The sequence below is a fragment of the Eucalyptus grandis genome, chromosome 4 (assembly GCF_016545825.1).
Source record: "Eucalyptus grandis isolate ANBG69807.140 chromosome 4, ASM1654582v1, whole genome shotgun sequence".
NCBI classification, from domain to species: Eukaryota; Viridiplantae; Streptophyta; class Magnoliopsida; order Myrtales; family Myrtaceae; genus Eucalyptus; species Eucalyptus grandis.
This window is the reverse complement of record NC_052615.1, coordinates 17,254,399-17,326,487: the sequence shown is the minus strand read 5'-3', so window position 1 is coordinate 17,326,487 and position 72,089 is coordinate 17,254,399. Positions and strand designations below refer to the sequence as shown.

Sequence of the window (72,089 nt, the reverse complement as noted above, 5' to 3'; positions counted from 1 at the left end):
TGGCGGTGGCTCGGGGCGGTTGAAGGTGGCCGCGGCAAGAAAGAGAATAAAAAAAAAAGAAAAAGAAAATTAGCTTATTTCTAAAAATTGTCCTCGGGAACAAGAATCAACTTTTTTTTTCTCGTTTCTCGCTCCAAATCTATTCCCGTGCTAACTTTCTATTCCTGGAAATAGAAAAACAATTTGGCGTTTAGGTTTCTGTTCTTTTTTTGTTCTGGGGAACAAAAGAACAGAAATTCTAAGGAACATAAATGTTGTCATGCGGTGCCTAAATGAACACAAACACCTGTTCCCAAGAGTGTTACCAGATGCAGCCAAAGTGTCCGGAGAAGGGCGCTTTAATGAAAGCCAAAGTAAAAAATTTAAAACTCTTTGCTTTTTAAAAGTCCCATTGTACAAAAAAGAAAAAAAGAAAAAAAAAAAGTCCCATTGTACGATTTCCGTGGTGGCCAAGAGAAAAATGTATGGTCGCACCAGTGCAGTCTCCAAGGAGAGGCGACAACCCATCAAAATGTTTGAATAATTGATTTATGCTCTATTTGTTTTAATTTATTTCGTAAAAAATAAATGAATATTTTTTTAATAAAAAATTATAATTAGTTAATGAAATATATTTTTATTATCAATAATAATTTATATCAAAATATTTTCTTGGACAATTAAAACATTTTTCATTTAGGGTATTTATGATTATATATACAAGCTCATTTTTTGAAAAATAATTTTCAAATCTTTTATTTTCCACTAATGTAATTTTTTTCTTAGAAAGGTAACTAATTTTACTTGACAAAAATCAATCTAATAACAAAAGATTGAGGAAATTGGACAATCTTCACAATAATGATTTTGTTGATGATGAGGATGAGCGACCGATGAGAAACTAATGCTAATATCGTATTACATTAGATAATTTGAATCGCAAAAACAGGACAAAAAAATACATCCTAATGAACCGTAGTCATTTCGTTTTTTGTTCTTTGTCCATGCATGCACAAATTTTTGTAGTTAAATCTAGCATGAGAATATTAGGACCTTCATATGGATAAGTCGAGTCGGGTTAAAAATAATCCGACCTAAATTGATCCGTTTATTTGTCATTCACCCATATTTTGCAATTTACGTTGAGCTGCCCTTAAGCCTATGTTTGGAAGACTTTGGAACAGGTGGGGGAGAAAATTAGAATTAGAATAGAAAGAAAGGCGGTGTGGAAATGGGCGGATGATAATTACACCTTTTTTCCAACCTATGAAGCGTTCCCACACAACTCCATCATTGAAGGGTAAAAAATGTCTTGGTCAATGTTTTTTCCTTTCAATTATTTTTTTAATCTTTTCAAACAACTCAATTATCAATTCTTTACCTTTTGTCCACCCTCAATTGATATTCTATCTATATATAGATACTTTCAAACCATTTCAAGAAAATTCATCTCCACACATTCTTTCTTGATTTCATGTTTTTTCACGAAGAGTTTCTGCACCCCTCCATTATTTGAGGTTTCGTTTTCATTAGTTTCTGTATTATTTTTAATATTTTAAAATCAAAATTTAGAATTTTCTCTTATGGAAAGGTATTCTAATTTTTTTAAAAATGCTTTGCATATAGCCTGGTGGCCACCCCTATTGCTGATGCCAGAATTGAACACCACCCTACCACCACCATCAACTCCTTGCCACCATCCGCTGCCACGATCTTTGCTGCCACTAGACTCAGTCGTCACCGCCACTAGAGCCTATACTCGGCCACCATAAATACTACTAATTACCACGCCCCAATTCAAATCACCTCCATTAAGAAGCAAGAAGCACAATCTTGAGCTAAAACAAAAAGGAGGCTCTTGATGCAAACAATGAAGAGGGAATGGCCATGCCTCAAAACACAAGTTCTAGCCGAGGACTCCAGACCCAAGACCCACTGTTTCAGTTTCTAAAGGTTTAAGTTCTCTAGGGTCGACGTAGATGGCTGGTAGATCAGCGGTGAGCCGTTCAACCCGGGATCCATTCATAGTTCTGTAGAAGCGTGGAGCATTCCGAGGTTTTTTTGGCAAAACTGTACTTAAAAGTTCCTACCTTTGAAGTCTAAGTTTACACAGCGGTGTGACTTTGGTACAACAGAATTTTGTCCACTGGCGCATCGGGTTCCCACTTTTGTCCCCTCCGCAGCACCAAATCCCTCCACGAAATTATCTCTGAATCGTCCAACTTGCGATAGAAGTCTCTTCTCCACGTCATAAATCCATCACTTCACTACTCCATAGCACGATATCATCACTTCACATCTTCTATTTCTCCGACCAAACTCATCCAAAGCTAGAAGGAAATTCTGAGAGGCTGCAAATAATGGGCGACGACCAGGCTCCTGTCCGCAGTGAACCTGAACCCAAACCCCCGTTGGTTGCCCGTAGGCCTCCACTCGCGGCCTCCTACAATGACCGGATGCGCCCCCTGCTCAATGTAATCGAGAGGTTGCGAAACCTCATGGTCATGGGGGAGGGCGTCCATCTCCCCACCATTGTCGTCGTTGGTGACCAGTCCTCTGGCAAGTCGAGCGTCCTCGAGTCCCTCGCCGGCGTCAACCTGCCACGGGGGCAGGGCATTTGTACGCGTGTCCCTCTCATCATGCAACTCCAAGAAAACCCTCAAGCTGATCGCCCCCAGCTCTACCTCGAGTTCAATGGCAAAGTTGTCCCCACCGACGAGGACAACATCGCCAAGGCCATTAATGATGCCACTGACGAGATCGCGGGTCATGGGAAGGGTGTCTCGAAGACGCCGCTGACTCTGGTCATCGAGAAACCCGGCATCCCAGACTTGACCATGATCGACTTGCCTGGAATGACGAGAGTCCCCGTTCACGGCCAGCCTGAGAACATCTACGAGCAGATCTCAGAGATGATCATGGAGTACATAAGGCCTGAGGAGAGCCTCATCCTCAATGTCTTGTCCGCGACCGTTGACTTCTCCACTTGCGAGTCCATAAGGATGTCGCAAGTAAGTATACTGAGACACGCTTTGCTCCCATACCAATTGAATACTCGAATAATTTATTTCACTCAAGGAAATGAGTCTATACGATTATTCGTTTTTGTGTTGCAGATGGTGGACAAGACAGGCAGGAGGACTCTGGCGGTCGTCACAAAGGCTGATAAAGCTCCGGAGGGCTTGCTGGAGAAGGTGACGGCGGATGATGTCAATATAGGGCTTGGATATGTGTGTGTGAGAAACAGGATTGGTGCCGAGACCTACGAAGAAGCAAGGCTGGAAGAGGCGAAGCTGTTCGACACGCACCCTCTGTTGTGCAAGATCGAAAAGTCCATCGTCGGTGTGCCTGTCTTGGCACAAAAGCTGACGCAGATTCAAGCCACCATGATGGCCAAGTATCTGCCCGAGATCGTCACGAAGATCAATGACAAGCTGGACACGAACATCGCCGAGCTTGAGAGGATGCCCAAAAATCTGTCCTCGATTGAGGATGCCATGATGGCCTTCATGGAGATCATGGGGTCGGCGAAGGAGTCGCTGAGGAAATTCTTGCTGAGAGGCGAAATAGACGAGTTCCTGGACGAGAAGGACATGCCCTGCACTGCCAGGCTGGCGGAGATGCTGAACCAATACTACGACGAGCTCCGAAACTGGACCGAGAACAACCTGACGACTAACTTCTTATTGGAGGAAATGGAGGTCTTGGAAAAGGCCAAAGGGATTGGCCTCCCGGATGTCCTCCCTCAAACCGCCTTTGTCACCCTTTTGCAGCGGAAGGTGAAGGAGATATCGAGCAAGCTGCCGAGTCTTGTGGTTCGTGTTTGGGACTGCATTGAGGGAGTTGTGATTCAGGCGTTGATGCAACACTCGGAGAATTATCCGCAGCTGCAGTCGTCGACGAGAAGAACGGCGTCCAGTCTAATCAAGAAGATGAAGGGGAAGACGATGAATAGGATGATGAAGATTATAGAAATGGAGAAGCTCACTGACTACACTTGCAACCCTGAGTACCTGTTGGAGCGGAACAAGTTGATGAACCACCAGGACTATTTCTTTAACTACTATAGAAGCTATAGCAGCGTTCAACTCGAGGGGCTTGGGGCTGTCGACACGACCCATCTCCGGAATCACGACCAGCAGCTGATTCGGCTGGCGTTCCATCTGAAGATGAGGATGACCCCATACTGGAAGATTGTGATGAGGAGGTTTGTCGACATGGTGGCACTGCATCTGCGGTTCAGCGTGCAGAACCTGGTGAACAAGGAGATGGAGAAGGAGATTAGGCACGAGCTGAGCGGGCCTGGCATCATCAAGAAGATGATGGAGGAAAAGCCGGAGATGGTGGAGAAGCGCAAGAAGCTGAACAAAAACGTCAAGCTGTTGAGGGAGTCTGCGGAGGTGGTGGCCCAGTTCATGAACCGGATCGCTACCGATGGCGATTACGATCGCTAATTAGCATCGTTGCTCTGTTTTTCTTTCTTTCTTTTTGGCTTGCGAGGGATTATTTGAGGAAAAGATATCTATCGGCTTGTTCTTGTTAGGTTAGGTGGTTCTGTGTGGGATTCTACTGAAGTCTTCAATTAGCTTCCTATGAATAGTTCTTGATGATGTACTAGTTCAGATGGCCATGTTTGTTGATCTAGTAGTCAGCTTTAGAATGTTGGTTTTACTGGTGGTTTGTCTTTCTGCAAATGGGTTTCGATGGGCCATGATCAATCAGAAATAAATCTGAGTTTTAGGGGCAACGTCAAAATTGGCTTTGGAAATCCTAGCGGCCGTATGGTTAAGTTCATATATAAACAGTTCTTATATGTTTTTGAAAGCAAAAGTAAACAGTTATTCAAGTTAAAACAGTATTATGATGGTTACGAATAGAATCGATTACCTCAAAAGGAACAAAAGCCAATATAATCTACTATCTTGAAAGCATAATTTTTTTTACTTTTTAAATTGGAAAAGCGATTCTGTCTCTATATTAATTATGGTGACCAAATATATAATTTTAGATTAACCGTAGGCAAATTTTGACACCACCTTTCTAGATAAGTATATGCATTTTTGTTCTTCTTCATTTGTATTAATCGAGATTCCTTAAAACCATCTTCAAAATCAATTAGAAGAATAAGTTATCTTGAAATTCCTTTTATTTATAATTTAAAGCTCATCTTGTAAGTGATAAGTGCATTACCATTACCAAAGGATACACATTCATCCAGGTTGTAATATGTGTAAGGCTAAAATTCATAACAATTGTAGCACTTCATATGATTTTCCCCTTTTCATAATGTCATAAATATGTACATGATGAATAATGTATTATATATTCCTCACAGCTTTTCTTAACATGTAAGTATCGATATTGAAATGTGTTTTGTTTGTTTATTTTGATCAGTTGATCTTAACATCTAGTTTATGAGAGAAAATTATCATGGAATGATAAAATAAAGTAAAGTATAATTAGTAGTTAGGCATGATAAATATTAGCATAATGAAAATTATGTTAAATAAACATTAATTGTAAAGCGTAACCGAATATTGCTTTTAATTAAGAAACATTTAAATAAACTAAAGCAAGTTAAATGATTGTATTGTTTATAAATGAAAACAAAAATAAACATATCCAGACATCACCTTAATGAATTTTCAATTTGTACATTAATTTTGTGTGTGTGTGTGTCAAATCAGTCATTGTCCTATTTGATTAGAAACAATTTGATACAATCAACCACCGGCCGCGGTGGCTTCGCTGGATAAGGCCCTACTGATTCTCAGCCCAGAGGTGAAGGGTTCAAAACCTAAGGGATGCGCTAGGTGTGTTAAGCGCTAGGTGTGTTAAGTGTAACTCAGGGGTGGTGGGTCCTCCTGTTTAAGTGTCGCCCGGGGGTTTACGGCGCGGCTGTCGGCTGCAAGCCGGTTCCTCTAGCACAAAAAAAAAAAAAAAAAACTGTCGACTGCAAGCCGGTTCCTCCAACACAAAAAAAAAAAAAAAAAAACAATTTGATCCAATCAATGCACAGTTTAATAACATGCCATTGATTTGGGTAGTTGATTTTTTTTTTTTTGATTGGTTCTACTTTATTCCTACTTTAAGTCTCATTCTTAGATTTTTGCCCTACCTCTTTGTAGGGCATGGGAGTTGAAACGCACTCCTGAAACTAAATCGTCTTCATCCCAATATTCTGAGAATGTGGGGATTTGAACCATCACCTCTTCTTTCCATGTTGAAAGGGTGGCCACTGTGGCAAACCCTAGTGATTGAGTAGTCAGATTAAGAATGGGGATAGTGTCGCCACCCTACTAGCATCGTGAGAGCGATTGGCCCTCGTCGTGAGCGAGAGCATACGAGAGCTTGTTTTCCCTCATTTAGATTTGGATGACGGCAAGAGTATTGACCCTCATGAGAGCCGATTGACCCTTGTTGGCGCGATGGCACCAGTAAGGCACGAGGGCTCTTGCTCACTATGAGGGCTGTGGCTCCAACGTGGCCACCAGTGAGGCGTAAGAGAACTACCACTTGAGACCTTGACAAGGATTGTTGGCCCTCGCTGCGCAAGTGGTGTGGCGGCCATTTCTTTCTTCTCTCGTCACATACTTCCATTTATGCCAATAATGTTATAGAATGATCATTAGTGCCGTAAGTTATCATTGACTAAAAAAGTTGTGTCAAAAGCAAAATATTGGAGAGAAAAGATAAAAAAAAGAAAAAATTATGAGGACTGCTGTTTGCTGTATTTTAAAGAACAAGGGCATTTTGGAACAGGCTGGTGCTTGTTCTATCTTGGGTTGGATAGTAATTCATTGATCAGTGAGAAATATAGATTTCACCCACATTTATTCAAAGTATGAATCTGTCCCGAATAAAAACATTGAAATAGATGTGGCAAATATGATACTTGACAGGCCTTACATTTGTCGATCCTTAAAACTTGCCAAAATAAAAGACAAACAAATGGCTAGGCTAAAGACGCATTTACTCATTCAATATTCACAAATTTGACAAAATCTTCAATTTACTCTAAAAAGATGGTCTAAGAAAATTAAAGGAAGGCCAAATTGTCCCAAGCAAAAAAGATTTAGCAAACAAAAAATATTGCAAGTGGTACCACTCATGGAGCCATAACATAGTAATGTGTTGTTTTTAAGAAAATAATTCAAGAGGCAATTTGATAAGGAAAAAACAAATTTCTCGATGATAAAGGGGCGTACGCAACCCTTAATTATCTAAGGTAAAAGAATGAAAGGATTTTCTTTCTTGGGCCCAAGCTTGCCCACATAGGCCCAATATGTAGCCTTTCCATTCGTTGCCCAATTACTGAATGAAATTGACAGGTCGTTCAGCTAAGATTTTCTCTTAAAACTTTCGGGCCACATTTTATGTATCCAATTGTAAAATATATATTTGTTGGATATTTTCTACACTAAATGGATAAAAACTGCCCGACCGTGTGCACATAAATAACTTGGGGTGGGGAGAATGTCTCGGATGTATTGCCAAGTCATCAATCCAATGAGACAAGGACCATTGGATTGATGGGTTGGACTCAAACTCCACGATTGGATCGTGAGATGTTGATTGATATCCACCAAGATGTATCTCCTCCATCAGATTGGTTGATCAATGACTAAATCTCTCTATCATTAGATTGTAAGGTGGGAGTGAATCTCTACTGGTAGATTAGTAAGTGAGATTAGCATGTAGATAGATCTCCACCATGAGATGAGATGTGAGATTTGTAATTAGAGGGACTTTTGTATAAATAGAGGAGTCCTCTCCTCATTTGCATCATCCAACTTTTAAGTAATAGAATACATTCTCTTCTAGAGTATTTCTCTCTAAAAAATGGAACTTTATAGTCAAGATTTTGACTCTCCTCGTTAGTAAACTAATTAGTAAACTAATACAAAGAAGTTCATTATTAATCACATATCATAGAAAAATTCTCTACATGACGGAACTTTATAGGCAAGATTTTGACTCTCCCAATTAGTAAACTAATTAGTACTCTTATTCAAAGAAGTTCATAATTAATCCCATATCATAGAAAAATTCCTTGAGGAAATTGATGCTCAAGAACTGAACAATGAAGCTTATTTTTGTCTTCAATAATGAATTTTGTCCTCCATGACTTCCCCTTCGACTATAATAAATGATGGGTTATTGATTTTTCCTTCAGCATCTTTCAGTTAACACTCTATTTTTTAGTTTGTGCTTTGCCTCATCAATCATTTCTTGCCTAACACTCTCTATCTTTCTGTCTATACTTGCTGTAAACTGCTTTATCAACCTCCTCTCTTAGCCTTAATTTCTCCACTTCCAACTTTTTAACTTCATCTTCAGTTAGCCTGATTTCCTCCTCATCCAACCCCTTTACTTCGGTCCAGCAAAGTTATTTTGAGAGGCTCAAATAATAAGCTTTTCATAGGTGCAAAAATCATGTCAATTAAATATTGCGTGAAAAATTAATGCACGATCAAAATTTGGATTTATTTATTTAGTAAGGTTTGATGCTTAATTTTAACTACAAATATTATCCACATGGTTTCTAGTGAGTCGGGGAGTTTCTAAGGGTTTTTCTTGTCCTTCTTTGTTTTCAAATAAAATAGTTGAAGTGAAGAGTGATGAGGAAAAACAATGCCGTATAGTTGATTCTATTGAAAGCAGAATTGGTTGTGTACAAAATGAGCATATTGAATTGCAAAATAAGGCCAATGAAATGTTGAGCATGCATGGCACTCATCTAGGATTGAATGGTTATAGCTTGGTCCGCTCTATTAATATGCATCAATAGGCTAACAATCAGCAGTCCCTGCCCAGTTCCTTATTGCAACTAAGTATCTGGGACTTACAACACAACTGCATCTAAATATGAGAACAAAGCCCCAGCTAGAGATGAAATCAAACTATTGAAGAAGAAAGCGATAATCTTGCGGCACTAGCTGAGATAGAGGGCAGTTTATAGAGATTTTACTGTTTTTCCTTAGTGCAATTAAGTATCCATCAGTAGCCTTGTTCGTTGCTGCTGCTTATCTACATCGCAGTACGATAAAGCTTGTTTTTTCCTTACAACTACATGTGTTTGAACACATAATATGTGGAAGCCCGCTTCCTTTACTATCCTCAATATGTGATAGAGTGCGATGTAGATGTGGGGTGGCAAAAAGATTTGAAGGTGTTTTCAAAGTTTTATGCTATGGATTTGGATGCACAACTAACAAGGATATAGTTTCAATTATTACTCTCCTTGATCAATTCGTCTGATGTTTAATTGCAACTATATATGCAACCTCTCCAAAAAAAAAGAAAAATCTACACCCTTTTTTGATGGATGTTGTATGAACCACTGACGAGATTCCATTATGTTTGTCCGTAGCAAGTAAAAATTTCGCACTTCAAGATAGAAAACATTGCCATTGTGGCCAACGTTTTAGTTAGAAAGTTGAGTTGCTGTGAAGATTGAGACATTAAGCAGCACTAGTCAATGGTCTTTTTGGCTCATAGGGACTTCATGGTTGGAATGATATTGCATGTTCTAGCAAATATGCAGTTTTTAGTCTTTTATCAAATCTACTTAACACGTTATTCATTCCGTTGGCCTCCGTTAGTGTATCTATCTATCTGTGCATGTTTTCCAATTCTTTAACAATAACAGTTCTCGATCCACCTCTTTAGATTTTTTTTTCTTCATATTTAGCTTCAATTTTCTGTCATGATTTCTCAGATATTGTAGCCTCCTCCGTTAGCTTCAAATCCTCCTCTGTCAACCTTTTTCCTTCATATACAGTTTTCTTCAACAATTTCTTAACTTTGTCAATCTTCTCTCTTATCTTGAAATTCTCCTCTTCCAAACTTTTTGACCTTTTTTCAGTCTGTTTTATGAGATTTTGTTCTATCCTAAGCAAAGGCAACGTTGAAATCGGGAGACGGAAACTGGAGTAGGCAACATTTAAGAGTTAGGACATGAGAGTGGAAACAAATGATTGAAAAACAAGGCAAAGAATGAAAGTGCGAGATGTCGCATCCGACAATATTGAGCTTATCTAGCAAAATCAAATCAAGCCCAAACCCGGCCCAAGTTCACCAGCGAAATGTGTAAAACAATTGTTATTGTACCGAAAGCAAGCATGACATCATCCAACTTGTGTTTTTACATAAGCTTTGCAATTGAAAAACGTTACACACTGAGGAGATTGTCTCAGGCTTAGGTGGTCGAGACACCAAGATCCGGCTGTTGCTAATTCCTCATGATAGGTTCTTGAGCCAAGTCTTTACACCAGCATTCTTTTTCTATAGACTTATAGATAATTTCATAAAATTATATTAATCATTAGATTTCCTAAAATTTCTCGAAATCCTAAGTCTTCAATCAACTCGGGTGACTAAAACTAATATGTGGTGACGATATTGTTTTCAATATATATATATATATTGTTGGTAAAACTTCAAAATTATATCTTTTTAACTAAAAGATCAAGAAAATTTGTGCTATATTTGTCAAGATTGTCGATGTTGCAAGAGTGCACTTTTAAGGTGTCATTTTTAAATTGTTGCAGATTCTTGACCTTCTATCGAAAAGAGCAATTAAGTCTTAAAGTTCAAGTATGCCATCAATCTAGTGTTTCCTTAGTTGTGCTGCCTTGGTGATTTCTTTCAAGTAAACCTTACTCGCTCCCACTCGGTGGATTTGCTACTTCAAGACAAACAATATTAGCAAGCTGTCTGAAAGTTTAATGAGAAGGTTGAGTTTATCACGGGAGGCTGAGATTAGTCCACTCTGTTAATATGGACTAAGGCTGGACGGACTAAGTCCCCATCTAGTTTTGGGGACTCTCAGAACAAATCTCCAGCAATAGACAAAATCGAAGGGTTTTGCGATACCGTGGTCAACGTTACGGAAGGATAAAATAATGTTGCTTACTTTGTTTTCCTTACCATCGAGAGCTCGGGACTATCCGAACAAAAGTCCGGTAGCAGCTGATCAATTGCAGAAGAGAACTCCAGCAAGACATTAAAATCGAATTTCTGGACATATTGAAATCGAATAATTGAGGAAAAGAAACATAGGGCTTGTAAATATGAAAATATAAATTTATATCGAATTTATTTATGGCCAGTATCAAGATTACGCGTCACATTAAATTTCTGTGTTTGTTAAGTACTAAGAAATTGTTAAGCTTTCACTTCCTCGATCACTTAAATAATGGCCTTTCCCGCGTTGGAGCTTGTGAACATAGATTGAATGCTCTCTGAGAAGCTCTCCGTGCCACGGTGGATGTCATGCTTCGAAACAATCTTCCTCTGCTTGACGTATCCTGTCATTTCCTCCGCAAACTCTCCAAACCGGTTGCAGTCCAGCGTGAACCCCTCCATCCTCACCTCCTTCCCTACCAAATTTTAAGAGATTGCGCACCCCAAATCTCTCCATCCAAACCTAATTGCATCAATGAAAAACAACGACGACAATGACGCGATGTTTTCGTTTCTTGAGTAATAACTATAACCGACTTCTTAGAGACCGAAAGCAAAAAATTTCACTGGCATGACATCTTTCGATGCAGTTTTTTTAAATAAAGGCCCGAAATAACTATAACCGACTGATCAGCATGGTGCTTAGTACGCAAAGGAGCTTTTGTATTGATCATTTACCTCTTTTGGCCTTTCACTCTTGTGGGAAACCAGTTGAAGTATGTGTGATCTTTCATAACTTCTTCTCTGACTGCATGGCTTGCTTCTTTATCCTGTGCTGTAGACGTTGACTACTTCCATAACAAATTTCATGAGCTTCTGTTCCTCTCACACGATCTCCTTTGAATGTATCTTGTAGCTGGCCTTGTATACCATCCGGACGTGGCCCATGACAGCGTTGGAAAATGTGAACTCCCTAGTGGGGAGAGCTGCTGCTCCAGAGCTTACACTTTTGGGTCGCACTACTTTGTAGAGGTCGACGTCGTCCTGCCCGCCACCATGCCCTTGCAAGAGGCTCACGACATCGGGGAATGCTTGCAGGAAAAGCTGGAGCTCCTTCCCTATATCAAGCGCGCATTTGTCCATCTCGACTACGAGTACTTCCACAAGCCAGAGCATGCGCAAGTTTACCCGTAGCAGCATCCACCATATCAATGTATAACTTCTTACCTTTAGCCCCGAGTAACTCCCTCGTCTCCCGAAACACGAGTTTGCTGTAGGGAGAAAAACAATGAGGACTAAGGTCATAGGATGATGTATTACTGAACAAAAAAGCATGTGAGAGTCCTATATATCGACAAGGATTAGGAAAAGTCTTGCTAGGGACGCCATTGAGGAAGTGCTCTGTGAATTTCTGGTCAGACAGGATGTAGAAATAAGAAAGCAGTCAATTGAGAAGCTGCTGGAATCAATCAAAAGACATCAAGGGGCAATAGTGGTTTTTTCGTCGAAACAGTTTTGACGAAAGCCAAAAAAGTCCAATCGTACGGTCCCCCAACGACGAAGAAAAGAAACGTACGGTCTTGAGAAAGATGAAGAACTTCAAACAAGACTTGTGAAAGATGAAGAACTTCAAACAAGATCAAGTGCACGAATCTGAAGACAATTTGTATTTCCAAATGATGATCATATCATTGTATTTCAGTACAATTGAAACAACGGAATGTGAAGAAACTTCGTTGTTCTATTCTTCTTAGATCAAATGTACTTAACTTGCTTCGAGTTTCGGATTTGAGCTGTTCTTCATTCTCCGAAAGTTTCTTCTCTTCTGTATCAAGATTCCTTCTGCACTTATTGATGATCTCGATACATTGTTCTCTCAAATCTTGCAACCTCTCTCTCTCTCTATCTTTCTATCTGTTCTTCCCTTACTTCTTATGTAAAGCAAAGCGAGTACTTATACCAGAATATGTAACAGCACTTAGTTACAAAGGAAAACAGAATACGGTAACTACTTTAACAGAAAGAATCTATTTGACTAAGCCTTAAGACTTTGGCAATCCGAGTCATTAAGCCCTCGAGCATCTTCGTTCATTGATCATCTGGCTATCCGAGTTATTAAGCCCTCGAGCATTCTCGTTCATTGATCATTGATCCGAGTCATCTTCGTTTGGATTCAGGTCCTCTGTTTTGGTCCTCTGTTTTTGCTTCTGCATTTGAGCATCTTCGTTACTTTTATACTTAACATCCCCCCGCAAATTGGGAAGGGGATTGAATCCCATTCCTAATTTGGTGCGAAGAGACAGATGAGCTGAGTGAGAAAGAGACTTAGTAAATATGTCAGCTATTTGAAGATGACTTGGAACATGTTGAACAAATGGAACCGAGATGATACTTTTTCTCGAACAAAGTGAAAATCAACTTCTATGTGCTTTGTTCGAGCATGTAAGACAGATTGGTGAGAGAAATAGCTGATTTATTGTCACGAATAGTGATGTAGCTTTTGTGAGAGGAATTCCAATATCGCGTAGAACAAAACCAATCCAAGTTAACTCAGCTGTTGTAGATGCTAATGCTCGATATTCAGCTTCTGTGGAGGACTTTGAAACAGTAGCTTGTTTCTTGGCTGACCATGAGATCAAGTTTGAACCTAAGAAGGTGCAAAATCCTGTAGTAGATCGGCGAGTAATAGGACACCCTGCCCAATCAGCATCTGAAAAACCATAGAGGTTTGCTAAACTATTAGAGTGAAGATAATAGCCAAGATGAATAGTTCCTTTGACATATCTTAACACTCGTTTTAATTGATGAAGATCAGCCATTGTGGGGTGTTGCATCTTCTGACAAAGGAGATTTGTTGCAAATGCTAGATCTGGTCGAGTGATAGTTAAGTATTGAAGACCTCCTACTAAGCTTCTATATTCAGTAGGATCCAGCAAAGGAACTTCAGCATTTGTCATAATATTTGGCCGTAATGGTAGAGGTGTCGAAATTGGTTTGCGCCTATCATTCGTGCTCTTACGAGTAGATCAACTGCATATTTTGTTTGACATAAGAACAAGGTCTGTATTGTATGTTTCACTTCAATACCTAGGAAGTAATGAATATCGCCAAGATCTTTCATCTGGAAGTGAAGACTGAGATTCTGTATTAATGCATTTAAGAATTGAGTGGAGCTTCCTGTAAGAATGATATCATCAACATAGAGAAGTAATAAGATTGTATCTGATTCAGTATGAAGCACAAACAGAGATGGGTCAGCTGTACTGCAGACAAAGCCAATTTCAAGAAGAAAGTTGCTGAATTTTTCAAACCATGCTCTTGGTGCTTGTCGAAGTCCATATAATGACTTGTGAAGAAGACAGACATGGCTTGATTTTGAGAATCAATGAAGCCAGGTGGCTGTTCCATGTAAACAGTTTCATGTAAATCTCCATGAAGAAATGCATTCTTTACATCTAGTTGGTGTATTGTCCATTTTCTTGTGAGAGCTATAGAAAGTACTATACGTATTGTAGCATGTTTCACAAGCTGGACTGAATGTTTCAGTAAAATCCAGTCCTGCTTCTTGATGGAATCCTTTGGCTACCAGACGAGCCTTGAGTCTTTCTAGACTACCATCTGGTGTGAGTTTAGTCTTGAACACCCACTTACAGCCTACAACATTCATCTGGTCTGTTCTTGGAACTAATGTCCAAGTATGATTATTATGGAGGGCACTCATCTCTTCTTGCATAGCATTGTACCATCCTGTATTAGCTAATGCAGACTTAATGGATCTTGGTTCCATAGGAACATGATACTCAGCCAAGCAAGCATACCTTGGATTTGGCTTGATAATACCTGATCTGAGTCGGGTCTGCATGGGATGACTATTAACATTTCTTTGAGAAGAAGATAGATCACAAGTGTGTTGTTCTGTGTCAGAACTAATATTGCTATGCAGAATATCTGAGAAAGATGAAGAGTTCTGACCAGATTGAGTTTACGTGATAACATCATTTTGCCTTGATGTTAGAGGAATATCTTGGAGCCGTATTGATGATCTTGCGAGGAAGTCTGTTGGTGCATCTGCTGATTTTCATAATAATCCATAGTAGGATGATATTGACTTCTCCCTTCTGGCTGATGGGAAATACTTTGCTTTGCTATATCCTTGTTTGAGGATTCGAGCAATTTGACTCCTTCAATCCACTGTCTATACAAAGAAGTATATTGACCATATTCATTGATCACTATCTTTGTGAAAGGAAATGATGTTTCATCGAAAGCAACATGTCTACTGATATATATACGATTATCAGTAGGTACAAGGCATCTATAGCCTTTATGCGGATCACTTTGTATCCTAGAAAATACAAGGAAGTGATCTAGGATCGAACTTGTGTCTTGAATAAGACCTTAAGCATGGATAACATGCACAACCAAATACCCGTAAATGATCATACTGTGGCTGAGTATTATGAATCTTTCTATATGGTGTATCCATGTTTAGCTTTGGTGTTGGAAGCCTGTTTATAAGGTAGTTTGCTGTAACAAAGGCATCAACCCAAAACTTCAGTGGGATCTTGGAATGATATAGCATAGCCAATCCCAATTCAACAATATGTCTATGTTTTCTTTCAGAAACTCCATTCTGTTCAGGAGTGTGAGGACAAGATAGCTGTTGTTTTATTCCACAACTTTGCAGATGGTCTTGAAACCTTCTACTTACAAACTCTCCCCCTCCATCACTTTGAAAGATTTTAATCTTGTGATTGTATTGTGTTTCGACTAATGTCTGGAATCGACTAAAGATATCAAAGAATTCAGATTTCAATTTCATTGGATATAACCAACTGTATCGTGAGAAATCGTCAACAAAAATCACATAGTATCTAAACTTTTGTAAGGAGTCTACTGGTGATGGTCCCCAGATGTCACAGTGGACCTTTTCTAATGATGAAGTTGATATGGAATTCGACAGAGGAAATGATAGAGCTGTACTTTTAGCTATCGACAGCTGCTGCAAATTTTGAAGAAACTGAAATGTAAGCGAAGTGACATGAATTAGTTTCGATGATGTAGATAATCCACTACTTGAGTATTCGCATGGGCCAATCTTTGGTGCCATACTTCCGCATTGACTGCTTTCGTCTTTGAGTGAAAAAGGCTGCGATGCAGTGTATTGACTTGATAAAGGCCCTTAGTCTTCTTTCCGAGCTGAATTGTTGCCTTGGTATTGTTGTCCTTTACATAAACACCAAGTTTATCAAAGATGAAAGTGCAAGGGTAGTCATCAGTAAGCTTAGATACAGAAAGAAGATTCTTCTTTATTTCAGGTACTATAAGAACATCATTAAGAGGTAATGTGTTTACTTCTGTTTTCAGGTAAGTGTTACCAATGTGTGTAACAGGTAAACAAGATCCATTTCCAACCATTCGATCGAGACCTTGATATTTAGAAGAAGTATGAAGAATACCAGAATTCGAACTGATATGAGCAGTGGCTCCTGTGTCAGGGTACCATTCACTTCCTTTAGGATCTTCAATATGAATTGCTGTCAGAGCTGCTGGAATCTCTTCTACTTGATAGGAATTGTCAAACCGGTACCAACAGCGGAGAGCATCATGCCCAGGTCGCTTACATATTTGACATTCTAGTCTAGCGACCTCTGTGTTTTTCCCATCCTGCAAACTTTCTTTTGAGTTTAACAGAGGAGGATAAGATTTGTTGTTTTGATACCTTTGAGGTTGTGTGGCATAAGGTCGAAATCCCTGTGTTGTTGAAGGAAAGACATTCTTTGGTCGCAGATATTGATCTCCCGATCTTTGAACTGCTGCATTTTCTCTGTAATTCGATTTCTTTCGGTGTAACCAATCATTCTTCCTCTATTACCAGCCATTCTGCCTCGGCCAAAACTACGACCACCCCTATAACTTCCTCTCTGAGCTAGAAAACCAGTAGATTGTGAAAGATATTCTTCATCAGTACTTTCTTTAGGATACATTTGAATCTTCCTTTGGCCAAAATAAGCCAGATTAGGATTGAACTGACTTCTGGAGTAAGTCTTCATTCTAGATTCAAATCTCTCTAGTTGAGCTATAACTTCATCATAGTCAGGTTGAGGCTTCAAACAATATATGGTGGTTCGAAGTTGTTCATATTCTGGACCTAGTCCTTCTAGTATACCAAAGATCTTGGTTATTTCATCTACTGGTTTACCAATAGCATTCAACTGATCACATATATTTTTGTATTCTCTGAGATAAGTCGAGAGGTTTTGATCAAGTTTCTGGCAAGACTGTAATTTTCCTCTAAGCTCGAACTCCTTTGCTATTGATTTTTGTGTAAATCGTTTTAGAAGAGATTGCCATACATCAAAGGATGTTTCTAAACCGATGATTAGACTTAGAATATTCTCGTGACGGCCCCACTAATCCATGATGAGATCAACTGATCTGTTCTTGTCCAATCAATGTAATCAGGATTAACAAGTTCTGAATCACATCCTTCATCATTGTTGTGCAACATTCGTGAAGGAGCTACAACATCACCATTAACAAAACCGAAGAGGTCTTGACTCTTCAGGAACCTTTGAATTTGAGCTTGCCACAACAGAAAATTGTCTTCGGCGAGCTTGATTGTAACAAAGTTCGAGATGTTTACATGTATTGAAATGGATATTTTGGTGATCTTACTTGCCATTTCTTCAAACTTTTCAGATCAAACCAAGTTATACAAACAACCTACAGCTCTGATACCATGAGAAAGATGAAGAACTTCAAACAAGACTTGTGAAAGATGAAGAACTTCAAACAAGATCAAGTGCACGAATCTGAAGACAATTTGTATTTCCAAATGATGATCATATCATTGTATTTCAGTACAATTGAAACAACAGAATGTGAAGAAACTTCTTTGTTCTATTCTTCTTAGATCAAATGTACTTAACTTGCTTGAGTTTCGGATTTGAGCTGTTCTTCATTCTCCGAAAGTTTCTTCTCTTACGTATCAAGATTCCTTCTGCACTTATTGATGATCTCGATACATTGTTCTCTCAAATCTTGCAACCTCTCTCTCTCTCTATCTTTCTATCTGTTCTTCCCTTACTTCTTATGTAAAGCAAAGCAGAGTACTTATACCAGAATATGTAACAGCACTTAGTTACAAAGGAAAACAGAATACAAGTAACTACTTTAACAGAAAGAATCTATTTGACTAAGCCTTAAGACTTTGGCAATCCGAGTCATTAAGCCCTCGAGCATCTTCGTTCATTGATCATCTGGCTATCCGAGTTATTAAGCCCTCGAGCATTCTCGTTCATTGATCATTGATCCGGTCATCTTCGTTTCGGATTCGGGTCCTCTGTTTTGGTCCTCTGTTTTTGCTTCTGCATTTGAGCATCTTCGTTACTTTTATACTTAACATTCCACAGTCCAGCAGCAGAGGAGAGGAACCGGTCGAAGTCGAAGAGGCTAAATATAATAATCGATATGATGTGATCTTTCTTTTTTCCCTAATATGGTAACCAATTTTAACCAGACAAAAAAGAAAATAAATCGATTGTTTTCAGTGCCCTTCAAGTGGAAAGAAAAGATTGATGGAATTGAACACAATCTTCAAAACATTGAACGCATAATATTGCAAATGAAATCATTCTTTTGTCAAAGACAGGGACAATAGGGCAGCCGGTAAGAGATAGATGCTAATATTGTATTACATTAAATAATTTGGGTCACAGAGATTAAAAAAATTTGGTACATCCTCTTGATAAGTTGTCATATGTTTTTTTGTCCTATCCTTACGCAACATGAATTTTCAATAAAAGTAATGTAGAAATTTTAAGCCCATAAAATGGATTAATCGAGTTGGATATTGATCAAACCTAAATTATTCCATTTATTTCATATCGACGTTTTTTTTTTTTTTTTTTTTTTTTAAATTGAGCTAGTTTATATCTTGGAAGGCTTAAAAAGGTGGGCAGAGAATTAGAATTGGTGTGGAAATTGGGGAGACGCAACTGCATTATGAGGGGCAAAAAATGTCTTTGGTCAATGTCCTTTCCTTTCTATTTTTTATTTAATCTTTTCAAACAACTCAATAAACAATTCTCTACCTTCTCCCACACTAGTTCCTTCTTGATGTTTTTCACTTAGATTTTTCCACCTCCTCCATTACTTGAGTTTTTTTTTCATTAACTTTTGTATTAATTTCAATATTTGAAAAAATGAATTTTTTTCTTATAAAGATATATTTAATTGTAGAAAACATGTCGTGTCCTCCCTAACCATGCTTTGCTTATAGTCCAATGGCCACCCTTACTGCCATGTAGGAACTTGACACCACCCCACCCACCACCGTCAAACTCTATGCCATAGGTATTGGACTCGCTATTATCGCATCACCACAACCCCACTAGAACCTTATACTCAGCCACCGTGAATATTATCACAAATCATGCCCCGATACTACTGACAAAAAAATTTCTAATTACCTCCGTTGAAGAAGCCAGAAACACAATATTGAGCCAAAAAACAAATTGAAAAAGTGGAGGCTCTTGATGCAAACAATGAAGGGGGAATGGCCATGCCCCAAAACACAAATTATAACCAAGAACTCCAGACTCAAGAGCCAATGCTTCAGTTTCTTAACGTTTATGTTCTCTAGGGCCTAAAAGCTCGAGCATTCTGAGGTTATTTGGCAAACTGTACTTAAAGGTCCTACCTTTAAAGTCCGAGTCTACACAACGATGTGACTTTGTTATGGCAGAATAGGGCCGTCAAATGGGTGGGTCGGATCGGGTTAAAAATGGTCCGACTCATATTGACCTATTTTAACCCGTTTTGACCTATTTTTATATAATGTAAATTTGATAATCCATACTCGATCCAACCTATATCTAACCCAACTCATATTGTTGAAACACGTTAAGATTTAACTCAATTTAGTTACTTGAATAAAAACTTCACATCAAATTGAAATAGTAAATAAAAAAAAATATAAAACTAGTAAATAAAATTAAAAAAATGTGAAAAACCTTTAAATTGAAATACTTTTGAAGAACTATTGATAAGAAAAAGTTTGATAAGCTAATAATTAACAAGAAAATAATATTTGCTTATAACAAATCTTCTTGAATGCGAGAATGCATAGCTTCTTAATTGTGGTTCTTTTTTTTTTTTTTTTTTGGTTGATTTGTTAATTATAGTTCACAAAATAAAAAATTACATTAAGATGTTTAGAATTTATATTTCAATATTGATTGAATTTCGATCTAAACAAAGTATTGACCTTCCTCTAAAAGTACTTCTCCGGTATGTATATGGATATCATCTACCAAAAATAATTTTATAAGAAATCAAATTTTTATTTTTTTCTTTGATATAAATTTTTTTATTATTTTGAAATTTTCTGAAATTATTATTATTATTATTATTATTATTATTATTATTATTATTATTATTATTATTATTATTATTATTATTATTATTTATTTTCTTTTTCTTCTTCTTTTCTCTTTCTTTCTTTTTCCTCCTCCTCCTTCTCCCTTGTTCCTCCGCCAATGGTGACTGGCCAAGCCGCAGTTCGGCAAGCTCGATGCTCAACCCATCCAAGGGAGCCAATCGGCCAAGCCTCGAGCTCGCCGGCTTGAGCTTTGTCATGGCCGGAGAGCTCGCGGCTCACTAGATCTAGGCGACTCTGAGCTTGGCCAAGGTTGGCGAGCTCATGGCTCGGCTGATCCCAGCAAGCCCGAGCTTTGTCGAGATCGACGAGCTTGCGGCTAGCTCGAGGCCGACGAGCTCCCAACTCGCCTAAGGCTGGCGAGCTCGAGATCGGCAATGAAGATGGCGGCGTGAAGGCGGGGTAGGCAGTGGCTACAATCGGTTGGGATCGGAAAGAAAAGGAGGTGCTTTGCTCACCCAAGATTTGCGATCGATGGAAGGAGAGAGAATTGAGAATGTAGAGGAGGAAGGCCATGGATTCAAAGTGGGCTTCCTAATAACCCATTCAGACTCATTTTGTTTCTTGTTTTACTTTCTAAGATCCATTTATGACTTATATTTAACTTTTACTTGACACATATATGACTCATTTAACTAAAAATGAGTTATAATATGGATTTATGATCCATTTTGCCGGCTCTACGGCAGAATTTTGTCCATTGGTGCGTCGCTTCTGCACTTCAAGTTCTTAACTTTTGTCCCCTCCACAGCACCAACCCCCTCCATGAAGTCATCTCTCAATCGTCCAACTTGCGATGGAAGTATCTTCTCTGTATAAATTAATCCACAACTTCCAGTACTCCATAGAACGAAATCATCATTTCCCATCTTTGATTTCATCGATCAAGCTCATCCAAAGTTAGAAGGAAAATTTCGAGAGCCTGCAAACTATGGGTGATGACCGGGCTCTCGTCCACGGTGTACCTGAAGCCGAACCCCTGTTGATTGCCCGCCCAGCGCCTCCCGCCGATTCCTACAATGACCGAATCCGCCCCCTGCTCGATTCAGTTGACAAGCTACGAAACCTGAATGTCATGAAGGAGGACATACCGCTCCCCACCATCGTCGTCGTCGGCGACCAGTCCTCCGGGAAATCAAGCGTCCTCGAGTCCCTCGCCGGCATCAACCTGCCGCGGGGGCAGGGCATTTGCACCCGCGTCCCTCTCATCATGCGGCTCCAAGACAACCCCCACGCCGACCGCCCCGAGCTCTACCTCGAGTTCAACGGAAAAGTCGTCCACACGGAAGAGGACAACATCTCCGTGGCCATTAATGACGCCACCGACGAGATCGCGGGCCATGGGAAGGGCATATCGAACGCCCCGCTGACTCTGGTCGTCAAGAAAGACGGCGTCCCGGACTTGACCATGGTCGACTTGCCCGGAATCACGGGGGTGCCCGTGCACGGCCAGCCGGAGGACATCTACGAGCAGATATCGGAGATGATAATGGAGCACATAAGGCCTGAGGAGAGCATCATCCTCAATGTCTTGTCCGCGACCGTTGACTTCTCCACCTGCGAGTCCATAAGGATGTCGCAAGTAAGTATACTCTAGCTCACGCTTGTCTCACATATCAATTAAAAACTCGAATGAATTATACAACTCTAGCAAATGGGTCAATACGAAAATTTGATTTTGGGGATTGCAGATGGTGGACAAGACCGGCAAGAGGACTCTGGCCGTCATCACAAAGGCCGATAAAGCTCCGGAGGGCCTCCTCGAGAAGGTGACGGCCGATGATGTCAATATAGGACTCGGTTACGTGTGCGTGAGGAACCGGATTGGTGACGAGTCCTACGAAGAAGCGAGGCTAGAAGAGGCGAAGCTGTTCGAGACACACCCTCTGATGTGCAAGATTGACAAGTCCATCGTTGGTGTGCCTGTCTTGGCACAAAAGCTGACGCAGATTCAAGCCACCATTATGACCAAGTGTTTGCCGGAGATCATCAAGAAGACGAATGACAAGTTCAACGCGAATGTGGCCGAGCTTCAGATGTTGCCCAAGAATCTGTCCTCGGTCGCAGAGGCCATGACGGCCTTCATGCAGATCCTGGGGTCGGCGAAGGAGTCGCTCAGGAAAATCTTGCTGAGAGGCGAGTTCGATGAGTACCCAGAAGAGAAGAACATGCACTGCACGGCCAGGCTAGTGGAGATGCTGAACCGATACTCGATGGGCTCCAAAACTGCGCCGAGAATGACCTGAGGACCAACTTCCTTTTGGAGGAATTGGAGGTCCTGGAAGAGGTCAAAGGGACCGGGCTCCCGAACTTCCTCCCTCGCACCGCCTTTCTCACCCTTTTGCAGCGGAAGGTGAGGGGGATATCGAGCAAGCCGCCGAGTTTTGTGGCTCGTGTTTGGGAATATATTGAGGGAGTGGTGATTCGGGTGTTAATGCGACACTCCGAGAATTATCCTCAGCTTCAGTCGTCGACGAGAAGAGCAGCGTCAAGTCTGATCAACAAGATGAAGGAGAAGGCGATGGATAGGATGATGGAAGTTGTTGAAATGGAGAAGCTCGCTGACTACACATGCAACCCTGAGTACATGTTGGAGTGGAACAGCTTGATGTCCCAGCAGAACATATTCATGGAGGCGATCAACAACGTGTCAAAGCCTAGCAACATTGTCCTCAATGGGATCGGGGAGGTCGACGTGGAAAACCTGAGGCATCGCAAGCAGCATATTCAGGAGGCGTTTGATCTGAAGATGAGGATTACCGCGTACTGGAAGATTGTGCTGCGGAGGTTCGTCGACTCGATGGCGCTGCATCTGCTGTCCAGCGTGCAGAACCTGGTGAGCAACGACATAGAAAAGGAGATCGTGGGTGAGCTGATCGGGCCAAATGGCAGCGGCGGCATCGAGAGGATGCTAGAGGAAGCGCCGTCGGTGGCGGCGAAGCGTGATAAGCTGAACAGGAGCATCAAGCTGTTGAGGGATGCTGCGGTGGAGGTGGTCAAGATTATGCACATAATTTCTACTGATGGGCACTACGTTTATTGATCAGTGTTGTTGTTCTAGTGGGCTTTCCGTTTTCTTTCTCTATGTGTGCTCTTGTTTCGACTGGCCTTTAACTAGCTTCCTAGGATAAGGTGTTTTCCTAGGAAGTGTATAAGTGTGTGTTACTTTTGTTGTTCTAGTAATCAGCTCTTCAACGTCAGTTTTAAAGGTTGTTTCGTGCGTGCAAAGGGGTGTTGATGGGCTTGTTATGGTTCTATTAACCTTGCGTGCACAAGTTACAGAACAAGAAAGGGTTAATAAGAAGAAATCCAAGTCATGCGTGATTCCAATCCCCAATCATTTTACGTGGCATTGTGGATCAACATTGTTGAGATGGAGGCCCAAAGAATTGGATGCCCGCTTTTTAAGAAAATGACACAAATAGTCTATAAACTATGGCCCGATATGCAATGTGATTCGTAAAATTTTAATTTGTTCAATATGATCTATGTACAATAAGCTTCATGGACATTTGGTATATGTCCAATTTAATTCCTGAACAATACAAAAATATTTGATGTTGTCCTAGACTTGATTTAATGGAAAAACAATATTAAATATTTTCATATAATTCACGAATTAAATTGCACATATATAAAAAGTCTAGTGACAATATTGAACAAATTAAAAATTTAAGGACTAAATTACGTATTCAATTGAAGTTCATGAATCATTTATGTTATTATCACCTTACTTCTCGATTGAATTGTTGATGTAAGTACGTAGTTCTGTCCATATCAGTTTCGGGGGCAATGTCAAAATTGGTTTTTGTGATCTTGGGGGCCGTTCGATTGGAATGATGGAACAGTTTCTATTTTGTTTTTGTAAGCAAAAGTAAACAGTTTTCACGTGAAAGTACCGCTTATTTTTAGTAAAAGCCAAAAAAACAGCCAACGTAATCTATTATTGCGAAAGCCGAATATTTTTACTTATTTTAATGAAAAAGTGATTCCATATATCTATAATTCTAGATCAACCAATGAAAAGTTTTGACGTGGAAGAACCGCTAATTACTTCTCTATAGGAACGTGCATTTTTGTTCTTCTTCGTAAGGAAATTGATTGAGATTCCTTAAAGGTGTCCCCAAAATCAATAGAAAGAAAAAGTTGCATCGATTTTTTTTTTTTAAATTTAAAGTTCGTTAAATGAATTAATATTGCTTTTAATATGCGTTGCACTAAACAGTTGCTTTAACTTCTCCCTTTTATTATGTCCATTAAATATGTAAATAATGATAAATGTATTACATAGTAACAAAATGCAAAAACGTAACCAACAGTTAGAAATGATAGACATTATTTAATAAAAAGGTTGATAAAATAAACATTTATTACCAGGGTAACCAAACCTTGCTTCTAATCAAGAACTATATAGATAAACTAAAAGCAAATTAACTGATTTTAATTTTAATGAATATAAGAATTAACATATGCAAACGGCACCTTAATCAATGTTCAATTTGGGCTAAAACTTTATTGTCAAACCGGTCCTGATATTATTTTAATTAGAAACAATTTGATCCTTTTTAACGCACATGAAAATATCATGACAAATATTATAAAAATGAATGAGCCCATGTACAAATATCGGTTCTTTAGTAGTTATTTTCCAATGCGAGAATTTATTTTAACATGGCTAACTTAATAAAAATAATGAATTTTTAATGCTCAACGTCAAAAGACACTAGACGCAGGAAAGAAACTTCTAGTCACTCTTATATGTTCAACTTACTATATTGTGGATGTCATCATCAATGTGGGGATGGTGCTAACTTTTGGTCACATCGAAAAATTTTACATGTCAAAATCACTTATCTTAATTGAGAAGCTACCAAATAAAATGGAAAAGTTATTATCTAAGAAATGTGGAGAAATACAATTATGCTATGGAAATTTACTAATTGTAGTGATGAAATTGCTCAAGGGCTAGAGGTTAGGAGATTTCCAATTTAGAAATTGAAAGTTGTTTGTTCAAAATCTCATCAGTTGCGTGAATACTACTCTAAGCCTGCACTACCTATTAGTCCAAAAATCTGGACTTGATTGTTTCATAAACTTTCAAATAGTTGGCCCTCACTGCACAAGTGGGGATGATCATTAGTACCGTAATTTACCATTTAGCAAAAAAGTTGGGTCGAAAGAGAAATACCAAGACAAAACGTAAAACATTATAACGACCATGTTGACTATATTTGAAAGTCCAAGTGCATTTGGAAAGAGGTTGTATCTTGCTCCATCCATTGTCGGATAGCAATCCCTTGATTGGTGAGTTATAGATATAAACATATCTATTTTTTTTTATTATATAAATAAAGCATAAATAGGACTGATGCCTATATCTGCATATGTTTATAATCCACCAATCTAGAGACTGAAATACCATGATAAATAAGACTAATGCCTATATCTATATATGTTTATAACTGCTTTTGGCGGTTTTCGGCGGTTTTATTTCCTTGAATGGTTCCGGTCAATTGCCTCCATGTCCATCTACGCAAATTTCGTGCCCACGCTCTTATAAACTCATGCTTTTGTCTCTAAACGATTGCTTCTTCTAGACGGTGTGTTAAATGCTTCTTACTTTTGCCTCAACATTATCTGTTTCACGATCCTGCTCATAAATAATAATTGTTCCCACCAAAATGCATGTCCATTTCTCCTCTATCTCAACTCTTTTGCATATTTCTTAACTATGTTTTATCTCTCTTTAAGTAAACACTTGCCAGTTAATCCATTGCCTCGATTGCTTTGTTTTGAATTTGATGGTTTTATGTGATGGGCATGGGCCTAAGTTGGCCCATCCGCCCATGTTGGGCCTAAAAGCCCGGCCCATAATATTAGGACCCATGGATGGAGGGATACGATGAAGGGGTACGTTTCTATTTTTGAGGAAACGTATATAAGGGAGGAAAGAGAGAGACGAAGACACCCTTTGGCATAATAACGTACGTTTTCTCTCTCACTCTCTCTCCAAAAAGAAAAACAAGCGCAAACGGCGACGCCATCTTCCCTCCAAGGCCAATCGACGTCATCGGATCGAACTGGATCGGTTTTCTCTTCCTCTTATTGGCATTGGTGTTTAATCTGTGGCTAACAAGATACGCTCGATTCCGTTGTGTGCTTTAGGATCGGTGATACATGTGTTTTTCCCGGGCTTGTCTTCCGCATTCGTTTAGGGGTTCGATTTAGTGTAGAATTTGATTTTTGGGAATCCGACATTCCCAACAGAATTAATAACCGCTCGTCGTCGCATATTGACAATCCAATATGTACTAATGATATATGTCAATAACGTCAATTTCTATGGTCGCTATCAAGAAGTCACATGCATGGTAATGCTCTTGTGTCATTCATGTAATTGTCTCTGTTTCACGTGTCGAGAATGTGCTTGTCAACGACTTAATTATTTTTGGTGTAATACATTTAAAATAAAAATGTTTTATCTTTTTTTTTCTCAAGAGCCGATTAGAAAAAGGTAAAGAAAAGAAGAAAAAGCTTGTGTTTGGCAATATTTCTGTTATGAGGAATAATTTTTTTTCATAAACACTTTTTTCTATTTTTGTTCCCGAGAATAGTTTCTGAGCATTTGAATGCATATGGTAATTACACAAAATTTATGTTCTTGGGAGAGAAATGCGTTTGGTACGACTCTATATATTTTTATGACTTAGAATTTCTTTTAATTTTAAATAGTTTTATTATATTTTTCTTTTTCTTTTCTTTTCTTCTCCTTCCTCTAGCCAATTGCCGGCTGGTGACCGGCTAGACAAGGGCCAGCGAGGTCGTCAACCTCGGAAGAGCCTCGCCGTGATTGGGCAAGGCTCGACCTCGCCTGTGGCCTAGCAAGGCTCAGGGGGGCCTCATCAGTGGCCGGTAAAGCTCATGGTGGTCGAGTGAGGCTTGGCCTTATTAGATTTGGGTGAGATCGAGCCTCGCCCAAACATAGCGAGGCTCGGGGGCCTTGCTGATGGCCTTGGGACAACCTCACTTAGGGCCGATGAGGTCGGCGAGCCTCGTTTGATCTTGCTCGTCGGGCCGTTGGCCACCGGCTAGGAGAAGAAGGGAGGAAGAGAAAGAAAAAAGGAAAAAGGAAGAAAAGAAAAAGGGAAAAAAAGAGAGCTTAATTCTTGATTTTTGTTTCTTAAGTTGTTTCTAGGAATAAGAAGCAATTTTTTTTCTATTCCAAATCTGTTCTTAGGAGCACATTTATTCTCAAAAATAAAAAAAAACTTATCAAACATGTTTCTATTCTATTTCTACTCCCAATAATAAATGAACAGAAACACTGTTCCTAAGAGTGTTATCAAACGCAACCAAAGTGTGCAAGGAAGGGCGCGTTAATGAAAGCCAAAGTAAAAAAATTAAAACTCTTTGCTTTTTAAAGTCCCATCGTACATAAAAGAAAAAAAGTCCCATTGTACGATTTTCATGGCAGCCAAGAGAAAATGTATGGTCGAACCAGTGCAGTCTCCAAGTACAGCCGACAACCCATCAAAATGTTTGAATATAATTGGTTTATGCTCTATTTGTTTTAATTTATTTCGCAAAAAAATAAATAAATATTTTTTATAAAAAATTATAAATAGTTGATGAAATATATTTTTATTATTAATAATAATTTATATCTAAATATTTTCTTGGATAATTAAAACATTTTTCATTTAGGGTATTTGTGATTATATATAATACAAGCTCATTTTTCGAAAAATAATTTTCACATCTTTTATTTTCCACTAATGTAATTTTTTTCTTAGAAAGGTAACTAATTTTACTTGACAAAAAATCAATCTAATAACGAAAGATTGAAGAAATTGGACAGAATTTTCACAATAATGATTTTGTTGATGATGAGGAAGAGCAACTAATGAGAGACTAATGCTAATATCGTATTACATTAGATAATTTGAATCACAAAAACAGGACAAAAAAACACATCCTAATGAACCGTAGTCATTTCGTTTTTTGTTCTTTGTCCATGCATGCACAAATTTTTGTAGTTAAATCTAGCATGAGAATTTTAGGACCTTCATATGGATAAGTCGAGTCGGGTTAAAAATAATCCGACCTAAATTGATCCGTTTATTTGTCATTCACCCATATTTTGCAATTTACGTTGAGCTGACCATTAAGCCTATGTTTGGAAGATTTTGGAACAGGTTGGGGGAGAGAATTAGAATTAGAATAGAAAGAAAGGCGGTGTGGAAATGGGCGGATGATAATTACACCTTTTTCCAACCTATGAAGCGTTCCCACACAACTCCATCATTGAAGGGTAAAAAATGTCTTGGTCAATGTTTTTTCCTTTCAATTATTTTTTTTAATCTTTTCAAACAACTCAATTATCAATTCTTTACCTTTTTTCCACCCTCAATTGATATTCTATATATATATATATATATAGATACTTTCAAACCATTTCAAGAAAATTCATCTCCGCACATTCTTTCTTGGTTTCATGTTTTTTCGCGTAGATTTTCTCCACCCCTCCATTATTCGAGGCTTCGTTTTCATTAGTTTCTGTATTATTTTTAATATTTTAAAATCACAATTTAGAATTTTCTCTTATGAAAAGGTAATCTAATTTTTTTTTTTAAATGCTTTGCATATAACCTGGTGGCCACCCCTATTGCCGATGCCAGAATTGAACACCACCCTACCACCACCATCAACTCCGCGCCACCAACTGCTGCCACGATCTTTGCTGCCACTAGACTCAGTCGTCACCGCCACTAGAGCCTATACACGGCCACCATAAATACTACTAATCACCACGCCCCAATCCAAATCACCTCCATTAAGAAGCAAGAAGCACAATCTTGAGCTCAAACAAAAAGGAGGCTCTTGATGCAAACAATGAAGAGGGAATGGCCATGCCTCAAAACACAAATTCTAGCCGAGGACTCCAGACCCAAGACTCACTGTTTCGGTTTCTAAAGGTTTAAGTTCTCTAGGGTCGACGTAGATGGCTGGTAGATCAGCGGTGAGCCGTTCAACCCGGATCCTTTCATAGTTGTGTAGAAGCGTGGAGCATTCCGAGGTTTTTTTTTTTTGGCAAAACTGTACTTAAAAGTTCCTACCTTTGAAGTCTAAGTTTACACAGTGGTGTGACTTTGGTACAACAGAATTTTGTCCACTGGTGCATCGGGTTCCCACTTTTGTCCCCTCCGCAGCACCAAATCCCTCCACGAAATTATCTCTGAATCGTCCAACTTGCGATAGAAGTCTCTTCTCTACGTCATAAATCCATAACTTCACTACTCCATAGCACGAAATCATCACTTCACATCTTCTATTTCTCCGACCAAACTCATCCAAAGCTAGAAGGAAAATCTGAGAGGCTGCAAATAACGGGCGACGACAAGGCTCCTGTCCGCAGTGAACCTGAACCCAAACCCCCGTTGGTTGCCCGTAGGCCTCCACTCGCGGCCTCCTACAATGACCGGATGCGCCCCCTGCTCAATGTAATCGAGAGGTTGCGAAACCTCATGGTCATGGGGGAGGGCGTCCATCTCCCCACCATTGTCGTCGTTGGTGACCAGTCCTCTGGCAAGTAGAGCGTCCTCGAGTCCCTCGCCGGCGTCAACCTGCCACGGGGCAGGGCATTTGTACGCGTGTCCCTCTCATCATGCAACTCCAAGAAAACCCTCAAGCTGATCGCCCCCAGCTCTACCTCGAGTTCAATGGCAAAGTTGTCCCCACCGACGAGGACAACATCGCCAAGGCCATTAATGATGCCACTGACGAGATCGCGGGTCATGGGAAGGGTGTCTCGAACACGCCGCTGACTCAGGTCATCGAGAAACCCGGCATCCCAGACTTGACCATGACCGACTTGCCTGGAATCACGAGAGTCCCCGTGCACGGCCAGCCTGAGAACATCTACGAGCAGATCTCAGAGATAATCATGGAGTACATAAGGCCTGAGGAGAGCATCATCCTCAATGTCTTGTCCGCGACCGTTGACTTCTCCACTTGCGAGTCCATAAGGATGTCGCAACTCGCAAGTACGTATACTGAGACACGCTTTGCTCCCATACCAATTGAATACTCAAATAATTTATTTCACTCAGGGAAATGAGTCTATACGATTATTCGTTTTTGCGTTGCAGATGGTGGACAAGACAGGCAGGAGGACTCTGGCGGTCGTCACAAAGGCTGATAAAGCTCCGGAGGGCTTGCTGGAGAAGGTGACGGCGGATGATGTCAATATAGGGCTTGGATATGTGTGTGTGAGAAACAGGATTGGCGCCGAGACCTACGAAGAAGCAAGGCTGGAAGAGGCGAAGCTGTTCGACACGCACCCTCTGTTGTGCAAGATCGAAAAGTCCATCGTCGGTGTGCCTGTCTTGGCACAAAGCTGACGCAGATTCAAGCCACCATGATGGCCAAGTATCTGCCCGAGATCGTCACGAAGATCAATGACAAGCTGGACACGAACATCGCCGAGCTTGAGAGGATGCCCAAAAATCTGTCCTCGGTTGAGGATGCCATGATGGCCTTCATGGAGATCATGGGGTCGGCGAAGGAGTCGCTGAGGAAATTCTTGCTGAGAGGCGAAATAGACGAGTTCCTGGACGAGAAGGACATGCCCTGCACTGCCAGGCTGGCGGAGATGCTGAACCAATACTACGACGAGCTCCGAAACTGGACCGAGTACAACCAGACGACTAACTTCTTATTGGAGGAAACGGAGGTCTTGGAAAAGGCCAAAGGGATTGGCCTCCCGGATGTCCTCCCTGAAACCGCCTTTGTCACCCTTTTGCAGCGGAAGGTGAAGGAGATATCGAGCAAGCTGCCGAGTCTTGTGGTTCGTGTTTGGGACTGCATTGAGGGAGTTGTGATTCAGGCGTTGATGCGACACTCGGAGAATTATCCGCAGCTGCAGTCGTCGATGAGAAGAGCGGCGTCTAGTCTAATTAAGAAGATGAAGGGGAAGACGATGAATAGGATGATGAAGATTATAGAGATGGAGAAGCTCACTGACTACACTTGCAACCCTGAGTACCTGTTGGAGCGGAACAAGTTGATGAACCAGCAGAACAATTTCTTTAACTACTATAGAAGCAATTTGATAAGGAAAAAGCAAATTTCTCGATGATAAAGGGGCGCACGCAACCCTTAATTATCTAAGGTAAAAGAATGAAATGATTTTCTTTCTTGGGCCCAAGCTTGCCCACATAGGCCCAATATGTAGCCTTTTCCATTCGTTGCCCAATTACTGAATGAAATTGATAGGTCGTTCAGCTAAGATTTTCTCTTAAAACTTTCGGGCCACATTTTATGTATCCAATTGTAAAATATATATTTGTTGGATATTTTCTACATTAAATGGATAAAAACTGCCCGACCGTGCGCACATAAATAACTTGGGGTGGGGGAGAATGTCTCGGATGTATTGCCAAGTCATCAATCCAATGAGACAAGGACCATTGGATTGATGGGTTGGACTCAAACTCCACGATTGGATCGTGAGATGTTGATTGATATCCACCAAGATGTATCTCCACCATCGGATTGGTTGATCAATGACTAAATCTCTCTATCATTAGATTGTAAGGTGGGAGTGAATCTCTACTGTTAGATTAGTAAGTGAGATTAGCACGTAGATAGATCTCCACCATGAGATGAGATGTGAGATTTGTAATTAGAGGGACTTTTGTATAAATAGAGGAGTCATCTCCTCATTTGCATCATCCAACTTTTAAGCAATAGAATACTCTTCTAGAGCATTTCTCTCTAAAAAATGGAACTTTATAGTCAAGATTTTGACTCTCCTCGTTAGTAAACTAATTAGTAGACTAATACAAAGAAGTTCATTATTAATTACATATCATAGAAAAATTCTCTACATGATGGAACTTTATAGTCAAGATTTTGACTCTCCCATTTAGTAAACTAATTAGTACTCTTATTCAAAGAAGTTCATCATTAATCGCATATCATAGAAAAATTCCTTGAGGAAATTGATGCTCAAGAACTGAACAATGAAGCTTATTTTTGTCTTCAATAATGAATTTTGTCCTCCATGACTTCCCCTTCGACTACAGTAAATGATGGGTTATTGATTTTTCCTTCAGCATCTTTCAGTTAACACTCTATTTTTTAGTTTGTGCTTTGCCTCATCAATCATTTCTTGCCTAACACTCTCTATCTTTCTGTCTATACTTGCTGTAAACTGCTTTATCAACCTCCTCTCTTAGCCTTAATTTCTCCACTTCCAACTTTTTAACGTCATCTTCAGTTGCCTGATTTCCTCCTCATCCAACCCCTTTACTTCGGTCCAGCAAAGTTATTTTGAGAGGCTCAAATAATAAGCTTTTCATAGGTGCAAAAATCATGTCAATTAAATATTGCATGAAAAATTAATGCACGATCAAAATTTGGATTTATTTATTTAGTAAGGTTTGATGCTTAATTTTAACTACAAATATTATCCACATGGTTTCTAGTGAGTCAGGAGTTTCTAAGGGTTTGTCTTGTCCTTCTTTGTTTTCAAATAAAATAGTTGAAATGAAGAGTGATGAGGAAAAACAATGCCGTATAGTTGATTCTATTGAAAGCAGAATTGGTTGTGTACAAAATGAGCATATTGAATTGCAAAATAAGGCCAATGAAATGTTGAGCATGCATGGCACTCATCTAGGATTGAATGGTTATAGCTTGGTCCACTCTATTAATATGCATCAATAGGCTAACAATCAGCAGTCCTCGCCTAGTTCCTTATTGCAACTAAATATCCGAGACTTACAACACAACTGCATCTCAATTTGAGAACAAAGCCCCAGCTAGAGATGAAATCAAACTATTGAAGAAGAATGCGATAATCTTGCGGCACCAACTGAGTTAGAGGGGAGTTTATAGAGATTTCACTGTTTTTCCTTAGTGCAATTGAGTATCCATCAGCAGCCTTGTTCGTCGTTGCTACTTTTCTACATCGCGGTACGATAAAGCTTTTTTTTTTCCTTACAACTACTAGTTATTTGATGTGTTTGAACACATAATATGTGGAAGCCTGCTTCCTTTAATATCTCAATAGCTGATAGAATGCGATGTAGATGGGGTGTGGCAAAAAGACTTTGAAGGTGTCTTCAAAGTTTTATGCTATGGATTTGGATGCACAACTAGCAAGGATATAGGTTCAATTATTGCTCTCCTTGATCAATTCGTCTGATGTTTAATTGCAACTATATATCTAACCTCTCCAAAAAAATAAAATAAAAATCTACACCCTTTTTTGATGGATGTGGTATGAACCACTGATGAGATTCCATTAAGTTTGTCCATAGCAAGTAAAAATTTCGTACTTCAAGATAGAAAACATTGCCATTGTGGCTAACGTTTTAGTTAGAAAGTTGAGTTGCTGTGAAGATTGAGACATTAAGCAGCACTAGTCAATGGTCTTTTTGGCTCATAGGGACTTCATGGTTGGAATGATATTGCATGTTCTAGCAAATCTCATTGACAACGCTAAGCAAAATAAAGCAACCCATTTGTACAATATGTGCACTTCAAGCAACAACCTACCCATGGTGTCACATATAGTCCTAGATGGGTGCAATAAACGCCCAGGCCTTGCTTTGCGATTCAATATGATCTTTTTGTACCCTATAGAGTCTATCTTCAATGGAATGAATTTTGTCCTCCTCGATTTCCTCTTCGACTATAGTAATGAGTGGATTTTTGTAACCATTTCATTGATTTCCTTATGCACTTTTGAGTATTTTATCAAATCTACGTAACACGTTATTCATTCCGTTGGCCTGTGTTAGTGTATCTATCTATCTGTGCATGTTCTCCAATTCTTTAACAATAACAGTTCTCGATCCACCTCTTTAGATTTTTTTTCTTCATATTTAGCTTTAGTCTTCTGTCACGATTTCTCAGATATCATAGCCTCCTCCGTTAGCTTCAAATCCTTCTCTTTCAACCTTTTTCCTTCATATATAGTTTTCTTCAACAATTCCTTAACTTTGTCGGTCTTCTCTCTTATCTTGAAATTCTCCTCTTCCAAACTTTTTGACCTTTTTTCAGTCTGTTTTATGAGATTTTGTTCTATCCTAAGCTAAGGCAACGTTGAATCGGGAGACGGAAACTGGAGTAGGCAACATTTAAGAGTCAGGACATGAGAGTGGAAACAAATGATTGAAAAACAAGGCAAAGAATGAAAGTGCGTGATGTCACATCCGACAATATTGAGTTTATCTAGCAAAATCAAATGAAGCCCAAACCGGCCCAAATTCACTAGCGAAATGTGTAAAACAGTTATTATTGTACTGAAAGGAAGCATGACATCATCCAACTTGTGTTTTTACATAAGCTCCGCAATTGAAAAACGTTACACACGAGGAGATTGTCTCAGGCTTAGGTGGTCGAGACACCAAGATTTGACTGTTGCTAATACCTCATAATAGGTTCTTGTGCCAAGTCTTTGCACTAGCATTCTTTTTCTATAGACTTATAGATAATTTCATAAAATTATATTAATCATTAGATTTCCTGAAATTTCTCCAAATCCTAATTCTTCAATCAACTCAGGTGACTAAAACTAATATGTGGTGACGATATTGTTTTCAAAATTAAATCTTTTGAACTGAAAGATCAAGAAAATTTGTGCTATATTTGTCAAGATTGTCCATGTTTCAAGATTGTTAGATTTTAAGACGTCATATTTAAATTGTTGCAGATTCTTGACCTTCTATCGAAAAGAGCAATCGAGTCTTAAAGTTCAAGTATGCCATCAATCTAGCGTTTCCTTAGCTGTGCTGCCTTAGTGATTTCTTTCAAGTAAACCTTACTAGCTCACACTCGCTGGATTTGCTACTTCAAGACAAACAATATTAGCAAGCTGTCTGAAAGTTTAATGAGAAGGTTGAGTTTATCACGGGAGGCTGAGATTAGTCCACTCTGTTAATATGGACTAAGGCTGGACGGACTAAGTCCCCGTCTAGTTTTGGGGACTCTCAGAACGAATCTCCAGCAATAGACAAAATCGAAGGGTTTTGCGATACCGTGGTCCACGTTACGGAAGGATCAAATAATGTTGCTTGCTTTGTTTTCCTTACCATCAAGAGCTCGGGACTATCCGAACAAAAGTCCGGTAGCAGCTGATGAATTGCGAAAAGAACTCCAGCAAGACATTAAAATTGAATTTCTGGACATATTGAAATCGAATAATTGAGGAAAAGAAACATAGGGCTTGTAAATATGAAAATATAAATTTATATCAAATTTATTTATGGCCCGTATCAAGATTACGCGTCCCATAAGATTTATGTGTTTGATAAGTACTAAGAAATTGTTAAGTTTTCGCTTCCTCGATAAAAAATAAATTATAAGTAATATATTAGATATATATAGTCAAGGTTGGTCCGGGTTGGACCGGTCCGAAACTCTCAGGATTGAGGACCAACTGGCATAGTGGTGGTCTAGGAATTCTAGGACCAAGGACCGACCCAATCTCCTTGGGATCCGAACCAAGATCGGTAGGGTTGGGTTGGTCTAGGATCAGTCCAAGGTTGATCCTAGACCGATGCTCACCCCTAACCCATGCGCCAATGCCATAGACGAGAGGTATCCACATTCCCCTTCCTAGCCACCAACGCTTCGGCATGCAAATCTAAGGTGTACAACCCATCCCAAAGTTGTCCTTCACCAATCATCCTCTTGGTATTGTGATCCTGGAACAACACCTTATGTGGAGTAAAAATGACATTACAATTCCACTATTTAGTATATTTGCTCATAGATATTAAATTATAAGATAATCCTAGAACCAATAAAGCCTCAATTTTTTTCGAAAGCACATTCAATTGCCCAACACCTTGGGTTGGCACTTGCACTCCGTTAGCTACTGTGATTGGTGGATACAAAGAGCTAGAAGCAGTATTATATAGAATATGTGGGGAACTACACATATGGTCTATGGCACCATAATCAACAATAAATCGATTTCTAGACTCAACATAAAGTTCACTAATATTACCAGAAGTCTTGGCCAAATTTACGGATTCAATGCTAGAGGGACTCGAACCATGTGTCTGAAGTAGCTACTGAACCTGCAGTGCTAGAGACTCTAGCTTGGATTGGAAGTCTATGGTTTCCCTTGAATTGCTATCTTAGCATCCAGACCTTTTTCCTTTGGACGCAGCTGAGGATGTAAAATCCAACATCGTTCCTTGGAATGCCCATCTCAATCACAATAATCGCAATGGAAACGAAGGGGCTTCTTTCATTTCCCTTTGACAAACCAAGTACCATCATCACTTTGCCTGGCATTGGAACTAACGACGTTTACGGAGTGTTCTAATGAGCCTGTTGATGGTGCCACAATCGAGTCAGAATGCATGACTCTCCTCCTTGTTTCTTCACTTTGTATTATGGAGCAAACGGTATTAAAGGATGGCAATTGCGGCCTCATAAGAATGTCACGTTTGGTGTCTTCAAACTCCGGCCTTAGGCTTGCCAAGAAATAGAAAATTCTATCTTGTCCTTATCCAGCCTTAGGCTTGCCAAGAGATAGAAAATTCTATCTTGTCCTTCTCTTTGCACATAGTCACGCACATTCCCAGGTTGCGTGTGATTGACAGAGTTCATCCCACTGTTTTTTTTTTTTTTTTTTTTATGTTCCCTAGATGATCTGTGAATGATTGATTTGCACCTTGCCTATAGGTAGCAAGACCTTGTTGAAGCTCAAAGATTCGAGATGTATTATTGGCTTGACCATACATCTCAGACAACGAATCCCACAATGTTTTGGCCGAATCTGAGTAAGCAAAACTCTCATAGATTTTAGGCTCCATTGAGTTGAAGATCCAAGTCATAATGCTGTGATCGCTTGCTTGCCATTCTTCAAAATTTGGATGACTTTCATCAGGGGCTTTAGTTTGCCCAAGAATATGTCTAAGCCTCAATCGGCCTCCAAGCGCAATGGTCACTTTGCTCGTGACCATGGGAGAAAATTCCTTCCATTCAGCAAAATAGATGTAAGACGTTGGCTGTTTCCCTCATGCACCACAGCCTTCGCTGATTCTAATTCGAGCTCGCACCTTTGTTGGGAAGTTTTCCAGATTTTAATTCTGAAATTGTCATGGTGCTCACCCAAAAAAAAACGACACAGAGGACAAGGCGAGTTCTTCAAATAATCAGGGTCATAACCTGCTCTGATACCATATAGAAAAACAAAAATTCACACAGACACAAAGATTACGAGATTCAACAATGTGCCTACATCCTCGGACAATGCTTTCGTTCTCTTTTCTGTTCTTTTTGTTGTATTGAGCATCTGCCATTTTTCAACCATATCTACAAAAAAAAAGTTGCCACAACTAACCAGAATAAAATCAGAAAAAGGAAAGATCCCAAAATTATAGGAATACAATATTAACAAATCTCCTTTCTTAAGATATGAGAGAAAATCACGCCAACAAAGTCATCTCTCAATCGTCCAACTTGCGATGGAAGTATCTTCCCTGTATAAATTAATCCACAACTTTCAGTACTCCATAGAACGAAATCATCATTTCCCATCTTTGATTTCATCGATCAAGCTCATCCAAAGTTAGAACTTAGAAGGATAATCTCGAGAGGCTGCAAACTATGGGTGATGACCGGGCTCTCGTCCACGGTGTACCCGGCCGAACCCCGTTGATTGCCCGCCCGGCGCCTCTCGCCGACTCCTACAATGACCGGATCCGCCCCCTGCTCGATGCGGTTGACAAGCTACGAAACCTGAATGTCATGAAGGAGGGCATACCGCTCCCCACCATCGCGTCGTCGGCGACCAGTCCTCCGGAAATCAAGCGTCCTCGAGTCCCTCGCCGATCAACCCGCCGCGGGGGCGGGCATTTGCACCCGCGTCCCTCTCATCATGCGGCTCCAAGACAACCCCCACGCCGACCGCCCGAGCTCTACCTCGAGTTCAACGGAAAAGTCGTCCACACGAAAGAGGACAACATCTCCGTGGCCATTAATGACGCCACCGACGAGATCGCGGGCCATGGGTGAAGAAGTTTATGCACAGAGAGGAAAACAAAATGAAGAATCTGTAGAGAGATCTTGAGATGAAGAACTTCCTCTTTATTCTATTTTCCTTGATATCGTACAAATGAGAGCTTAGCCTTTTATATACAAGGACTAACTCTGAAATTCTGTTTTATAGATATGAAATCAGTTGAAGAAGAAGTAACTAACTGAAGCAAACTTTGACTAACTTCCGAGACCGAACTATTCTAGATTAACTAGCCGAGACAAATCAAGACTAACAGCTTTATGCAGACTTTTCATTAACCAGTTTTCTTCTCATTCTTCTCGGCAGATGTACATCTTCTTCTTCTTCTTCTACATATGTTTTCTCTTTAACACTCGTGTATGTCTTGCTTCCTCGTTTCTTAGCTTCCTCTGTTCTTCCCGGTATCTCTTTTCCCTTGCTTTTGTTCTTCGCAAACTTTTCTTAACAGCCCCCTCAAATTGGAAATGGGTGAACACCCGATTCCTAATTTGATTCGTAGCTGGTAATGTGTAGTACGAGAGAGGGGTTTAGTAAATATATCAGCAATTTGACAAGATTCTTGGGAACGTATTTGACTTGTAATGACCCCGATGAGACTTTTTCTCGACAAAATGAAAGTCTATCTCAATATGTTTGGTGCGAGCATGAAGAACAGGATTAATAGTGAGAGAGATAGCGGATTTATTGTCACGTAAGAGCTGTGTTGGAGAAGTCAATGAGCATCCTATATCACGAAGAACAAAGCTAATCCGGGTAAGTTCTGCAGATGTGGAAGCAAGTGCACGATACTCGCTTCGTAGAGGATCGACTAATCGTGGATTGTTTCTTGGCAGCCCAAGATATGAGATTGGAGCCAAGGTATGTACAAAAACCTGTTGTTGATCTTCTTGTCTCAACACATCCTACCCAATCTGAATCTGAGAATCCATATAGGTGAAGAGAGCTTCGAGAGTGAATGAAGACTCCAAGATTCAGAGTTCCTTTTACATATCTCAAAACTCTCTTGAGTCTATGTAGGTCTCGCTATAGTTGGTTTTTGTAATTTCGACATAGTTGATTTGTAGCATATGCAACATCGGGTCTTGTTAAAGTCAGATACTGAAGGCCTCCTACTAGGCTTCGATATTCGAAAGGATTGAAGAGTAGATCAGAATCATTTATCAGAACAGTGGGCTTCAATGACACAGAGTGGTGATTGGTTTACACTCAAGCATATGAGCTCGAGTAAGAAGATCCTTGGCATATTTAGTCGGCATAGAAACAGGATGATCGAGTTGTTTTTAACTTCAATGCCAAGAAAGTAGTGTAATGGTCCAAGATCTTTCATATGGAAATCAAGACCGAGTGAATGAATAAGGTTGGAAAGAGACCGAGAGGAGCTTCCGCCGCATATATCATCCACATATAGAAGTAAAAGAATGGTGTCTAAATCAAGTATGATAGATGAATAAGGATGGGTCGCTTGAGCTGCAAAAGAACCCATATTCAAGCGAAAGTTGCTAAACTTGTCGAACCAGGCTCGAGGGGCTTGTCGAAGTCCATAGAGAGACTTCCCGAGAAGGCATACATGGTGAGGTTTCTTGGGATCTTGAAATCCAGGAGGCTGCTCCATGTAGACTACCTCATTCAGTGTACCATGTAAGAATGCATTTTTGACATCTAGTTGATGAATTGTCCAGTGTTTCATCATGGCTACTGATAGAACTATGCGAATTGTTGCATGCTTAATGACTGGACTAAAAGTTTCTGTAAAATCAATGCCTTCTTCTTGATGAAATCCCTTAGCAACTAGCCGAGCTTTGAGTCTATCAAGACTACCATCAGCTGCGAGCTTCGTTTTAAATACCCACTTGCAGCCGATTATATTCATTTGATTAGTTCGAGGGATTAATTCCCAAGTTCGATTCTGATGAAGTGCATCCATTTCTTCTGTCATTGCTTTGTACCAGCCTTTATGTGCTAATGCTGTTTTAATTGTTTTTGGCTCAGGAGGTACTTCATATGTAGCAAGACATGCATACCGAGGATTGACCTTAACAATACCAGACTTAGACCTAGTCTTCATAGGGTGAGTAAGTAATGTACCTTGAGAAGTCAGTCGATTATTTGAGGTGTTTTGTTCCGATTTGATTCATCGATATCTCGGTTATGGAACTAGGTACTTCAATTTGTTGAGGGCTATCTTGAGCAGTGATGGATACTCGTTCCACAGTAGTTTCAGCTGGTGATATAGAAACTGCTTGTTCTGTGTATTCAGGTGAGATCCCTCCATTTGTGTGATTCATTGTGGCTTCTTTTTCCCAATCTGTATACTGAGAAGTTGAAGGAGTGGTGTGATTTGTAGTCGAGGAAGCCAAGAACTGCTCTTCTTCTATCCACAGTTTATATAAGTGTGTATAGGATGGATAGATCATTGCTAATTTTTGAGAGAATGGGAAAAATTCTCATCAAATACTACATGTCGACTAATGTAAACATGACCAGTAGTAGGGAGAAGGCATCGATATCCCTTATAGTGATCACTGTATCCAAGAAAGACACAGGTTAGAGACCGTGGATCAAGCTTATTCTGTGCATATGGTCGAAGACACGGATAGCAAGCACAGCCAAAAGTTCTGAGATGATCATATCTTGGATTATGCTGATATAACTTGCTGAAGGGAGACTGCATCTGTAGTTTTTGAGTAGGGAGAATGTTAACAATATAATTTGCAGTTACAAATGCATCTACCCAAAATTTTAGTGGAATTTTCGCATGGTATAGCATAGCCAGACCAAGTTCGACTATATGCCGATGCTTCCTTTCAGGTATCCCATTCTGTTCAGGTGTATATGGACAAGATATATGCTGTTGAATGCCACAATTCTGTAAGTGAGTTCTGAATTTTTGGCTAATAAACTCTCCTCCACCATCACACTGAAAGGTCTGGATCTTACAGTTATGCTGATTTTCTACTAATTTTTGAAACATGAGGAAAATACTATAGAACTCTGACTTCAGCTTTAAAGGGTATATCCAACTGAACCGAGAGAAATTGTCAACAAAAATGACATAGTACTTGAAACTCTGGAAAGATTTAACTGGAGAAGGTCCCCAGATGTCATAGTGGATCTGTTGTAGAGGTTTTGTGGCTGTAAAATTCGACAATGGAAAAGGTAGAGCAAGTACTTTTAGCTATTTGGCAACTCCTACATACGAGTGTGATTCTTTGTTATATCAATCAAATTTTGAGCCTTCAATTGCTTCAAAATACTCTGATTTGTGTGAGCCAGACATTGATGCCGGATACTTTCTGCAACAATCCTCTGTCTTTGTGTGAAATAAGCTTCTGCAGCATGAGGGTCTACTCTGTATAACCCTCTAACCTTCCTTCCTAGCTTCATGGTTGTGTTGGTTGTGCTGTCCTTGAGATACACACCAGTTTTGTCAAAAATAAAGGAACAGGGGTAATCATCAGTGAATTTTGATACTGATAAAAGATTTTTCTTAATCTCAGGAACTATCAGCACATCATTTAGAGGCAAGGCAGCAATTGCAGCATTTAATATTGCATTACCAATATATTTGACAAGTAAACATAGACCATTGCCTATCATAACTGTTTCAGCATTGTCATTTTTAGAAAGACTGTGAAGTATACCAGCATTGGAAGTGATATGAGCTGTTGCTCCAGTGTCTGGATACCATTCTTGATCAGTTGTCTCTTCGATATGTAGTGCTGCTAGAGCTGTTGGTATATCCTTAGCTTGGTAGGAGTTATCAAACCGATACCAACAATGTAAAGCATCATGACCAGGCCTTTTACAGATTTGACACTCAAGTCGCTTTTGTTCTGCTTGTTTCTCTAATTGTATCTTTGAATTTGGTGTGGGATATGACCTGATATCAGAATACCTTTGTGCTGATACATTGTATGGTCTAAACCCTTGAGCAGAACCTAAGCCAGAGGAGGTACTGATTTGTTTGAACTGCTGATTTTCTTGTTCATAGTTCGAGTTACTATTCCTGTAACTCATATTTCTTCCAGATAACCAAAGTTTCTATACCTGGTATTATATGTTCTTCCTCTTCCATAACCTCTTCCTCCACGATTACTTATTCTTGATCCTCTAGGAATAACATTTGATTGTATATATTCTCTGTCGCCCTCTTCGTTTTGTATGGCTTCGCTTTCCTTTGTCCATAGTAAGCTAGGTTAGGTCCGAACCGATTTAAAGAATAAGTCTCGTAACCCGGCTTCGAATCTTTCTAAGTGTGAGATTACTTCATCATATTCTAGTTGGGGCTTCAAACAAGGTAGATTGTGGTTTTAAAACTTTCGTACTCAGGTCCCAAGCCTTCCAGAATTCCAAATAACTTTGTGATTTCATCCACTGGTTTCCCTATGGCATTCAATTGATCACATATTGACTTGTATTCCCTAAGATATGCTGATAATGTTTGTTCACGTTTCTGACAAGCCTGCAATTTTCCTCTTAGCTCAAACTCCTTAGCTACTGATTTTTGTGTGAACCGGTTTAACAGAACTTGCCAAACTTCATAAGTGTTTAACCCTATTATCAAGCTGAGTATATTTTCGATACTTGCACCACTAATCCAAGAGGATACCGGTTGATCGGTTTTTATCCAATCATTATAATCGGGATTAGAGATCTCGAAACTTGACCTCCTTCTTCAACCCGTATTGTCTTTGCGGGTGGTGAAATTTCCCCATTCACAAAACCGAATAGATCTTGGCTTCTCAAGAACCTATAGAATTGAGCTTGCCATAGGAGGAAATTGTCCTCAGCTAATTTGATGGTAACGAAATTCGAGATATTTACATGAATAGGAAATGGATATCTCAAACTTCTTGCTGCCATTCTATTCTTCCTGATCTTAGATCAACTCTAGTTGCAGACACAAACTCTACTGATTTGCAGTAAGATGCAAATGAGAATCTCGCTGATTTATATGTGGATGAAGAATACCGACTTACAGAACTTTGTTGGACAACTTCGGATATCTTCAGAGATCAAAGAAGCTTTGAATCTAACTTTGATCTGGTGCAGATCTTCTCTATTTATTCAGCATCAAGATGATTTCTTCAGGATGCCGTAGCTCTGATACCATGAAGAAGTTTATGCATAGAGAGGAAAACAAAATGAAGAATCTGTAGAGAGATCTTGAGATGAAGAACTTCCTCTTTATTCTATTTTCCTTGATATCGTACAAATGAGAGCTTAGCCTTTTATATACAAGGACTAACTCTGAAATTCTGTTTTACAGATATGAAATCAGTTGAAGAAGAAGTAACTAACTGAAGCAAACTTTGACTAACTTCCAGTACCGAACTATTCTAGATTAACTAGCCGAGACAAATCAAGACTAACAGCTTTATGCAGACTTTTCATTAACCAGTTTTCTTCTCATTCTTCTCGGCAGCATGTACATCTTCTTCTTCTTCTTCTACATATGTTTTCTCTTTAACACTCGTGTATGTCTTGCTTCCTCTGTTCTTCCTGGTATCTCTTTTCCCTTGCTTTTGTTCTTCTGCAAACTTTTCTTAACAATGGGAAGGGCATATCGAACGCCCCGCTGACTCTGGTCGTCAAGAAAGACGGCGTCCCGGACTTGACCATGGTCGACTTGCCCGGAATCACGAGGGTGCCCGTACACGGCCAGCCGGAGGACATCTACGAGCGGATCTCGGAGATGATAATGGGGTACATAAGGCCTGAGGAGAGCATCATCCTCAATGTCTTGTCCGCGACCGTTGACTTCTCCGCCTGCGAGTCCATAAGGATGTCGCAAGTAAGTATACTCTAGCCCACGCTTATCTCACATATCAATTAAAAACTCGAGTGATTTATACAACTCTAGCAAATGGGTCAATACGATAATTTGATTTTGGGGATTGCAGATGGTGGACAAGACCGGCAAGAGGACTCTGGCTGTCGTCACAAAGGGTGATAAAGTTCGGAGGGCCTCCTCGAGAAGGTGACGGCCGATGATGTCAATATAGGACTCGGTTATGTGTGCGTGAGGAACCGGATTGGTGACGAGTCCTACGGAGAAGCGAGGCTGGAAGAGGCGAAGCTGTTCGAGACACACCCTCTGATGTGCAAGATTGACAAGTCCATCGTTGGTGTGCCTGTCTTGGCACAAAAGCTGACGCAGATTCAAGCCACCATTATGGCCAAGTGTTTGCCGGAGATCATCAAGAAGATCAATGACAAGTTGAAAGCGAATGTGGCTGAGCTTAAGAAATTGCCCAAGAATCTGTCCTCGGTTGCGGAGGCCATGACGGCCTTCATGCAGATCCTGGGATCGGCGAAGGAGTCGCTGAGGAAAATCTTGCTGAGAGGCGAGTTCGATGAGTACCCAGAAGAGAAGAACATGCACTGCACGGCCAGGCTAATGGAGATGCTGAACCGATACTCCGATGAGCTCCAAAACTGCGCCGAGAATGACCTGAGGACCAACTTCCTTTTGGAGGAATTGGAGGTCCTGGAAGAGGCCAAAGGGATCGGGCTCCCGAACTTCCTCCCTCGCACCGCCTTTCTCACCCTTTTGCAGCGGAAGGTGAGGGCGATATCGAGCAAGCCGCCGAGTTTTGTGGCTCGTGTTTGGGAATATATTGAGGGAGTGGTGATTCGGGTGTTGATGCGACACTCCGAGAATTATCCTCAGCTTCAGTCGTCGACGAGAAGAGCAGCGTCCGGTCTGATCAACAAGATGAAGGAGAAGGCGATGGATAGGATGATGGAAATTGTTGAAATGGAGAAGCTCGCTGACTACACATGCAACCCTGAGTACATGTTGGAGTGGAACAGCTTGATGTCCCAGCAGAACATATTCATGGAGGCAATCAACAACGTGTCAAAGCCTAGCTACATTGTCCTCAACGGGATCGGGGAGGTCGACGTGGAAAACCTGAGGCATCGCAAGCAGCATATTCAGGAGGCGTTCGATCTGAAGATGAGGATTACCACGCACTGGAAGATTGTGCTGCGGAGGTTCGTCGACTCGATGGCGCTGCATCTGCTGTTCAGCGTGCAGAACCTGGTGAGTAACGACATGGAGAAGGAGATCGTGGGCGAGCTGATCGGGCCAAATGGCAGCGGCGGCATCGAGAGGATGCTAGAGGAAGCGTCGTCGGTGGCGGCGAAGCGCGATAAGCTGAACAGGAGCATCAAGCTGTTGAGGGATTCTGCGGCGGAGGTGGCCAAGATTATGGACATAATTTCTACTGATTTTGACTACACTGATTGATCAGTGTTGTTGTTCTAGTGGGCTTTCCGTTTTCTTTCTCTGAGTGTGCTCTTGTTTCGACTGGCCTTTAACTAGCTTCCTAGGATAAGGTGTTTTTCCTAGGAAGTGTGTAAGTGTGTTACTTTTGTTGTTCTAGTAATCAGCTCTTCAACGTCAGTTTTAAAGGTTGTTTCGTGCGTGCAAATGGGTGTTGATGGGCTTGTTATGGTTCTATTAACCTTGCGTGCACAAGTTACATAACAAGAAAGGCTTAATAAGAAGAAACCTAAGTCATGCGCGATTCCAACGCCCAATCATTTTACGTGGCATTGTCGATCAACATTGTTGAGATGGAGGCCTGGAGAATTGGATGCCTACTTTTTGAGAAAATGATACAAATAGTCTATAAATTGGAGCCCAATATGTAATGTGATTCATAAACTTTTAATTTATTTAATATGATCCATGTACAATAAGCTTCACAGACATTTGATATATGTTCAATTTAGTTCTTGAATAATACAAAAATATTTGATGTTGTCCTAGACTTAATTTAATGGAAAAATAATATTAAATATTTTCATATAATTCACGAACTAAATTGCACATATATAAAAGTTTAGTGATAATATTTAACAAATTAAAAATTCAAGGACTAAATTATGTATTCAATTGAAGTTCATGAATCATTTATGTTATTATCACCTTACTTCTCGATTGAATTGTTGATGTAAGTATGTAGTTCTGTCCATATCAGTTTCGGGGGCAATGTCAAAATTGGTTTTTGTGATCTTGGGGGCCGTTCGATTGGAATGATGGAACAGTTTCTATTTTGTTTTTGTAAGCAAAAGTAAACAGTTTTTCACGTGAAAGTACCGCTTATTTTAAAAAAAAAAAAAAACAGCCAACGTAATCTATTATTGCGAAAGCCGAATATTTTTACTTATTTTAATGAAAAGTGATTCCATATATCTATAATTCTAGATCAACCAATGAAAAGTTTTGACGTGGAAGGACCGCTAATTACTTCTCTATAGGAACGTGCATTTTTGTTCTTCTTCGTAAGGAAATTGATTGAGATTCCTTAAAGGTGTCCTCAAAATCAATAGAAAGAAAAAGTTGCATCGAATTTTTTTCTTTAAATTTAAAGTTCGTTAAATGAATTAATATTGCTTTTAATATGCGTTGCACTAGATAGTTGCTTTAACTTCTCCCTTTTATTATGTCCATTAAATATGTAAATAATGATAAATGTATTACATAGTAACAAAATGCAAAAACGTAAGCAACAGTTAGAAATGATAGACATTATTTAATAAAAAGGTTGATAAAATAAACATTTATTACCAGGGTAACCAAACCTTGCTTCTAATCAAGAACTATATAGATAAACTAAAAGCAAATTAACTGATTTTAATTTTAATGAATATAAGAATTAACATATGCAAACGGCACCTTAATCAATGTTCAATTTGGGCTAAAACTTTATTGTCAAACCGGTCCTGATCTTATTTTAATTAGAAACAATTTGATCCTTTTAACGCACATGAAAATATCATGACAAATATTATAAAAATGAATGAGCCCATGTACAAATATCGGTTCTTTAGTAGTTATTTTCCAATGCGAGAATTTATTTTAACATGGCTAACTTGATAAAAATAATGAATTTTTAATACTCAACGTCAAAAGACACTAGACGCAGGAAGGAAACTGCTAGTCACTCTCATATGTTCAATTTACTATATTGTGGATGTCTTCATCAATGTGGGGATGGTGCTAACTTTTGGTCACATCGAAAAATTTTACATGTCAAAATCACTTATCTTAATTGAGGAGTTACCAAATAAAATGGAAAAGTTATTATATAAGAAATGTGGAGAAATACAATTCTGTTATGGAAATTTACTAATTGTAGTGACGAAATTGCTCAAGGCCAGAGGTTAGGAGATTTCCAATTCGGAAATTGAAAGTTGTTTGTTCAAAATCTCATCAGTTGTGTGAATACTACTCGAGCCTGCACTACATATTAGTCCAAAAATCTGGACTTGATCGTTTCATAAACTTTCAAATAGTTGGCCCTCATTGCACAAGTGGGGATGATCATTAGTACCGTAATTTACCATTTAGCAAAAAAGTTGGGTCGAAAGCGAAATACCGAGACAAAACATGAAACATTATAACGACCATGTTGACTATATTTGAAAGTCCAAGTGCATTTGGAAAGAGGTTGTATCTTGCTCCATCCATTGTCAGATAGCAATCCCTTGATTGGTGAGTTATAGATATAAACATATCTATTTTTTTTTTTATATAAATAAAGCATAAATAAGACTGATGCCTATATCTGCATATGTTTATAATCCACCAATCTAGAGACTGAAATACCATGATAAATAAGACTAATGCCTATATCTATATATGTTTATAACTGCTTTTGGCGGTTTTCGGCGGTTTTATTTCCTTGAATGGTTCCGGTCAATTGCCTCCATGTCCATCTACGCAAATTTCGTGCCCACGCTCTTATAAACTCATGCTTTTGTCTCTAAACGATTGCTTCTTCTAGATGGTGTGTTAAATGCTTCTTACTTTTGCCTCAACATTATCTGTTTCACGATCCTGCTCATAAATAATAATTGTTCCCACCAAAATGCATGTCCATTTCTCCTCTATCTCAACTCTTTGCATATTTCTTAACTATGTTTTATCTCTCTTTAAGTAAACACTTGCCAGTTAATCCATTGCCTCAATTGCTTTGTTTTAAATTAATAACCGCTCCTCATCGCGTATCGACAATCCAATATGTTCTAGCAATGTATGTCAATGTATGTCGATAACGTCAATTTCTATGGTCGCTATCAAGAAGTCACATGCATGTTAATGCTCTCGTGTCATTCATGTAATTGTCTCTATTTCATGTGTCAAGAATGTGCTTGTCGACGACTTAATTATTTTTGGTGTAATACATTTAAAATAAAAATGTTTTATCTATTTTTTTTTCTCAAGAGCCGATTAGAAAAGGTAAAGAAAAGAAGAAAAAGCGTACGTTTGGCAATGTTTCCGTTCTGGGGAATAATTTTTTTCATGAACACTTTTTTCTATTTTTGTTCTCGATAATAGTTTTTGAACATTTGAACGCATATGATAATTGTACAAAATTTATGTTCTTGGGAGAGAAATGCGTTTGGTATGACTCTATATATTTTAAGACTTAAAATTTCTTTTAATTTTTAAAAAGTTTTATTATATTTTTCTTTTTCTTCTCCTTTCTCTAGCCGGTTGTTGGCTGGTGACGGGCTAGACAAGAGCCGGCGAGGTCGTCAACCTCGGAAGAGCTTCTCTATGATTGGGCAAGGCTCGACCTCGCCGATGGCCGGGCAAGGCTCAAGGGGGCCTCATTAGTGGCCGGTAAGCTCGCGGTGGCCAAGCGAGGCTTGGCCTTTCTAGTTTTGGTGAGGTCGAGCCTCGCCCAAACATAGCGAGGCTTGGGGGACCTTGCTGATGGCCGGCGAGCTTAGGACAACCTCACCGGGGTCGATGAGGTCGCCGAGCCTTGTTTGATTGCTCGTTGGTCGCCGTCGGCTACCGGCTAGGAGAAGAAGGGAGGAAGAGAAAGAAAGAAAAAAAGGTAAAATGAAGAAAGAAAAGGAAAAAAAAAGCTTAATTTTTTATTCTTGTTTTTAAAATTGTTTACGAGAACAAGAAGCAACTTTTTTTCTTTTTTTTTTGTTCCAAATCTGTTCTATCTGTTCCTAGGAACAAATTTGTTCTCGTGAACAAAAAAACTTATCAAACACATTTTTGTTCTATTTCTACTTCCGAGAATAAGGTTGTGCATGGCAACACTTCTTAGCTAGGAAGAGTTTTTTTTTTTTTTTTTTTTTTAAGAAATAGTTCTTTTATATTTCTATTTCAGGGAACAATTTTTGAGTAAAAGAACCCGTTTGATAGCTACACAAAATTTCTACTTTGGAATATAAAAAAATAGAAATGCATTTGATAATGCAACAATTTCTTTTTGTATTTATTCATTTTTATTCTTGCTCACGGATCGTTGCCCCCCCCGGCCACCGCAACACGATTGCCCGCCCGCCGACCGTCACCGCAAGCGACCGCCACCGCACAGCCCATCGGCCGCCCTCCTATAGCCGACGGCCGGCGGTTATCGCGGCCGATGGGCTGTGCGGTGGCGGTTGGCGGTGATAGTCGGCAGCCGGGCAAATGTGCAGCGACGGCGCGGACGGCGACCGGCGCGGTAGCAAGGGGCCGCGGTGGTGGCTCCGGGCGTTGAAGGTGGCCGCGGCAAGAAAGAGAAATAAAAGAAAAAAAAAGAAAATTAGCTTATTTCTAAAATTGTCCTCGGGAATAAGAATCAACTTTTTTTTGCTTCTCGTTTCTGCTCCAAATCTATTCCCGCTAACTTTCTATTCTTGGGAATAGAAAACAATTTGGTTTGGGTTTCTGTTTTTTTTTGTTCCGAGGAACAAAAGAACAGAAATTCTAAGGAACATAAATGTTGTCATGCGGTGCCTAAATGAACACAAACACCTGTTCCCAAGAGTGTTACCAAATGCAGCCAAAGTGTCCGGAGAATGGCGCTTTAATGAAAGCCAAAGTAAAAATTTAAAACTCTCTTTGCTTTTTAAAGTCCCATTGTACGATTTCCGTGGCGGCCAAGGGAAAATGTATGGTCGCACCAGTGCAGTCTCCAAGGAGAGGCGACAACCCATCAAAATGTTTGAATAATTGATTTATGCTCTATTTGTTTTAATTTATTTCATAAAAAATAAATGAATATTTTTTTAATAAAAATTTATAATTAGTTAATGAAATATATTTTTATTATCAATAATAATTTATATCGAAATATTTTCTTGGACAATTAAAACATTTTTCATTTAGGGTATTTATGATTATATATACAAGCTCATTTTTTGAAAAATAATTTTCAAATCTTTTATTTTCCACGAATGTAATTTTTTTCTTAGAAATGTAACTAATTTTACTTGACAAAAATCAATCTAATAACAAAAGATTGAGGAAATTGGACAATCTTCACAATAATGATTTTGTTGATGATGAGGATGAGCGACCGATGAGAAACTAATGCTAATATCGTATTACATTAGATAATTTGAATCGCAAAAACAGGACGAAAAAATACATCCTAATGAACCGTGGTCATTTCGTTTTTTGTTCTTTGTCCATGCATGCACAAATTTTTGTAGTTAAATCTAGCATGAGAATTTTAGGACCTTCATATGGATAAGTCGAGTCGGGTTAAAAATAATCCCACCTAAATCGATCCATTTATTTGTCATTGACCCATATTTTGCAATTTACGTTGAGCTGCCCTTAAGCCTATGTTTGGAAGACTTTGGAACAGGTGGGGGAGAAAATTAGAATTAGAATAGAAAGAAAGGCGGTGTGGAAATGGGCGGACGATAATTACACCTTTTTTCCAGCCTATGAAGCGTTCCCACACAACTCCATCATTGAAGGGTAAAAAATGTCTTGGTCAATGTTTTTCCTTTCAATTATTTTGTTAATCTTTTCAAACAACTCAATTATCAATTCTTTACCTTTTGTCCACCCTCAATTGATATTCTATCTATATATAGATACTTTCAAACCATTTCAAGAAAATTCATCTCCACACATTCTTTCTTGATTTCATGTTTTTTCACGAAGAGTTTCTGCACCCTCCATTATTTGAGGTTTCGTTTTCATTAGTTTCTGTATTATTTTTAATATTTTAAAATCAAAATTTAGAATTTTCTCTTATGAAAAGGTATTCTAATTTTTTTAAAAATGCTTTGCATATAGCCTGGTGGCCACCCCTATTGCTGATGCCAGAATTGAACACCACCCTACCACCACCATCAACTCCTTGCCACCATCCGCTGCCACGATCTTTGCTGCCACTAGACTCAGTCGTCACCGCCACTAGAGCCTATACTCGGCCACCATAAATACTACTAATTACCACGCCCCAATTCAAATCACCTCCATTAAGAAGCAAGAAGCACAATCTTGAGCTAAAACAAAAAGGAGGCTCTTGATGCAAACAATGAAGAGGGAATGGCCATGCCTCAAAACACAAGTTCTAGCCGAGGACTCCAGACCCAAGACCCACTGTTTCAGTTTCTAAAGGTTTAAGTTCTCTAGGGTCGACGTAGATGGCTGGTAGATCAGCGGTGAGCCGTTCAACCCGGGATCCATTCATAGTTCTGTAGAAGCGTGGAGCATTCCGAGGTTTTTTTTGGCAAAACTGTACTTAAAAGTTCCTACCTTTGAAGTCTAAGTTTACACAATGGTGTGACTTTGGTACAACAGAATTTTGTCCACTGGCGCATCGGGTTCCCACTTTTGTCCCCTCCGCAGCATCAAATCCCTCCACGAAATTATCTCTGAATCGTCCAACTTGCGATAGAAGTCTCTTCTCTACGTCATAAATCCATAACTTCACTACTCCATAGCACGAAATCATCACTTCACGTCTTCTATTTCTCCGACCAAACTCATCCAAAGCTAGAAGGAAATTCTGAGAGGCTGCAAATAATGGGCGACGACCAGGCTCCTGTCCGCAGTGAACCTGAACCCAAACCCCCGTTGGTTGCCCGTAGGCCTCCACTCGCGGCCTCCTACAATGACCGGATGCGCCCTCTGCTCAATGTAATCGAGAGGTTGCGAAACCTCATGGTCATGGAGGAGGGCCTCCATCTCCCCACCATTGTCGTCGTTGGTGACCAGTCCTCCGGCAAGTCGAGTGTCCTCGAGTCCCTCGCCGGCGTCAACCTGCCACGGGGGCAGGGCATTTGTACGCGTGTCCCTCTCATCATGCAACTCCAAGAAAACCCTCAAGCTGATCGCCCCCAGCTCTACCTCGAGTTCAATGGCAAAGTTGTCCCCACCGACGAGGACAACATCGCCAAGGCCATTAATGATGCCACTGACGAGATCGCGGGTCATGGGAAGGGTGTCTCGAACACGCCGCTGACTCTGGTCATCGAGAAACCCGGCATCCCAGACTTGACCATGATCGACTTGCCTGGAATCACGAGAGTCCCCGTTCACGGCCAGCCTGAGAACATCTACGAGCAGATCTCAGAGATAATCATGGAGTACATAAGGCCTGAGGAGAGCATCATCCTCAATGTCTTGTCCGCGACCGTTGACTTCTCCACTTGCGAGTCCATAAGGATGTCGCAAGTAAGTATACTGAGACACGCTTTGCTCCCATACCAATTGAATACTCGAATAATTAATTTCACTCAAGAAAATGAGTCTATACGATTATTCGTTTTTGCGTTGCAGATGGTGGACAAGACAGGCAGGAGGACTCTGGCGGTCGTCACAAAGGCTGATAAAGCTCCGGAGGGCTTGCTGGAGAAGGTGACGGCGGATGATGTCAATATAGGGCTTGGATATGTGTGTGAGAAACAGGATTGGTGCCGAGACCTACGAAGAAGCAAGGCTGGAAGAGGCGAAGCTGTTCGACACGCACCCTCTGTTGTGCAAGATCGAAAAGTCCATCGTCGGTGTGCCTGTCTTGGCACAAAAGCTGACGCAGATTCAAGCCACCATGATGGCCAAGTATCTGCCCGAGATCGTCACGAAGATCAATGACAAGCTGGACACGAACATCGCCGAGCTTGAGAGGATGCCCAAAATCTGTCCTCGGTTGAGGATGCCATGATGGCCTTCATGGAGATCATGGGGTCGGCGAAGGAGTCGCTGAGGAAATTCTTGCTGAGAGGCGAAATAGACGAGTTCCTGGACGAGAAGGACATGCCCTGTGTGAAGATGATGCATTCATACAGAAGATTCAACAATGACGAGAAGGACATGCCCTGCACTGCCAGGCTGGTGCAGATGCTGAACCAATACTACGACGAGCTCCGAAACTGGACCGAGTACAACCAGACGACTAACTTCTTATTGGAGGAAACGGAGGTCTTGGAAAAGGCCAAAGGGATTGGCCTCCCGGATGTCCTCCCTCAAACCGCCTTTCTCACCCTTTTGCAGTGGAAGGTGAAGGAGATATCGAGCCAGCTGCCGAGTCTTGTGGTTCGTGTTTGGGACTGCATTGAGGGAGTTGTGATTCAGGCGTTGATGCGACACTCGGAGAATTATCCGCAGCTGCAGTCGTCGATGAGAAGAGCGGCGTCCAGTCTAATCAAGAAGATGAAGGGGAAGACGATGAATAGGATGATGAAGATTATAGAAATGGAGAAGCTCACTGACTACACTTGCAACCCTGAGTACCTGTTGGAGCGGAACAAGTTGATGAACCAGCAGGACCATTTCTTTAACCGCTATAGAAACTATAGCAGCGTTCAACTCGAGGGGCTTGGGGCTGTCGACACGACCCATCTCTGGTATCACGACAGCTGATTCGGCTGGCGTTCCATCTGAAGATGAGGATGACCCCATACTGGAAGATTGTGATGAGGAGGTTTGTCGACATGGTGGCACTGCATCTGCGGTTCAGCGTGCAGAACCTGGTGAACAAGGAGATGGAGAAGGAGATTAGGTGCGAGCTGAGCGGGCCTGGCATCATCAAGAGGATGATGGAGGAAAAGCCGGAGATGGTGGAGAAGCGCAAGAAGCTGAACAAAACGTCAAGCTGTTGAGGGAGTCTGCGGAGGTGGTGGCCCAGTTCATGAACCGGATCGCTACCGATGGCGATTACGATCGCTAATTAGCATCGTTGCTCTGTTTTTCTTTCCTTCTTTTTGGCTTGCGAGGGATTATTTGAGGAAAAGATATCTATCGGCTTGTTCTTGTTAGGTTAGGTGGTTCTGTGTGGGATTCTACTGAAGTCTTCAATTAGCTTCCTATGAATAGTTCTTGATGATGTACTACTTCAGATGGCCATGTTTGTTGATCTAGTAGTCAGCTTTAGAATGTTGGTTTTACTGGTGGTTTGTCTTTCTGCAAATGGGTTTTGATGGGCCAGGATCAAGCAGAAATAAATCTGAGTTTTAGGGGCAACGTCAAAATTGGCTTTTGAAATCCTAGTGGCCGTATGGTTAAGTTTATATATAAACAGTTCCTATTTGTTTTTGAAAGCAAAAGTAAACAGTTATTCACATTAAAACAGTATTGTGATGGTTATGGATAGAATCGATTACCTCAAAAGAAACAAAAGCCAACATAATCTACTATCTTGAAAGCACAAAATTTTTGACTTTTTAAATCGGAAAAGCGATGCTATCTCTATATTAATTATGGAGACCAAAAATATAATTTTAGATTAACTGAAGGCAAATTTTGACGCCACCTTTCTAGATAATTATATGCATTTTTGTTCTTCTTCATATGTATTAATCGAGATTCCTTAAAACCATCTTCAAAATCAATTAGAAGAATAAGTTGTCTTGAAATTCCTTTTATTTAAAATTTAAAGCTCGTCTTGTAAGTGATAAGTGTATTACCATTACCAAAGGATATAAATTCATGCAGGTTGTAATATGTGTAAGGCTAAAATTCATAACAATTGTAGTACTTCATATAATTTTCCCCTTTTCATAATGTCATAAATATGCACATGATGAATAATGTATTATATATTCCTCACAGCTTTTTTAAATACGTAAGTATCGTATTGAAATGTGTTTCGTTTGTTTATTTTGATCAATTGATCTTCAGTTTAAACATCTAGTTTATGAGAGAAAATTATCATGGAATGATAAAATAAAATAAAAAGTATAATTAGCAGTTAGGCATGATAAATATTAGCATAACGAAAATTATGTTAAATAAACATTAATTATAAAGTGTAACCAAATATCGCTTTTTAATTAAGAAACATTTAAATAAACTAAAACAAGTTAAATGATTGTATTGTTTATAAATGAAAACAAAAATAAACATATCCAAACATCACCTTAATCAATTTTCAATTCGTACATTAATTTTTTTTTTTGTCAAATCAGTCATTGTCCTATTTGAGTAGAAACAATTTGATCCAATCAATGCACAGTTTAATAACGGGCCATTGATTTGTGTAGTCGGAATAAGAATGGGGATAGTGTCGCCACCCTACTAGCGTCGTGAGAGCGATTGGCCCTCGTCGTGAGTGAGCATACGACAGCTTGTTTGCCCTCATTTAGATCTGGATGACGGCAAGAGCATTGACCCTCATGAGAGCCGACTGACCCTTTTTGGCGCGATGGCACCAGTAATGCACGAGGGCTCTTGCTCACTATGAGGGTTGTGGCTCCAGTGTGGCCACCAGTGAGGCGTAAGAACTCCCACTTGAGACCTTGACGAGGGTCACTTGAGACCTTGACGAGGCTTGTTGACCCTCGCTGCGCAAGTGGTGTGGCGGCCATTTCTTTCTTCTCTCGTCACGTACTTCCATTTATGCCAATAATGTTATAGAATGATCATTAGTGCCATAAGTTATCTTTTACTAAAAAAGTTGTGTCATAATCAAAATACTGGAGAGAAAAGATAAAAAAAAAAAAAAAAAAAAAGTTGTGAGGACCACTGTTTGCTGTATTTTAAAGTACAAGGGCATTTTGGAACAGGATGTGTCTTGTTCTATCTTTGGTTGGATAGTAATCCCTTGATTAGTGAGTTAGAAATATAGTTTTCACCCACATTTATTCAAAGTATGAATCTGTCCTGAATAAAAACATTGAAATGGATGTGGCAAATATGATACTCGACATGCCTTACATTTGTCGATCCTTAAAGCTTGCCAAAATAAAAGAAAAACAAATGGCTAGGCTAAAGATGCATTTACTCGTTCGATATTCACAAATTTGACAAAATCTTCAATTTACTCTAAAAAGATGGTCTAGGAAAATTAAAGGAAGGCCAAATTATCCCAAGTAAAAAAGATTTAGCAAACAAAAAATATTGCAAGTGGTACCGCTCATGGAGCCATAACATAGTAATGTGTTGTTTTTAAGAAAATAATTCAAGAGGCAATTTGATAAGGAAAGGGCAAATTTCTCGAGGATAAAGGGGCGTACGCAACCCTTAATTATCGAAGGTAAAATAATGAAAGGATTTTCTTTCTTGGGCCCAAGCTTGCCCACATAGGCCCAATATGTAGTCTTTTCCATTCGTTGCCCAATTACTGAATGAAATTGATAGGGCGTTCAGCTAACATTTTATCTTAAAACTTTCAGGCCACATTTTATGTATCCAATTGTAAAATATATATTTGTTGGATATTTTCTACACTAAATGGATAAAAACTGCCCGACCATGCGCACATAAATAACTTGGGGTGGGGGAGAATGTCTCGGATATATTGCCAGGTCATCAATCCAAGGAGACAATCACTGTTGGATCGATGGGTAGACTTAAACTTTACAATTGGATCGTGAGATGCCGATTGATATCCACTAAGATGTATCTCCACCATCGGATTGGTTGATCGATTACTAAATCATGAGATGCCGATTGATATCCACTAAGATGTATCCAGGGGTGGGGAATATTAAACTCCCCACCTCCCCAGTCATGAAGGTTCACTACTATAGGCTAAAATGAATTTGAGTCAATCTCCATATTTGGGGAATTTGCCATCAAGAAGCCCCCGGTGATTTCACTGCCGTATCTTGATCGATGAACGCATCAACTCTTCGTAGATGAGGAAAAGGTTACTTTAATTTAAGTGGTTCTCTTCTATAGATTTAAAGCATTCTTTTCAAGATAAAATTCTTTGTTTCATAAGGGCCAAATCTTTGATAAATGTTACCCAATATATCATCTCATAATTGACCAAATTGGGGATGGACGATGTCACGCCCCGAACCTCGAGCGCGTCAACATCCCACCATGGTCATTCCAATGCGACATTCCCGTGTAGTGTCGCCGACCCCATACATTTATTAATGCGCAAGCGAACGTATTATAAAACCCCGACAATAAAATACGGGATAGAAAACCAGAAGCAAAGCCACAACATAATACTTCCATAATTCAACAGAATTACAAATGAGGTCTGCGGCAAAAGTCTACAAAAGACCGGCTCTTAAAAATGAATTGTCCTACGACCTACAAGTTGGACCCGTTCTCCAATCTTATGACTTCACCTCCGCAACTCCTCAAGGCCAACCAAAGCTATTTGGTCGCTCCGTCCACCAAAGACTCGAATTTTAATCCCACAAACGATGAGACGATGTCTCAAAGCAAGTTCAACCCCTAAACTCCTATTAAAAAAAAAAATACGCTCAAGGGTGGCCTAGCCACATCACATAGGAACTTAAACAACCAAGACGCATTCACTTTCATATAACCAACAATCACGGGGGTTCTGATTATAAGACTAAATTGTTATGACACGTCCCATTCCATGCCGCGCAATTCCGTCCCATAATCCGACCCATCAACAACACTCAACATGCATTCCAATTGTCATTCATGGCCAAACAAGGGCATAGCTACTCGGGCAGCTTCAGCCTATCTACCGGCATATAACCGCATCGCCTCCCCACCTTAGAGCGCGACTTCGTCAGTACATCGACGGCATTCCTGAAAGAGCATGGGTCCAGTTGGCCTAGCCTCTACTGCGACCCTCTACTGCGACCCGAGCCACGTCACTCTCTTGACGGCATTTCTAGAAGAACAAAGCCGTCGGCCTAACTAGCCACTATCGCGACCCGTGCCACGTCACTCTCCCTTGATGGCATTTCTAGAAGAACAAAGATCCAGTCGGCCAGCCACTACCGCGACCCGAGCCACGTCACTCTCCCTTGACGGCATTTCTAGAAGAACAAAGGTCCAGTCGGCCTAGCCACTACTGCGACCCGAGTCTTTCAACCAGCACACAACAATTCAATAATTAATTGCACAAATCATCACTCAATTTGTAATATCTAATCATCAAATTCATAATCTGAATACACAAAGCAGCGATCAACACAAAATTCTCGAGAATTTAGGGTCTTGACAAAATTTTCGGAATTTAATAAATAATTAAATTTATTCCGAAAATAATTAAATAATAATATTTTATTAATTTCGAATAAAATATATTATTAAATTATTTAATAATTTCGAGACATTTAAATAAATCAAAAGTAAATTCATTTATGTCAAATCAATGCTTATTTTAAATAAACCTACTTACCCTTAATTAAGCACACTTTAAATTAAACCACCACCTTAATCAAATCTACTCTTAATTAACCTAAACTAACAACCTAATAATACTTAACATAAACTAAACCTCCCTAATCATAATTAACCCTTTTAAGCGAGGTTTAGTGAGCTAAACTCACCGGATTAGCGAGCCGAGCGGACCAAAACAACGGGGACGACGCGAGGATCCACTTTCCTCAAAGCGGGCCGAGCATCCGGGCTCGGGAAGGCGGCCAAAACGGGCCAAACACCCGCTGCCATACCCATTTTTCCAGATTCTGTTTGGGGCCGATGGAGGGCGGATCCGGCGCCGGTTGAGGTGGCCAAGGGCGGCGGAGGCAAGGCGAAGCTCCGGCGGGCTAAGGCGGGGGCGCACGGCGGCGGAGGGAGCTCCGGCGAAGGCCCGAGCCGCTGGGACGTGGCCTGGCGCGGACGAGGGCGACAGGCAGGCGAGCTGACCGGCAGAGCGGCGCGGGGCGGCGGCGACGAGCGGACGGGCGACGCGAGGTGAGGACGGCGTGCGGCGAGCGACGGCTCCCAGCGACGTTGGCTGCTGCTTCCGCTTGGCGTCCGACCAAATCTGAGATTCCGAGCAACAAACGGAGGGGGAGAAAGAAGGCGGAGCAGCACCCGCGGGCGAGCGGAGCAGCGAATGACGGACGAACGGCGACGGCGTGCAACGGCGGTGAACGGCGGAGGCATGTGGCTTCTCCAGCTTCGCTGGTTGCTAAGGACCGAAGAAGAAGATGAAGAACATGGAGGAGTCGCACGGAAGAGAGAGTAAGAAGAGAGGGAGGAGAGAGAAGAAGGAGAGAGAGAGATGGGACCATTTTCCTTTTCTCTTTTTCTCTTTCTTTAATCTCATACAATGGCCCACCATCGTGATGTCATGTCCCACTATCTCCAAACCTCCCACAACATTTTCCAATGGTTTGCAATTTCATTTTCCGCCGGGAATTCGTACACTAATTTCTCCAATTCCATTCACTTTTCTTCCACCGGAACCAATCAAGCTCATAAAATTAATCAAATGTCATCACATTTCAATTTACATCTTCACTTGTCCATAGAACCAACTTAAGTCCCAAAAGCGCGACCAAAAGGCCTACTAATTTCTCGAGCTAAAATAGCCATTCTCGGATTTAATTTGCCAAAGAACTCTGATTGCATGAAAAATCTTCAAAAGATAAGTTAATATTCTTAAAATGATTTGTGACACACCCATACTTCCAATTTCTGAATTCAATCTCAATTCCACGGTTAATTTCACTTTGGACGATATTAGCGCCCCAACCTACCGGTAGCCTTTAGAAATTTTCATGCATTCGACCCGTGGTTGATCATCTCAAGCCACAATGTACATCTTCGAACATTGGCGACTTTCGGTTGTTTTAAATCTGTCCAAATACAAACACAGGTACCCAATCAAATGTAAAAGTCGGTCCAAAGGCCGATCGACAGGATTGTGCAATCTGGTGGAATCACCCACGCCTGATCATATGCCTCTATCGAGTTGACCCATCTCCGATCTCTAATCGATTTTTAATTGTGCCGTAATGACCCTTCTGATTAGCTCGGTCGAAAAGGTCGCTCTCGGTCAAATTCTCGAGTCCGATGCATTAGAAACTCTTAATAGCTTCACCGATAGACTACTTTTCACATGAGTGGCCGACTCAAGGAAAAGAACTATATGCGTGCCAACAAAATGTCCGTCTCAATTTATTAAAAATAGAATTGGAAAATCGAGATGTCACAGACGACGATGTCTTTTGGAATGACCTAAAAACCTTCTCTTGATACTGTGTAGTCATACGTGTCCACCGAAAATCTTTTTGATGAATATCAAATGATAGTGGCACTATATACTCTCGACAAATTTACCATACAATTTCTTTATTTTACAGAAAGTTTCAATATCAGCTTAGCAGATGGCCTCAAAGGGATATTTGAGACTGCATACCTCGTAAAAGGGAAGGCCTTTTAATTTGATTAGAGCATTGTGCTTGCTCAAGCTCTTTGGCCGCAAGGAAATTATCCTTACTTTGCCAGAAACTCGAGAAAGCGAATTTATTCTGGAATGGGCGTTGTTCTTCTACCGCGGGCTATGTTTTTTTCTTTTTTTTTTTGAACGTTTCGACAAATCTTAATGGTCAATAAAAAGCTTATTTTCATAAATCAATGGTCATGATTTATCGAGGCACTAAAACGATGAACCTAAAAGATGGAGAATCCATGCTCGGATAGTATTCAAAGCGCCATCTCATCGCAACATAAAAGTGGAAAAGAATATTAGGTTTCACCGCTCAATAAATAAGGATATTTAATTCCGTCCGGTTAATCGGGTTAGCACCAATCTAGCTAGCGGCCATTAGCCAGGCTATGAACTTCCAATCACGATTGACATGTGCTGTACCCGCATTTTCCTATTTAGCATTATCTCTACGTGTCAAAGATGCACGAGATCGTGGAATACGCGATCACGAGATTGGATCTTTCCCCCTATAAATCTCACTATTTTTTATAAGTTGCTCGACGTTACAAAGAAATTCATTATTAATCACATATCATAGAAAAATTCTCTACACAATGGAACTTTATAGGCAAGATTTTGACTCTCCCATTTAGTAAACTAATTAGTAGACTAATACAAAGAAGTTCATTATTAATCACATATCATAGAAAAATTCCTTGAGGAAATTGGTGCTCAAGAACTGAACAATGGAGCTTATTTTTGTCTTCAATAGACTGAATTTTGTCCTCCATGGCTTCCCCTTTGACTACAGTAAACAATGGAGGCCGTGCCTTTGCACTAGTTTAAACATGAATACGACCTCCAAATTCCAAAAGAAATAATTATGTCTTGAATTTGGTTTGATGCATGGTGCTGTCCTGGATCAAACAACATGAACTTTGTTTTTTCGACAATGGTCGAGCTCCTCGATGACATAGAATCCTTTTCCAAGATGCTTCACCTTCTCAGTGTTCTTCTTTAGGTTTAAATCAGCAGCTTTTGGGAGATCGAGTTGGATTTTATGTAATGCCTGGAGTTACAAACTGTATAAACAAGCTATAATCTCCTGCTTTTTCTACAAAACAAAATGCCGCGCACGATTAGTACCTTTTTACATGTCTGGCCTTCCTCGGTCGATCTCGAGTTTATATATCGCTCCCTCCGCTCATACTGTTTCGATCTCTCAATATACCTGATCCGCATCCCCTCACAATCACTGCTTGCTTACTGAAAACAAGAAAATTGCTGCAAACTGAACAGATAAAATAACCAACAACAGTCTCCAACAATTGTTTCATTGAGAATCCTAGGACAACAGACACAAAACCAATGCAGTTGAGTGGTTATGATTGAAATTTTCATTGGGAAGAGAATGAAAGTAGGGATCCAGTTTAGCTGGCCAAAATCGCCGATCAAGACGGTAAATGAAAGGAATTGACTCAATTGAACAGTAGATGGAAAAATTATGCACAATTTCCTATTGACCTGTTAATTATTAAAAAAATCCTGTAGACTACCGAGACTCTCTAGCTTTTAACGGTCGTGCGGGCAAATTCTTCAATAAAATCCTAAGTTCACACAGATCTAGAGCACATGAACACGAGTGAAGACAAGCAAAGCAAAATCTGAGCAATGAGAAAATGAGGCCAAATGAAATTTTAAGAGAGAGAAAATGAAGCTCAATTGGAGCTTTGAGCAAAGTTGTCGCAGCGTGATGGTCAATAGGCACAGGCACAGGGACAAGGGGACGAAGAAGTGGGGGAAAGAGCAGGCTGAGTATGCGAGTGTAGTTTCAAACACGTACTCTTTTGCTGCAAAATAATGCAAGTAGTCGTTTCAGCGAAAAGATTTTTTTACTTCTTTCATCTACTGCCCAATCTTGTAGCTTCCGTAGGCAAGCAACCTAGTCTTCAAACTAAGCTCTTTGCCGCCCCATTAGTACTTCTTATATTTATATATGAAATCTCAACTTGCATCCCAATACAACCGCAAATATCACCACCATCCCAATGCAAAGCCAAGCAAACCGTTTGCACAGAATGTGCGCTTGAAGCAACAAGTCACCCAGATTATTCAATCCTAGATGAGTGCCGTACACGCTCAGCATGTCATTGGCCTTATTTTGTACTTCAATAAACTTGTTTGTACACAATTGATTCTACTTTCAATAGAATCAATTGTAGCCGTATATTTTTGCTTCTTGCTCTCCACTTGGACTATTTCATTTTAAAATAAAGAAGCATGGAACAAACCCTTAGAAATTTTGCTGTGATAAGAGAAAGGAAAAAAGCACAAGTACATTCTTTAGATCTATTTCTCAAAATGATTGTATCAATTAAATTTTCTCCAATACAACCCTATTTTGAAAGGTTCGAAAAATAAGCTTTTCATAAATGCAAAATTGAGTCAATTGAACATTGCTTGAAAAACTAATGCACAATCAAAATTGATTTTTTTTAGTAAGGTCTTGATTCTTAATTTTAACTACAAATATTATCCACATGGTTCTAGTGAGCCAAGAAATGTGTTAATAAATTTTTTTAAATAAATAAAGAAAGATAAAGAGAACAAGTGGATATGTAAGAGAAGACAAACGAGATCATGTCCATGTATAACAACCATCTTGTAGTGTATTAGATGCTATACAACTTGGTACTGTAATGCTTTGCATATGGTCCTTTTGGGTTATAGGGACTTTATGGTTGGAATGATATTGCATGTTCCAGCATACCTCATTGACAATGCTGAGCAAAACAAAGCAACCCATTTGTACGGCAATGTGCACTTCAAGCAACAATCTACCCATGGTGTCGCATAGAGTCCTAGATGGGTGCAATATACACCCATGTTTTGCTTTGTGATTCAATATGACCTTTTGTACCATATAGAGTCTATCTTCAATGGAATGAATTTTGTCCTTCTCGATTTCCTCTTCAACTATAGTAATGATAGGATTAAAAAAATGATAGGATTTTGGTAACCATTTCATTGATTTTTCTTGTGCACTTTTGAGTCTTTTATCAAACCCACTAAACAAGTTATTTATTCCGTTAGCCTCCATTAGTGTATCTATCTATTTGTTTACGCATGTTCTCCAACTCTTTAACAATAACAATTCTCAATCCACCTCTTCAATTTTTATTTTTTTTCATATTTAGCTTCAGTCTTCTATCATGATTTCTCAGATATCATAACCTCCTCCATTAGCTTCAAATCCTCCTCTTTCAACCTTTTTCCTTCATATACAGTTTTCTTCAACAATTCCTTAACTTTTTCGGTCTTCTCTCTTATCTTGAAATTCTCCTCTTCCAACCTTTTTGACCTTTTTCAGTCTGTGTTATAAGATTTTGCTCTATCCTAAGCTAAGGCAACATTGAAAACGGGAGACGGAAATTGGAGCGGGCAACATTTAAGAGTTAGAACATGAGAGTGGAAACAAATGATTGAAAACCAAGGCAAAGAATGAAAGTGCATGAAGTGACATCCGACAATATTGAGCTTATCTAGCAAAATCAAATAAAGCCCAAACCCGATCTAAATTCACTAGCGAAATGTGTAAAACATTTGGTATTATACCCTATGAAGCACGGATATGTTGCCGGAGCTTTCATGTCGGTTTGACACGCAATCAACATGTGTCGGATTTTTTGAAATCGGACACCTAGTCAACTTTTCTTAACACATTCTAACATGCGTGTCTAAGATAGAGGATCGTTAAAGAAGATGATGGAGGGTGGAGGCAAGGCCACGATGGCGAGGGAGGGCCAAAGGAAGAGTGTAGACTGAGGCGATCTAGAGGGCTGCGACTGCGACGCCGAGGCTGTAACTACAAAGGATGAAGGACTGAAGGTGAGGTGGTGAGCGACTGCAATGAGGCAACCGAGGGAGAGCTGAGAGGATCGTGCGATGAGGAGGAGGAAGAGGCTGCAGTTTGGTTTTCGCAAAGAGGGAGGGTGGTGGGGGACGTGAAAGAAACGGAGGCGAAGGGGGTGGGGATGGGGTGGCGTGAGAGAGAAACTAGGTAAATGACATGTGCTTTTCTTCTTCTTTTTTTTTGGGGGGGAGGGGGAGAGAGAAAGAGAGAGAGAAAGAGCAGGGGAAGAAACGGAGGGGGAATTTCGGGGTGGCGTGAGGGACGGGGAGAGAGAAATGAGGGAGGGAATTGATTTATGGGGATGAGGGTTTTGAGGGTAAAAAAAGAGAGGAAAATAATTTTTGGGAGGTTTGAGGGGGAAAACGAGGGAGGGAAATAATTTTTGGATGAAATAGTTATTTTTGTTTTTTTTTTTAACAGAAGTTATTTTTGTTAAAAAAATAAAAGTTAAAAATATGTTCCCAAATATAAATAAATATATAAGCTAAAAAATGATTTGGAAAAATAAAAATATTAAATGTTAAATAATGATAAATTTTGATCATTATAAAAGATCATAGATTTATTTAAATAAGTTTATTTTAATCTTTTGTTAGTCATTAATTTCATCTATAATTTTTGTTAAAGTTAAAAATATGTTCTCAAATATGAGTACATATTAATTATAAATATGTCTTTTCAAATTTCCTATGAATAGATTTATTGATGATATTAGTGTGAATTCATTGTGATATCTTTTTATTATTATTTATTTATTTGTGAATTTTTATCAAATAATTAAAATAAAAATATTTATTTAATATATAACGTGTCTCAATGTATCGAAATTCTCTATTTTAAAAAAATGACGTGTCGGCGTGTTATGTCGTGTGTCCATGTCGCGTGTCAGTGTTACTTAGATTGTATTGAAAGAAAGCATGACACCGTCCAACTTGTCTTTTTATATAAGCTCTGCAATTGAAAAACTTTATACAATGAGGAGATTATCGAGACACCGAGATCCGCCTGCTGCTGATACCTCATAATAGGTTATTGAGCCAAGTCTTTACACTAGCATTCTTTTTCTATAAACTTATGGATAATTTCATAAAATTATATTACAATTAGATTTCCTAAAATTTCTTGAAATCCTAAGTCTTCAATCAACTCGGTTACTGAAACTAATATGTGGGGACTATATTGTTCTTAGAAATGATATATTTTTTAACTAAAAGATTGAGAAATTTTGTGCTATATTTGTCAACATTGTCGATGTTTCAAGTTTGCTAGATTTAAAGGCTTCATATTAAATAGGTGCAGAGTCTCAGCCCTCTATTGAAAAGGGCAATCGAGTCTTAAAATTTAAGTATGCCACATACAAGGTATGTATGTGTTACAAGTTGATTGATCTAGCGTTTCCTTAGCCGTGCCGCCTTAGTGATTTCTTCCAAGTCAACCTTACTCAGTCACACTCACATGGAACCTAGAGAGAAGCTCTAGATTGTATTTAACTTGTGAATGAGGGAAGGAGAGTCACTAATGTAGAATGTAAAATCAAAGGAATGGTCACCAAAGTTCCATCATTTGTTTGAGAGTGATTGCTTGATCCAGTACATTGTTTTCTAGTTGAGAAGAGAGTGCAAGAGGAAATGCAGAGGAATACATCATCGCACAGCTGAATCATTTCAAAACAGAATGGACGGCTTACAAAAAGAAGAGATTTGGCTCTATTTCTATTTGTGTATGCCCGATGGTGGGCGCGATATTTGCGGCATTGGCTGTAGAAGCTAGGATTTGCTACTTCAAGACGAATAATATTAGCAAGCTGTCTGAAAGTTTAATGACAAGGTCAAGGATATCACGGGCGGCTGAGATTAGTCCACCCTATTTGTATGGATTAAGGCTGGACCAAGTGGCCTCTCATAACAAATCTCCAGCAATAGACAAAATCGAAGGGTTTTGCGATATGGTGGTCAACGTTTCGGAACGATAAAATAATGTTGTTTGCTTTGTTTTCCTTACCATTAAGAGCTTGGGACTATCAGAACAAAAGTCCGGTAACAGATGATCAATTGCAGAAGAGAACTCCAGCTAGCCATTAAAATCAAATTTCTGACCATACTAAAATCGAATAATTGAGGAAAAGAATCATAGGGCTTGTAAATATGAAAATATAAATTTATATCGAATTTCTTTATTTGTTAAGTACTAAGAAATTGTTAAGCTTTCGCTTCGTCGTTCACTTGAATAATGACCTTTCCCGCATTGGAGCTTGTGAACATAGATTGAATGCTCTCTAAGAAGCTCTCCGTGCCACGGTAGATCTCGTGCTTCGAAACAATCTTCCTCTGCTTGATGTATCCCGTCATTTCCTCCACAAACTCTCCGAACCGGTTCCAATCCAGCATGAACCCCTCCATCCGCGCCTGCTTCCCCACCAAATTCAAGAGATTGCGCACCCCAAATCTGTCCGTCCAAACCTAATTGCATCAATGAAAAACAACGACGATGTTTTCGTTTCTTGAGTAATAACTATAACCGACTTCTTAGAGACCGAAAGTAGCAAATTTCACTGGCACGAGACCTTTCGATGCAGTTTTTCTCTTTACCTGGTTGTATTGGGAGATCATTCCGCAGAGAGGGATGCGTGCGTGGGTGTTCAGGTGGTTAACGACGGCCTCAAGCATTTGACCTCCAACGTTGTCAAAGTAGATGTCGATACCATCAGGGAAGAACCTAGACGATTAATATTAGTAGACTAACAACAGAAATACAACTAGTTTATGTCAATCACATATGCCTCAGATAGATTAGAATCACCGTGTTAGCTTACTTGCTTAAGGCGGCATCATAGTCAGTCTCGACATTGTAGTTGAATGCGTCGTCGTATCCTATCTCCTCTTTCAGGAACTTAACCTGCACATGACATCACATATACATATCTACCCAAGAGCTGAAGCATGAAATTAGAGCAACCTCTAATGTACATGCAATTTTAGTAGGCGTGAACGAAATTAGTGCAACCTATATCGTTTCACTTACCTTTGCATCAGAACCGACACTGCCGACGACTCTGCAGCCTTTCAACTTGGCTAACTGCCCAGCCACAATGCCGACTCCTCCAGCTGCGGCGGAGATGAACACGTTCTCTCCCGGCTTCGGGTTTCCAATCACCGTTATTCCTATCCACGCTGCAAATCCTGGGATTCCTACAATTATTCCAGACAAGGGCTTGCTTAGACAAACACACGATAAAAGAACGTAAGAACGAGCAATGCCGTGTCACTCCTGCTCGAAGATAAGAAAAATCTTTGATTGAGATTGAATAAATCCGAAGATATTGGTAAAAAAAAAAAAAAGAGTCTGCATAGACAATATGCATTCAGATGTTCGTTTCTTTCTACTCATAGGCCCAGACAAATATGGCATGACATATTCTTAACAATCTCCCAGACAAATATGGCATGACATATTCTTAACAATCTCCCAGACAAATATGGCATGACATATTCTTAACAATCTCCCAGACAAATATGGCATGACATATTCTTAACAATTCAATCTCACAACTCATATCCTCGAAAGTAAATTGCAGTTTCAATTCTTACCAAGAGCGCTAAGATAGTCCAGAGCAGAGACTCCGGAATCAGGTCCGAGTTCGATCTTCCTAAGAGCATCAGCAGGCACAGTGCAGTACTCCGAAACTGGTGCGATCGTGTTCAGCACCATCTCCCCAGCATTGAAGCTCGAGTGCTTCGTCTCCAACACCTCTCCTATTCCAAATGTCGTCACAGGCTACACAAAAACAAAGTCAAAACCTCAAAAGGGTCGACGTAAAGAAGAGAAAAATCCGAGCCTAAACTACACCGAAAACCGTTCTGTGTCCTCGTAAAGGATTCGGTACTCGCCTACATATCGCATGTCATGCCCTAGATTTCAGACAGAAGCACCAATATGGGGAGAGAGAGAGAGAGAGAGAGAGAGAGAGGATCTGATATATGACCTTATGGAGCTCGAACGGAGGGAAGTAGAGACCGTCTCTTTGGCTGCCCAGCCGGGCTCGGAGGTACGGGTCGACAGAGAGCCAGTGGAGGCGAAGGAGGACGTGTCCATCCGGGACATCGTCTTTGGGAACTCCCATGGTCGAGGTGCGGAGCTGCAGGTGCCTGGATGTCGGCACGCCTCCATGGACGTACTCCTCCAATGTCCACTCCTTCCTCTCCACCTCCATCTCTCTCTCTCCCTCTTTCTCTCCCCCTCTCCCCCTCGCGTTTCCAATTTATCAGATGCGGTGCGCCATTTTTATGGAAAGTTCAGATCGCATAGGACAAATATGGCATGGCACATATATTGATGCTCTGAGAGTGAATGACCGTGGATCTCAAATCTAAATTTGCCAATATTAGAATGTGGGCCTGGATTCGTACAGGTGCCAACCTGGACGACTCTCGTTTCTCGTGTCGGACGGCCTTTTGGGAATGTGGGCTTGACTTGGCAACCCAAAAGCTTACTTTAGAAATTATTTGACTTCAATATATATAACTATAGAATTATAAAATATGATCTCTTTCAGAAAAGTAATTCCCAAAATAAATACTCGCGAATTATTTATCAAAAATAGGCTTCTTAGTGTCTTGTCATGTAATGCCCTAATATGTTATGACTAACGCATTTACTAAAGTATTTCACCTTTATAAGCATGCAGAAATGTGTATGGTTAAAGAACACCCATGACATATAAAAATTTAAAGGAACACATGCACAAATGCAAACCCGGCAATCTCATTTAATTTTTTACTTATACATATATTAGGTGACAAGGTTGGGATAGACTGGGGGATGAACAAAAGGTACCACTATTTTGTACTACACCCAAAAGCTTCAACAGCTGTATCATCCCGATTTGGATATTATGTATTTACTTTGTCATCTGTCTCTCACTCACAGTATGTCTAAAATCTTGCCCTAGTCTTTCCAAAATGCTATTGATCTAAGAAATAATGATTAACCACAAGTGAGCACAAAGCTCAGTAAGCAAACTACTAACCTGTCTATACTACATATGTCAATAATAGCACATGCAAGGAAAACAAAAGATCATTATAACATCAACTTGCCGGAGAACTTTTCTCAAAATCAGATTAACAAATGAGAAAATGATTTTTATGAAAATAGTAACTCAATTAAACTTGAATAAAATTTGAAATTTTCAGTTGATTAACTTTACTATGAATTGGCTGCTACCATCTTCCAAGGAACCCTATTACCCCTGGACATCTCATATCCATTTGGCATTACAAGGACATCTAGGGGAATCGTGTTACACCGTTTCACTCGAGATCACAATCAGCAATCGGCTCCTTGAACAGTAACAGGCAGTGGCGATGGCGAGCGGCAGTGGTTCGTGGTGAACCGTGATGGATTACTTTGCGGTAGTTCACGGTTCTCGACCAGCGTCTCAACTCACAATAATGTGGCTGCTTGTGGTTGTTGGGGAACAATGATACCAATGATTCTTCAATACACCTGCAAAAACAGAAATCTTTCAATGAAACAGGGACTGTCGCGGTGGAGCTCTCGGTTTGAGCAGCTACTTCGTCGAGGTGCAACAGGTTTGTCGGCGTCAAGGCAGCGGCATGGATCTCTGTCTTGTTGTCGGATCGAGAAGCAAATCAGCTGGCTCAGTGAAGCTTGGAGACAGCAAGGGCGTCGGGGTCGGCTTGCTGCGTCACAGGTGCAGATTAGAACAACTCGTCCTTGGGAAATTGTAGCTTGTCACGAGGCTGCTGGTCGTCGAAGGAGTAACAGCAGCGAACGGAGGTCAGCGGCAGCAACAAAAGTGGAGACGAACGTCGGGAAATCTTCGAAAAATTGATGGGCTTCGATTGGTTCGAGAATTTGCTGCGCTCACCGGGAATAAAAAAACCAAGGAGTACATGCGTGCATGACAAGAGACGTGACAAGAGCTGGTCTTCTTGTCAGCCACGTCTCTTGTCAGCGCGTGTCCTCTGTATCTATTGCACCCTTGAAGAAGTGGATGGGAAGTGAAGGTCTCCCCACCTTTCTTTTCTCTTTCCCTCTCCACGCAATAAATTCCCCTCCCTATCTTCCTGCACACATTAAAATCGGCTCTGAACAAATTTACTCTCTCACAATTGGGACCCCCTATTCTTTGTCATGCAATGAGTCCCTTTTATAGAGAAAGGACTTGAGCTTAGCAAATATTTTGTCCTTCCCTTTTCGGCTCACGCATGAAGAGACAAAGAATATATTACTCAATACATGTCTCGCGTGTAATATTCCTTCTTTATATTTCATCCTTAAACTTCTAATCTTTTGTAAAATATATTGCTTAATGTATATATCACGTGAATATATGAAGGATTTACCGAATATTAGAAGGATAATATGAATCTTTTCTGAAAATATCAAATCACCAACTCCTAAAATTGAAGCTCATCCGCTGCCGATCAAATGTAAAAGTGATGAACAAATAAATAAGTGCAACTAATATTATATGCTATGCAATTTTAATTCTATTTTTTTAGGGGTTGAAAATTAATTCCTAATTTTCATTGCAATAAATGGATGATCAGGACGCCAAAATTTAGGTATCAATATTGAACTACAAGAATAATGGAAAAGTTCCACATTATAGTTTAAAATGTGGTCTTAAACTTTTTGAGAACACTAGTCCAAATTGTTTATCAAAAATGCTGTAGAAAATGGAAACCGAGCAAAGGTTTGAAAACGGCTTAAAAATAATTGTGGAACCCACAAAATTTTTGAAATATATTTTGCACATACAAAGTCAAAAAAATTTGAAATTAAATTATGTTGCAAAACAAGCCATAACACACAACTTTCCAAGTTCCCATCAAATTTGTAGCATAAAGACTTGCACCAAATTAGTAAAATTCAATTTACAGTAATTTGACCCGAAAGTCATCTTACCCTTGGATTCGTCCATGACTTGTGTCAATTAAGCTCAAGTCAATGCACACTTTCCGACCCAAAAAAAAAAAATGCACACTTCAATAGTCAGCATTCCAACAACATGTTAATATACTTAATGTATTAAATTATAAACACTACTTATAGCACGTATATCCCAAAACCATGGATGAACATAATTAAGCATGAAATCGATTGAGATGACTAAAACTCGAGGAAATCAACCTCGACGTATGGAAATTAACCTACGTAGTATAAACGGCAGTAATACACTTGCCTCAGGTCCTAGGCACGTGTCATTGTGGCTTGGCGAGGTCCCAGAAATCCCGGTTTCGGCTATGGTGTCGTTCGCCGGCTAAGAAAGAGAGAGAGAGAGAGATGTCGCGACGGCACCAGAGGACGGAGAGGACGGGCTAAGGGTGTAGGTGCGCGAAATGAAGGGAGAGAGAGAGAGAGCGGCTGACCGTTCTTACAATGCGGTCTCTCCTTCTGCCGCTTGAGCGATTGGTCTTCTCTTCGTGCGGTTGACTGTTGACTTGGCAGGTGCAACGCGCG

At 40.0% G+C, this 72,089-nt stretch overlaps 1 protein-coding gene, 1 long non-coding RNA gene and 4 pseudogenes across 3 annotated transcripts; all 6 read left to right on the top strand.

The window, feature by feature from the left end:
• Window positions 1–2,276: 2,276 nt before the first annotated feature.
• Window positions 2,277–4,650, top strand: LOC104429592 (dynamin-related protein 4C). The gene is made up of 2 exons (XM_010042436.3): window positions 2,277–2,990; window positions 3,096–4,650. The coding sequence occupies exons 1-2, from the start codon at window positions 2,340–2,342 to the stop codon at window positions 4,431–4,433; spliced, it is 1,989 nt and encodes a 662-aa protein (XP_010040738.2). The 5' UTR covers window positions 2,277–2,339; the 3' UTR covers window positions 4,434–4,650.
• Window positions 4,651–21,260: 16,610 nt separating this feature from the next.
• LOC104441408 lies at window positions 21,261–23,372 on the top strand (annotated as a pseudogene).
• A 5,958-nt stretch (window positions 23,373–29,330) lies between these two features.
• Window positions 29,331–31,466, top strand: LOC104442921 (annotated as a pseudogene).
• A 6,497-nt stretch (window positions 31,467–37,963) lies between these two features.
• Window positions 37,964–45,630, top strand: LOC120292526 (annotated as a pseudogene).
• On the top strand, window positions 39,932–42,323 carry LOC108960921. 2 transcript variants are annotated; one of them, XR_005550449.1, is made up of 6 exons: window positions 39,932–40,013; window positions 40,365–40,443; window positions 40,534–40,632; window positions 41,184–41,247; window positions 41,873–41,947; window positions 42,093–42,323. It is a non-coding gene; the product is annotated as an uncharacterized LOC108960921 (long non-coding RNA). The 2 variants fall into 2 exon arrangements; XR_005550448.1 differs by lacking the exon at window positions 41,184–41,247.
• Window positions 45,631–52,052: 6,422 nt separating the features above from the next.
• LOC120292418 lies at window positions 52,053–54,458 on the top strand (annotated as a pseudogene).
• The last annotated feature ends 17,631 nt before the right edge of the window (window positions 54,459–72,089 follow it).

Coding starts and splice junctions, on each gene's coding strand:
- LOC104429592 (XM_010042436.3), top strand. CDS start 2,340: ATGGGCGACGACCAGGCTCCTGTCCGCAGTGAACCTGAACCCAAACCC. Junction 2,991..3,095: donor AGTCCATAAGGATGTCGCAA/GTAAGTATACTG, acceptor TTTGTGTTGCAG/ATGGTGGACAAGACAGGCAG.